This window comes from Camelus bactrianus, chromosome X (genome assembly GCF_048773025.1).
Source record: "Camelus bactrianus isolate YW-2024 breed Bactrian camel chromosome X, ASM4877302v1, whole genome shotgun sequence".
Lineage (NCBI taxonomy): Eukaryota > Metazoa > Chordata > Mammalia > Artiodactyla > Camelidae > Camelus > Camelus bactrianus.
This window is the reverse complement of record NC_133575.1, coordinates 1,003,085-1,074,416: the sequence shown is the minus strand read 5'-3', so window position 1 is coordinate 1,074,416 and position 71,332 is coordinate 1,003,085. Positions and strand designations below refer to the sequence as shown.

The window sequence follows — 71,332 nt, the reverse complement described above, 5'->3', positions numbered from 1 at the left end:
ACAGTATAATCTTGTTTATCTGTTCTACATTTTGGAATCCCAGTCTGTGCCTTCCCAGCCCCCGCCCCCTTGGCGACCACAAGTTTGTTTTCTATGTCTATGAGTCTGTTTCTGTTTCGTATTTATGGATGTTTTCTTTTTAGATTCCACATGGGAGCGATCTCATATGGTCATTTTCTTTCTCTTTCTGGCTTGCTTCACTTAGAATGACATTCTACCCTTCCATCCGTGTTGCAGCAAATGGCATTTTATTTTTTATGGCTGAGTAGTATTCCATTGTATAAACATACCACATCGTCTTCATCCAGTCATCTGTTGATGGACATTTAGGCTGCTTCCATGTCTTCGCTGTTGTAAATAGTGCTGCTATGAACACTGGGGTGCAGGTGTCATTTTGAAGTAGGGTTCCTTCTGGATATGTGCCCAGGAGCAGGATTCCTCAGTCATATGGTAAGTCTATTCCTAGTCTATATGGTAAGTCTATTCCTAGGCTTTTGAGGAATCTCAATAGTGTTTACCACAGTGGCTCCACCAAACTGCATTCCCGCCAGCAGTGTAGGAGGGTCCCCTTGTCTCCACAGCCTCTGCAGCATTTGCCATTTGTGGACTTTGAAATGATGGCCATTCTGACTGGTATGAGATGAGACCTTATGGTAGCTTTGATTTGCATTTGTCTGATATTTAGTGATATTGAGCATTTTTTTCATGTGTTTATTGATCATTTGTATATCTTCATTGGAAAATTGCTTGTTTAGGTCTTCTGCCCATTTTTGGATTGGGTTTGTTTTTTTCTTATTAAGCTGTAAGAATTGTTTATATATGCTGGAGCTGAAGCCCTTGTCAGTTGCATCTTTTGCAAATATTTTCTCCCATTCTATAAGTTATCATTTTGTTTTGCTTACTGTTCCCTTTGCTGTGAAAAAGCTTGTAAGTTTAATTTTGGCTACTATTTTTAAAACGTGGAGAAGAACAAGTGTTAGCGAGGATGTGGGGCAACCAGCACCCCTGTGCCCTGTTGGTGGGAATGTAAATGGTGCAGCTGCTACAGGAAACAGGCGTCAAAAATTAAACATAGAATCACCTCGTGATCCAGCAGTCCCAATTCCGGGTGTGTATGCAGAAGAACTGAGAGCGGGGTCTTCACCCCCATGTTCACAGCAGCACTGTGTACAGTAGACAAAGCATGGAAGCAATCTAAGTGCGTATCAGCAGATGACTGGATAAAGCAGAAGTGGTACATTCATACAACGGAATACTACTCAGCCATGAGAAATGATAAAATATTGCCATTTGCAGCCACATGGATGGACTTGGAGATTATCACACAAAGTGAAGTCAGACAGAGAAAGACAAATATCATATGATATCACTTATATGTGGAATGTAAAATACGATAGAAATGAACTTATTTACAAAACAGAAACAGACTCACAGACAGAAAACAGTTACCAGAGGGGGGAGGAGGGAAGGATAAATTAGGAGTTTGGGATTAGCAGATACACACTACTGTATATAAAGCAGATAAACAACAAGGTCCTACTGTAGAGCACAGGGAACTATATTCAATATATTGTAATAACTTATGATAACAAAATGTAAAAAGAAATATTTGGATGTTCATTTATGACGGAAGCATTATGCTGGACACCAGAAATTGACACAGCCTTGTAAACTGACTAGACTTCAAGAAAAATACATTATATGTACACAAAAACTTTTTTAATGGTCTGCACAAAAGAGAGAAACAGAACTGCTGAGTTCAAGTACTGATGCAGGCCCTCTGTGCTGTGAGAAACCAAACTTTAGTGAGCTTAAGGGAAAACAAATACATTAGTTTAGAAACACTGAGAAGATTCGCCAAAGCCCACTTGTGAGAAACAGGGTTTCCTACAAAGGAATACGGCAGGGATGGGTCACAAGCACTAATTATAGAAATGACAGAAGATACGTGCAGGCCAGCAGCGACTTAACAGAAATGCAGTGTCGTTTATCAGGGAGGGGAAAAAAAAAAGGAGAGAAGAGGAGGCAGGGAAGAGGAGGGAGGGAAGGAAGAACAGAATGTGGGGTCTCAGACAAACTAGACACATGAGTCTCGTGTCTGCGTTTCGCGGGTAACAGAACGGCGGCGGCAGCCGGGAGATGGACCGTGAAGTTTCCCCCGGCTCGGCACGCGGGGATCGCTGTGTGCGTTCTGGTGCACGGAGTCCCTGCAGCTGGGATGAGCGTGACTCGTGATCAAGCAAAAGTAAAAACTGACTAAATCCTTGAGAAATGCTCAGATCGTCAGCTGCAGCCTCGAAACATCAAGCCCTCCTGAAGAAGCTTGTGTTTTACTGATCCGGGGCCAAAACACCTTTTTATGGATTGGTACCCACTGTAAAAAAACAAAAACAAACAAACAAAAACAACCAAATTGTGCAAAAGAAAAAAAAATACATGTTCAAAAAAGGAAGAGGAAAAAGAAGTAAAAGTGACCCAAACAACCAGTTGCCCCAGCTCCGTCCGGTCGTGGCGGTGCAGCCCGGCTAAGCCAGCGGACCATGAGGTCAAGGTCAAACCATCCCTGACCCTCCCGCGCCACCGTAACTTACTTGCCACAGCCTTATTCCATGCTGTTGCCTTTTCAGAGTCTATCCGTGTCCCCAGGGCTCCCCCGTTCTCTGAGGGGGCCCAGTGCTCCCCGGGGCTACCTCGGGGTGTTCCCCAGCCACGTGCTCCTGGGGATGGGCTGCTGGATGGCTTTTGGGCCTGAATCCCTGCCCCAGATTCCTTGGAGCCGTGCCCCTCGCCCCCCGCCTGCATCCCCACCCACACGCACCTTCCTATCTTCGAGGTACCCCATCCTGAGCCGCGACCACCTCCAAAATGCCAGGGGCCGCTGTCCCCTGTAATCCGTCCTGTCCCTTCCCCAATGCCCACCCATCCGGGCAGGTTCTGAGAAGTCACCATGGCACAGAGGAAAGGGCCCAGCGGGGAACTCGGGCAATCCCTTGGGCTCCCACATCCCTGGCGGGCGGGCAGCCTTCGTTTCTTCCTCCCCGCGGGGTCACAGAGATGAGGACGTGACTGTCGGAGCCCTGGAGGGGAGGGCGGGGGCCTTAAATCATAGCGATTCCATGACCTCTCCTCCTCTACGCGTCCTCCGTCCAGAAATTGGGGCCACCCCCAGGAACCCCGACGCCGACAAAGATGAATTAATGGATGTCACTTGTCCCCAGCATCTGGAGACGCTGGCTGTAATTACATCTTCACCAGGACCTCGAAACCCACGTCTCCTGAGTCACCGAGCTCTCCCGTGGTTTCATTTAAAATCTAACTCCTGGTTATGAACGTTCAATATTGGGGGCAAAGCGTTCCCCGTCTCCTCCACCCAGAAGCCACCCCTTGTCTCATTTGAAAAGTCACGGAGGTGTCACTTCACATCCATGTAATTTCCGGGGCGACCTGGGTTGGCGATGAGCTTTTTCTTTTGTTTTGCCGTTCAGTTAGTTAAATTCCGTCGGTGCAAGCTCGTGGTGGGGAAAATCGATCGGTGACCTGGCTTCAGCGTGTGTAGTCATGTTGTTTAGGGACCAGAGGGCCCCCCGGACGGGAGCTTGACCTCAGTGTCACCTCCGCTGAGGCTGGAGGCTAATTCACAATCCTTCTGTACAAACACAGCGCTCTCTGCCCAGGGAGGCAGCCCGTTTGCCGTTTGTCTCCTGCGTCCTTACGGGTGAGGGAAGGGGGCCAAGAGGTGACGGGCGAGGCAGCTCACAGGGTGGGATTCACAGCTGCGCCTCCTGGGGCCCGGCTCCCGGAAACCCCCGTGTCTGCGTGTCTGCACGGGGTTCAGGGTCCCGGCCTCGAACTCCCCTCCCAGCCCTCCTGCCCCTTGTGGACGCCTGATTCCTCCTTGAGACTTTACGTCCATCTGCCCGGGACTCCGTCCCAGCGAAGCCCCCCCGTTCCTGTCCTTCATGGAGCTCACAGAGCCTAGCAATGACTGTGTTTTGCTTTTTATTTTTTAATATCATGAACACACTGGGCAGTTTCAAATTTACAGAAAAACCGAGCAGTGCAGAGTTCACTGCAGCTCCCCGTGTTACCTGCACTGTATCGGGTACATTTGTTACCACTGCTGAGACAAAATCGACACATTAGTATTCACGGATGTCCACTGTTCCCTTGGGGCTCATCTTGGTGTTGTGCGGGCCGCGGGTTTGGACTCGTGGATGATGACGTGTATCCACCGTGTTCGTGGCATACGGAACGGCTTCACTGCCCTCTTTGTAGGATGCGATAATGATATGTGACGTGTATCCAAACCCATGAACTGTGCAAATCCAGGAGGGAACCCTAATTCGAGTAAAGTGGACGTTGGGTGATTACAATGTGTCAATTTAGGTTCATCAATTACAACGATTAGCTCTAGTGGGGGCGGATATTGAGTCTGTGCAAGTGGGGGGCAGGGGATATGCGGGGCATCTCTGTACCCTCCCTTCAGTTCGGCTGTGACCCTGAAACTGCTCTTTAAAAAAAAACTGACTGTCCTTTCTGACTGGATTACCGCGTTCTGTTGATTCTTACTTTGTGGTTGGCTTGATTCCTTTGATAACTCTGTACGTTTAAAAAGCGAATACTCTACAATGTTCTTAGAGATAATGAGCCGTACCTACATGTAAACTAAAAAAATGTGTATTGCAGTATATTGTGTGTGCGTATTTACATGCAATATGTTGTATTATGTGCACATTGTAACAATTCTACCTAATATAACTGAATAATGAAAAAAAGAAAGAAAACTGGCTAATCTACAAATATATATATATATTAAGCCTTTAAAAATAAGAGAATTCCTCTGTGCTCCACGTGTCCCTCCCTCCCGGCAACCGCTGACCATGTGCGTCATCAGCCTTACGGGCAGGGCGACCTGCTCTGTGTCTGTCACCTGGGACAGGTGTGTGGGACCTGGGTGGGCGGCGTGGCGTTTTTACGGCTCCGAGACTGCGCGCTGACAGAGTGCGCCACCATCCTCGAGCCTGGGGGGACCCGCTTCTCCGGGGACGCGGCTTCCTCAGGCCGACCTCTGCTCCCGGCGGTGAGAGAGAACGCCTCGCTGTCTGGGCACCTGTGTGTGGCGAGGACCCTCTGGAGCGAAGCCTGAGGCGAGGGTCTGGTGCCCGCGGATGGACGGGCGGGAAGTCACAGGGCTGGGGTGGCAGGAGGGGGCTCCTGAGCGCTGTCCTTCCCTCGGGGAGGGAGGAGGGCGGTAAAATCCATGCATTTTCAGGCCAGCGGGTGTGCATTTGGACACGTGGATGGAGGGGGCCCATGAACACGGGTGGGACAAGGCTGCTGTCTGCTGCATCAGGAGGCCCAGTCTCGGTTCCCGCCCTGCCCGCCCTGGCTCTGACACCACGCCCTGCAGGGCGGAACCCAGAGGTTTCTTTTCACTCTTACTTTCCTGCCCCGCTCTCCCGTGGAGCTGAGTGCAAACTCAACCCTCGACCACCCCACTGGCGTGAACGCAGGGCAGGATGTCCCCTCGGGCTGGCGTCCAGGGGGGTCACTCGCCTGCGTGAGTCCCATTCCATTTATATGCTGAAATAAGACTCCTCCGGGCCATTTTCTCCCCGGGATGGGGGGGCACTGGCTTATCCACATTCTTCTTCCTCTTCGTGTTTGGGAGACAGCCCGAAATGCACAAGGATCGTCAGCCAGGTCTTCTGAGCTACAGAGGTGACCGTGTCAATCACACATTGATGCGATCATTCAGCAAATATTCACGGAGAGCCTGCTTATGGAGAGGCTCCAGGAGTGAGGCATGTTAGCGTTAAAAGAAAAGAAAAGAAAAGAAACAGGAATCAGTAAGATACAGCAGTCTGGGTGCACCCCTGTGTGTCTGTCTGTATGTCTGGGGTGGGGGTTGTTGATTGAGAGACAAGAGAGGGGGAAAGAGGAGGACAGAGAGACTCGTGCATCAGGACGTGTTACCAGGAGCAACCTGGCGTCTTCACAGTAAGACACTAACATCCCTAGGAAAGAGCAGCTGGAGGAGAAACGGGGCTTGGGAGGGAAGGGGCTGGCGCACCGCTGAGCACACCTGAGCCTCCGCGCGTCACCAGCACACCTGCTCCTCCCCAGGGTTCCCCCGACATCCCCTCCACCTCGCTCCCAGCGCCTCGGCTTTGTCGTCCTCACGCCCGGCGACAGGCGCGTGCACGCGCGGCCGTGGGGCCCGGCTGCAGGCCCGGGTGCGCCGCCGCCCACAGGGAGGCCCCCGGGGTCCGCGCCACACAGGTGTCCGGCCTCTAGCGACCCTGCCCCCGGCCGGGGCCGCGTGGCTCCGGGCCGCCCGAGCCCAGCTGTGCCTGTGAGACGCACCATCGGGCCGGGCGTGTGGTCAGGGCGGGGCCTGGGGTCAGGGCGGGGCCTGGGGTCAGGGCCTGGCGTGGGGTCACGGCTGGGCAGGTCCGTGCGTAGGGTCAGGACCGGGCGTGAGGTCAGAGATGGGCGGGGCCGGGCGTGGGGTCAGGGATGGGCGGGGCCGGGCGTGGGGTCAGGACCGAGGGTGAGGTCAGGACCGGGCGTGGGGTCAGAGGCCTGGCAAGTGTGGGGTCACGGCTGGGCGGGGCCGAGCGTGGGGCCACGGCCGTCCGTGGGGTCACGGCTGGGCGGAGCCGGGCGTGAGGTCAGGGCCTGAAGTGGGGTCACGGCCAGGTCGGGCATGGGGTCAGGGCCGTGCGAGGGGTCATAGATGGGCGGGGCCAGGCATGGGGTCAGGGCCGGCCGGACGTGGGGTCACGGAAGGGCGGGGTCGGGCGTGGGGTCAGGAATGGGCGGGGCCGGGCGTGGGGTCAGGGTCGGGCGTCGGGTCACGGCCGGGCGAGCGTGAGATCAGGGCAGGGCGGGGCCGGACGTGGGGTCACGGATGGGCGGTGCCTGGCGTGGGGTCAAGTCTGGGCGGGGCCGGCGTGAGGTCAGGGCCATGCGAGCCTGGCGTAGGGTCAGGGCTGGGCGTGGGGTCACGGATCCTCGTGGGCGGGTGTTAGGGTCAGGGCCTGGCGTGGGGTCACGAATGGCGGGGCCGGTCGTGGGGTTACGGCCTGGCGTCGGGTCACGGCTGGGAGGAGCCGTGCGTGGGGTCAGGGCCTGGCGTGGGGTCACGTCTGTACAGGTCCGGGCGTGGGGTCAGCGCCGGGAGGGCGTGGGTTCACGGCTGGGCGGGAATGGGCGTGGGGTTATGGCCAGGGGTGGGGTCAGGGCTGAGCGGGGCCGGGTTGACGTCAGGGCCAGGCGTGGGGTCACGGCTGGGAGGAGCCAGGCGTGGGGTCAGGGTCGGGAGGGCGTGGGTCACGGCCCGGTGTGGGGTCTGGGCTGGGAGGGGCTGGGCGTAAGGTAACGGTGGGCGGGGCCGGGCATGGGGTCACGGCTGGGCGGGTCCTGACGTGTGGCAGGGCGGGCCGGGGCCGGGTGTGGGGTCACGGTGGGCCTGGCGTGGGGTCACGACCGGGCGGGACCAGGCGAGGGGTCAGGACCGGGCCCGCCCAGTCAGCACCCCTGCCTCCTCGCCCCGCCCTCCCCCTCCCCTGGCCACGGCCATGGCTTTGTCCTCCGACCCGCAGCACCGCGCTGGGCCCCGGCGCTGGGTCAGGAGTGTCCGTGGGGGGCACGGAGCGCCCCGGGCCGCCGCCGGGGCCGTGGGACCGGACTCCGGCTTGATTGCAGGTTAGCGCTGCCTTGGCGGTGAGCGTGGCTCCAAAATAGAATCAGACTTTGCGACATCCTGGGAGGGAGCCGGGGGGCGTCGTGCTCAAGGGGATAATGGTCTCCTGACACGAACGCAGATCCCTGCACGGTTTTCGAGAAACTTGGCAAGCGAGGTACCCGAGTGTATAGACAGTTTGGGCAGGGGAGACTCTGAAAATGACTAACCAAGGTGTGTAGGCAGTTTTTTGTTTGTTTTTATTGAAGTACCATCAGTTACAACGTGTCACTTTCTCGTGCACACTGTCCCCAGTCACGCACATACGTGCATTTTCATATTTTCATATTCGTTTTCATTAAACGTTATTACAAGATATTGAATATAGTTCCCTGCGCTGTACAGAAGAAATTTTTTTAATCTGTTTTTAGATATAGTAGCTAACATTTGCAAATCTAAAACTCCCAAACTTCCCCCTTCCCACCTCTTTTCTCCCAGGAACCATTAGATTGTTTACTGTGTCAGTTGGGAGTTTTCGCTCTAGGGCAGGAGTTCTGAAATTTCTGGTTTCTGTGCCCAAATGCAGCCATTTGAATGATGGAAACAAAGTAACGCAATATTTCTTCTTACTGAATGATGCAAGCCGTATTTTTACGAGATTTCTAATTCCCTAAATGTTTGTTGGTTTGTTTGCTTTTGCTGGTGGGGTGGGAGGTGGTGGTAATTAGGGTTATTTATTTACTGTCACCGAGGTACTGGCTCGAACCCAGGACCTGGTGCACGCTAAGCATGTGCTCCAACACCGAGCTCTGCCCTCCCCCGAGATTCCTGCTTCCCTCGGAGTACACAGAGTCTCTAGGAAAGTGGTTGATTTTTTTTTTTTTCTTTTGACCTGGTCGGTTGGGTTTCATTAATTCCCCGGAGTACCCTTCACACGTGCGCTCCTATCTGGTAAATTTAAATATTCTTTTTTGCCCACATAATATTCAGCACTATCGAATCCGGCCTCCTCGCTGCCCTGAGCAGATCCCCAACCCTTGCAAATCAGATTCTGTGTTTCAGAGAGCCGTCTGGGGGATCTTAAGGGGTTTTTTTTTTTTTTTTTTCTTCTTTTCTTTCCGTCTTTCAACTAATTTCCTTTAGAATTCTCCAAACAAGTACACGCCTGCACCAAACTGACACTCGGGGAACTTCCAGTAGGCAATTTGGGGCCTTGTTTTGGTTGCAAATGAGGTGGGGCAGACGCCGCGTTCCTTTCCCCGGAGCTGTGCTGCGAATGGCTCCGAGTTTGCAGGCACCCAGGACGGAACCGAAGCGCCCCAAGCAGACACCTCCTTCCTCATGATATCATGGGAATGAGAAGGTCCCCACTGAGGGCCCGCATGAATCTGGGCACGACAGGAAAACAAGGAGATGAGGCATCTTTCCAGGTAGTTAAACCCGTGCAGAAAAGCCCGGTACCTAATTGACGCTGGAAACTTCATCTTGGTTCTGACTTGTCATCACGCCGGCCAGGGGTTCCCCTGTTCACCTGGCATATCGGAGCACAACTCCCGGAACGTTCCATCAGCAGCTGTCTGTTTGGGAAAGGAAAAGGTCACTCTTTCAGAAGTTTTATTTATTTACTTTTTGATTGAGATAGTGTTGATTTACAGCATCATATTAGTTTCAGGTGTACAGCATAGTGATTCACAATTTCTTCTTAAAGGTTATACTCCATTTATAGTTATTATAAAATATTGGCTGTGTTCCCCGTGTTGTACAATGTATCCTGCCAGCTTATTTATTCTGTACATAGTTTGTCCCTCTGACTCCCCTACCGTCATTGTCCTTCCCCCCTTCCCTGCCCCCACTGGTCCCCACCAACTTGTTCTCTGCATCTGTGAGTCTGCTTCTGTTTTGTTATATTCACTCGTTTGTTGTATCTTTTTAGATTTCACATATAAGTGATACCATACAGTATTTGTATTTCTCTGTCTGATTTATATCACTCAGCATAATGCTCCCTCCAGGTCCATCCATGTTGCTGCAAATGGCATTCTTTTATCCCTTTTCATGGTTGAGTAGTATTCCATTGTATACATACACCACATCTCCTTTCTTCATTCTTCTGCTGATGGACATTTAAGTTGCTTCCATGTCTTGGTGGTTTTAATAATGCTGCTATGAACATGAAGTGCATGTATTTTTTTTTTTTTTTGAACCAAAAATTTGAGCTTAAAGATCTCGAACTCTGCATTTTAACTGACACAAGAGCCACTCTTGGGAGATTCTGACTGGGTCTTTCAGCTTTAATAAATGCTTGGACTTTTTATGGTTTTGGCCTATGGAGCCAAGCTCATCTGTTCCAGTTTGCTTAGCAATATTGGAATTTCTGATTTGCAGGTGGTAACAAATCAGGCTGGCCGTGCTGCTTCCTTTGGGTGAGAGAGGCGGATGTCGGAATGCAGACATGTCCTCCAGGTGTCCTCTCCCGGAACCAATTTTCTTCGACTTTGGTTTTGAACTTCAAGAAAAGGACTGCCCAAGATAAATACGGACGTGTGAGTAAGAGAAAGGAAATTTATAAAATCTTAAAGTGTCAGCAGAGGTAAACAAAAGAACGTGTTTCCAGCATGGAAAGCAGGCACGTTTTATTGAAAATCAGATTTAACTAGAATTACTTTTATGAGACCTTTTTTGGTTACTTCCCAACCATATTTGATAACTCGGTATGAAAACCCCAAGGTGTCGTGAGCCCTGTTTTGCTGTGATAACCCCAAACGTGCTTCCATTCAGGAAACATCCGCTGTGGCTGGATATGAATTATCGAGTCCTAGGACAGAGGAAGAATCAGGCCGGAACGTTCCAAACTCCACAGACTGCCTCTTTCCTGGACGCGCCACCCAGATGGAAAATCCCAAAGAGCCTCAACCGTCTTGATGTTCAAATCCGCTCCGATTTACTCTGCTTTAGAAAGAGCACCACAAGGAATTCATCTTCTTTGGAGAATCAGGTGGCAGGTCTCTGGGCTCCTCCCTCTGGCTGGCTGTCAGGAACCATCCCGTCGGCAGGATTGATTTGGGGAGAACCTAAATTTGAGCTCGCAGGCGTGGTTCTCCCCTCCCCCAACCCCGTTCCATAAGGCTGACACTATCTGCTTGTTCTGCAAGGGGTCTACGTGTGAAACAAAGTAACCAGAGCTCTGTCTTCCTCACTTAGACACTGCTCAGGGGAGCCTAGGTTGTACTGCAACCCTAGAATCTCACACACTTTGTGCCCCCCACCCCCGAAGACTGATCTGTCCTCGCTGTGTTCCCGGTGGGAATGCAGATGTCTGAGCTGACGATGCCTTCACTGTAAACTCTGACCTTCTCAGTTAACACAGGAGGACACAGACGCTGATGTGGGCGGCACGCCCCTCACGTTTGCACGGTGACACTGGACGTGTCCCACAAGGCATGCTGGGAAATGTGGGCGCCAGATTCAGGGACCAGTGGGTACCGCTGTCTCTGCCCCAAACCCTCAGATCTGCTGACCCCAGTCAAACACCAAAACAAATGCTTATCAATAGTAATTTTACCCTCCTCCTGTGAGAGACCTGGGTGTTCTGTATAACCTGGGGGTTAACAGCCATACGGACCACGATGGTAGGAGAAGAAACCAAAGATGGTAGCGATGTGGACTCCTGGTCGGAGCAGATCCTAGGTGTACAGGCAATGCAGGGTAAAGTTCTAGATGAGAAAAAGTAAGAGTAAAAAGGAATTGCGCATACCCATACGATGGCTCCTATTTTTTCTTCTTTTTTTTAATTGAGTTATAGTCAGTTTACAATGTTGTGTCAATTTCTGGTGTGCAGCACAGTGCTTCAGTCATACGTGAACATACTTATATTCCATTTCACATTGTTTTTCACTGTGACCTAATACAAGATCTTGAACATATTTCCCTGTGCTATACAGTATAATCTTGTTTATCTGTTCTACATTTTGGAATCCCAGTCTGTGCCTTCCCAGCCCCCGCCCCCTTGGCGACCACAAGTTTGTTTTCTATGTCTATGAGTCTGTTTCTGTTTCGTATTTATGGATGTTTTCTTTTTAGATTCCACATGGGAGCGATCTCATATGGTCATTTTCTTTCTCTTTCTGGCTTGCTTCACTTAGAATGACATTCTACCCTTCCATCCGTGTTGCAGCAAATGGCATTTTATTTTTTATGGCTGAGTAGTATTCCATTGTATAAACATACCACATCGTCTTCATCCAGTCATCTGTTGATGGACATTTAGGCTGCTTCCATGTCTTCGCTGTTGTAAATAGTGCTGCTATGAACACTGGGGTGCAGGTGTCATTTTGAAGTAGGGTTCCTTCTGGATATGTGCCCAGGAGCAGGATTCCTCAGTCATATGGTAAGTCTATTCCTAGTCTATATGGTAAGTCTATTCCTAGGCTTTTGAGGAATCTCAATAGTGTTTACCACAGTGGCTCCACCAAACTGCATTCCCGCCAGCAGTGTAGGAGGGTCCCCTTGTCTCCACAGCCTCTGCAGCATTTGCCATTTGTGGACTTTGAAATGATGGCCATTCTGACTGGTATGAGATGAGACCTTATGGTAGCTTTGATTTGCATTTGTCTGATATTTAGTGATATTGAGCATTTTTTTCATGTGTTTATTGATCATTTGTATATCTTCATTGGAAAATTGCTTGTTTAGGTCTTCTGCCCATTTTTGGATTGGGTTTGTTTTTTTCTTATTAAGCTGTAAGAATTGTTTATATATGCTGGAGCTGAAGCCCTTGTCAGTTGCATCTTTTGCAAATATTTTCTCCCATTCTATAAGTTATCATTTTGTTTTGCTTACTGTTCCCTTTGCTGTGAAAAAGCTTGTAAGTTTAATTTTGGCTACTATTTTTAAAACGTGGAGAAGAACAAGTGTTAGCGAGGATGTGGGGCAACCAGCACCCCTGTGCCCTGTTGGTGGGAATGTAAATGGTGCAGCTGCTACAGGAAACAGGCGTCAAAAATTAAACATAGAATCACCTCGTGATCCAGCAGTCCCAATTCCGGGTGTGTATGCAGAAGAACTGAGAGCGGGGTCTTCACCCCCATGTTCACAGCAGCACTGTGTACAGTAGACAAAGCATGGAAGCAATCTAAGTGCGTATCAGCAGATGACTGGATAAAGCAGAAGTGGTACATTCATACAACGGAATACTACTCAGCCATGAGAAATGATAAAATATTGCCATTTGCAGCCACATGGATGGACTTGGAGATTATCACACAAAGTGAAGTCAGACAGAGAAAGACAAATATCATATGATATCACTTATATGTGGAATGTAAAATACGATAGAAATGAACTTATTTACAAAACAGAAACAGACTCACAGACAGAAAACAGTTACCAGAGGGGGGAGGAGGGAAGGATAAATTAGGAGTTTGGGATTAGCAGATACACACTACTGTATATAAAGCAGATAAACAACAAGGTCCTACTGTAGAGCACAGGGAACTATATTCAATATATTGTAATAACTTATGATAACAAAATGTAAAAAGAAATATTTGGATGTTCATTTATGACGGAAGCATTATGCTGGACACCAGAAATTGACACAGCCTTGTAAACTGACTAGACTTCAAGAAAAATACATTATATGTACACAAAAACTTTTTTAATGGTCTGCACAAAAGAGAGAAACAGAACTGCTGAGTTCAAGTACTGATGCAGGCCCTCTGTGCTGTGAGAAACCAAACTTTAGTGAGCTTAAGGGAAAACAAATACATTAGTTTAGAAACACTGAGAAGATTCGCCAAAGCCCACTTGTGAGAAACAGGGTTTCCTACAAAGGAATACGGCAGGGATGGGTCACAAGCACTAATTATAGAAATGACAGAAGATACGTGCAGGCCAGCAGCGACTTAACAGAAATGCAGTGTCGTTTATCAGGGAGGGGAAAAAAAAAAGGAGAGAAGAGGAGGCAGGGAAGAGGAGGGAGGGAAGGAAGAACAGAATGTGGGGTCTCAGACAAACTAGACACATGAGTCTCGTGTCTGCGTTTCGCGGGTAACAGAACGGCGGCGGCAGCCGGGAGATGGACCGTGAAGTTTCCCCCGGCTCGGCACGCGGGGATCGCTGTGTGCGTTCTGGTGCACGGAGTCCCTGCAGCTGGGATGAGCGTGACTCGTGATCAAGCAAAAGTAAAAACTGACTAAATCCTTGAGAAATGCTCAGATCGTCAGCTGCAGCCTCGAAACATCAAGCCCTCCTGAAGAAGCTTGTGTTTTACTGATCCGGGGCCAAAACACCTTTTTATGGATTGGTACCCACTGTAAAAAAACAAAAACAAACAAACAAAAACAACCAAATTGTGCAAAAGAAAAAAAAATACATGTTCAAAAAAGGAAGAGGAAAAAGAAGTAAAAGTGACCCAAACAACCAGTTGCCCCAGCTCCGTCCGGTCGTGGCGGTGCAGCCCGGCTAAGCCAGCGGACCATGAGGTCAAGGTCAAACCATCCCTGACCCTCCCGCGCCACCGTAACTTACTTGCCACAGCCTTATTCCATGCTGTTGCCTTTTCAGAGTCTATCCGTGTCCCCAGGGCTCCCCCGTTCTCTGAGGGGGCCCAGTGCTCCCCGGGGCTACCTCGGGGTGTTCCCCAGCCACGTGCTCCTGGGGATGGGCTGCTGGATGGCTTTTGGGCCTGAATCCCTGCCCCAGATTCCTTGGAGCCGTGCCCCTCGCCCCCCGCCTGCATCCCCACCCACACGCACCTTCCTATCTTCGAGGTACCCCATCCTGAGCCGCGACCACCTCCAAAATGCCAGGGGCCGCTGTCCCCTGTAATCCGTCCTGTCCCTTCCCCAATGCCCACCCATCCGGGCAGGTTCTGAGAAGTCACCATGGCACAGAGGAAAGGGCCCAGCGGGGAACTCGGGCAATCCCTTGGGCTCCCACATCCCTGGCGGGCGGGCAGCCTTCGTTTCTTCCTCCCCGCGGGGTCACAGAGATGAGGACGTGACTGTCGGAGCACTGGAGGGGAGGGCGGGGGCCTTAAATCATAGCGATTCCATGACCTCTCCTCCTCTACGCGTCCTCCGTCCAGAAATTGGGGCCACCCCCAGGAACCCCGACGCCGACAAAGATGAATTAATGGATGTCACTTGTCCCCAGCATCTGGAGACGCTGGCTGTAATTACATCTTCACCAGGACCTCGAAACCCACGTCTCCTGAGTCACCGAGCTCTCCCGTGGTTTCATTTAAAATCTAACTCCTGGTTATGAACGTTCAATATTGGGGGCAAAGCGTTCCCCGTCTCCTCCACCCAGAAGCCACCCCTTGTCTCATTTGAAAAGTCACGGAGGTGTCACTTCACATCCATGTAATTTCCGGGGCGACCTGGGTTGGCGATGAGCTTTTTCTTTTGTTTTGCCGTTCAGTTAGTTAAATTCCGTCGGTGCAAGCTCGTGGTGGGGAAAATCGATCGGTGACCTGGCTTCAGCGTGTGTAGTCATGTTGTTTAGGGACCAGAGGGCCCCCCGGACGGGAGCTTGACCTCAGTGTCACCTCCGCTGAGGCTGGAGGCTAATTCACAATCCTTCTGTACAAACACAGCGCTCTCTGCCCAGGGAGGCAGCCCGTTTGCCGTTTGTCTCCTGCGTCCTTACGGGTGAGGGAAGGGGGCCAAGAGGTGACGGGCGAGGCAGCTCACAGGGTGGGATTCACAGCTGCGCCTCCTGGGGCCCGGCTCCCGGAAACCCCCATGTCTGCGTGTCTGCACGGGGTTCAGGGTCCCGGCCTCGAACTCCCCTCCCAGCCCTCCTGCCCCTTGTGGACGCCTGATTCCTCCTTGAGACTTTACGTCCATCTGCCCGGGACTCCGTCCCAGCGAAGCCCCCCCGTTCCTGTCCTTCATGGAGCTCACAGAGCCTAGCAATGACTGTGTTTTGCTTTTTATTTTTTAATATCATGAACACACTGGGCAGTTTCAAATTTACAGAAAAACCGAGCAGTGCAGAGTTCACTGCAGCTCCCCGTGTTACCTGCACTGTATCGGGTACATTTGTTACCACTGCTGAGACAAAATCGACACACTAGTATTCACGGATGTCCACTGTTCCCTTGGGGCTCATCTTGGTGGTGTGCGGGCCGCGGGTTTGGACTCGTGGATGATGACGTGTATCCACCGTGTTCGTGGCATACGGAACGGCTTCACTGCCCTCTTTGTAGGATGCGATAATGATATGTGACGTGTATCCAAACCCATGAACTGTGCAAATCCAGGAGGGAACCCTAATTCGAGTAAAGTGGACGTTGGGTGATTACAATGTGTCAATTTAGGTTCATCAATTACAACGATTAGCTCTAGTGGGGGCGGATATTGAGTCTGTGCAAGTGGGGGGCAGGGGATATGCGGGGCATCTCTGTACCCTCCCTTCAGTTCGGCTGTGACCCTGAAACTGCTCTTTAAAAAAAAACTGACTGTCCTTTCTGACTGGATTACCGCGTTCTGTTGATTCTTACTTTGTGGTTGGCTTGATTCCTTTGATAACTCTGTACGTTTAAAAAGCGAATACTCTACAATGTTCTTAGAGATAATGAGCCGTACCTACATGTAAACTAAAAAAATGTGTATTGCAGTATATTGTGTGTGCGTATTTACATGCAATATGTTGTATTATGTGCACATTGTAACAATTCTACCTAATATAACTGAATAATGAAAAAAAGAAAGAAAACTGGCTAATCTACAAATATATATATATATTAAGCCTTTAAAAATAAGAGAATTCCTCTGTGCTCCACGTGTCCCTCCCTCCCGGCAACCGCTGACCATGTGCGTCATCAGCCTTACGGGCAGGGCGACCTGCTCTGTGTCTGTCACCTGGGACAGGTGTGTGGGACCTGGGTGGGCGGCGTGGCGTTTTTACGGCTCCGAGACTGCGCGCTGACAGAGTGCGCCACCATCCTCGAGCCTGGGGGGACCCGCTTCTCCGGGGACGCGGCTTCCTCAGGCCGACCTCTGCTCCCGGCGGTGAGAGAGAACGCCTCGCTGTCTGGGCACCTGTGTGTGGCGAGGACCCTCTGGAGCGAAGCCTGAGGCGAGGGTCTGGTGCCCGCGGATGGACGGGCGGGAAGTCACAGGGCTGGGGTGGCAGGAGGGGGCTCCTGAGCGCTGTCCTTCCCTCGGGGAGGGAGGGGGGCGGTAAAATCCATGCATTTTCAGGCCAGCGGGTGTGCATTTGGACACGTGGATGGAGGGGGCCCATGAACACGGGTGGGACAAGGCTGCTGTCTGCTGCATCAGGAGGCCCAGTCTCGGTTCCCGCCCTGCCCGCCCTGGCTCTGACACCACGCCCTGCAGGGCGGAACCCAGAGGTTTCTTTTCACTCTTACTTTCCTGCCCCGCTCTCCCGTGGAGCTGAGTGCAAACTCAACCCTCGACCACCCCACTGGCGTGAACGCAGGGCAGGATGTCCCCTCGGGCTGGCGTCCAGGGGGGTCACTCGCCTGCGTGAGTCCCATTCCATTTATATGCTGAAATAAGACTCCTCCGGGCCATTTTCTCCCCGGGATGGGGGGGCACTGGCTTATCCACATTCTTCTTCCTCTTCGTGTTTGGGAGACAGCCCGAAATGCACAAGGATCGTCAGCCAGGTCTTCTGAGCTACAGAGGTGACCGTGTCAATCACACATTGATGCGATCATTCAGCAAATATTCACGGAGAGCCTGCTTATGGAGAGGCTCCAGGAGTGAGGCATGTTAGCGTTAAAAGAAAAGAAAAGAAAAGAAACAGGAATCAGTAAGATACAGCAGTCTGGGTGCACCCCTGTGTGTCTGTCTGTATGTCTGGGGTGGTGGTTGTTGATTGAGAGACAAGAGAGGGGGAAAGAGGAGGACAGAGAGACTCGTGCATCAGGACGTGTTACCAGGAGCAACCGGGCGTCTTCACAGTAAGACACTAACATCCCTAGGAAAGAGCAGCTGGAGGAGAAACGGGGCTTGGGAGGGAAGGGGCTGGCGCACCGCTGAGCACACCTGAGCCTCCGCGCGTCACCAGCACACCTGCTCCTCCCCAGGGTTCCCCCGACATCCCCTCCACCTCGCTCCCAGCGCCTCGGCTTTGTCGTCCTCACGCCCGGCGACAGGCGCGCGCACGCGCGGCCGTGGGGCCCGGCTGCAGGCCCGGGTGCGCCGCCGCCCACAGGGAGGCCCCCGGGGTCCGCGCCACACAGGTGTCCGGCCTCTAGCGACCCTGCCCCCGGCCGGGGCCGCGTGGCTCCGGGCCGCCCGAGCCCAGCTGTGCCTGTGAGACGCACCATCGGGCCGGGCGTGTGGTCAGGGCGGGGCCTGGGGTCAGGGCGGGGCCTGGGGTCAGGGCCTGGCGTGGGGTCACGGCTGGGCAGGTCCGTGCGTAGGGTCAGGACCGGGCGTGAGGTCAGAGATGGGCGGGGCCGGGCGTGGGGTCACGGATGGGCGGTCCCTGGCGTGGGGTCAAGGCTGGGCGGGGCCGGGCGTGAGGTCAGGGCCTGAAGTGGGGTCACGGCCAGGTCGGGCATGGGGTCAGGGCCGTGCGAGGGGTCATAGATGGGCGGGGCTGGGCGTGGGGTCACGGATGGGCGGTGCCTGGCGTGGGGTCAAGGCTGGGCAGGGCCGGCGTGAGGTCAGGGCCGTGCGTGGGGTCAGGGCCTGCGTGGGGTCACGGCTGGGAGGTGCCAGTAGTGGGGTCAGGGTTGGGAGAGCGTGGGGTCACAGCTGGGTGTGGCCGTGCGTGGGGTCAGGGCCGTGCGTGGGGTCAGGGCCTGGCGTGGGGTCACGTCTGTACAGGTCCGGGCGTGGGGTCAGGGTCGGGCATGCGGTCACGGATGGGCGGGGCCGGTCTTGGGGTCACGGATGGGCGGGGCCGGCGTGAGGTCAGGGCCTGGCGTGGGGTCAGGACCTGGCGTGGGGTCACGGCTGGGCGGGGCCGGGCGTGTGGTCAGGGCTGCGTGGGACCTGGCGTGTGTCATGGTTGGGCAGGACCGGGCGTGGGGTCAGAGCAGGGCATGGTGTTAGGGCTGGGTGGGTCCTGGCTTGGGGTCACGGCTGGGCAGGGCCATGCGTACGGGTTCAGAGCCGGTCGTGGGGTCAAGGCTGGGCGGGGCCGGGCGTGGGGTCATGTCCTTCCTGGGCGTGGGGTCAGGGCTGGGCGGGGCCGGACGTGGGGTCATGACCAGGCGTGGGGTCAGGGCTGGGCGGGGCCGGGCGTGGGGTCATGACCAAGCGTGGGGTCACGAATGGGCGGGGTCGGGCGTGGGGTCAGGGCCGTGCGTGGGGTCAGGGCATGATATAGGGTGACGGCTGGGCGGGGCGGGCGTGGGTTCAAGGGAGGCTGGGCGTGGGGTCAGGGCTGGGCGGGCCCGGTTGTTGGGTCATGATCCGGCGTGGGGTCAGGGTTGGGCGGGGCGTGGGGTTAGGGCTGGGCAGGCCCGGGGGTCGGGTCACGGCTGAGAGGAGTCAGGCGTGGGGTCACGACTGGGCGTGCTGGGGCGTGGGGTCAGGGCCGTGTGGAGCCTGGCGTAGGGTCAGGGCAGGGCGGGGCCGGGCGTGGGGTCAGGGCCGGGCCCGGCCAGTCAGCACCCCCGCCTCCTCGCCCCGCCCTCCCCCTCCCCTCGCCCACGGCCATGGCCGCGTCCTCCGACCCGCAGCACCGCGCTGGGCCCCGGCGCTGGGTCAGGAGCGTCTGTGGGGGGCACGGAGCGCCCCGGGCCGCCGCCGGGGCCGTGGGACCGGACTCCGGCTTCATTGCAGGTTAGCGCTGCCTTGGCGGTGAGCGTGGCTCCCAAATAGAAACAGACTTTGCGACATCCTGGGAGGGAGCCGGGGGGCGCCGTGCTCAAGGGGATAGTGGTCTCCTGACACGAACGCAGATCCCTGCATGGTTTTCGAGAAACTTGGCAAGCCGTGTACCCGAGTGTATAGACAGTTTGGGCAAGGCAGACTCTAGAAATGAGTAACCAAGGTGTGTAGGCAGTTTTTTGTTGTTTTTATTGAACTACCGTCACTTACAACGTGTCGCTTCCTGGTGCACACTGTCCCCAGTCACGCACATACGTGCAGATACTGATTTTCATATTTTCATATTCGTTTTCATTAAAGGTTATTACAAGATACTGAATATACTTCTCTGTGCTGTACAGAAGAAGTTTTTTTTTAATCTGTTTTTATATATAGTAGTTAACATTAGCAAATCTAAAACTCCCAAACTTCCCCCTTCCCACCTCTTTTCTCCCAGGAACCATAAGATTGTTTACTGTGTCAGTTGGGAGTTTTCGCTTTAGGGCAGGAGTTCTGAAATTTCTGGTTTCTGTGCCCAAATGCAGCCCCATTTGTCTGAATTATGGAAACAAAGTGACGCAATATTTCTTCTTACTGAATGATGCAAGCCGTATTTTTACGAGATTTCTAATTCCCTAAATGTTTGTTGGTTTGTTTGCTTTTGCTGGTGGGGTGGGAGGTGGTGGTAATTAGGGTTATTTATTTACTGTCACCGAGGTACTGGCTCGAACCCAGGACCTGGTGCACGCTAAGCATGTGCTCCAACACCGAGCTCTGCCCTCCCCCGAGATTCCTGCTTCCCTCGGAGTACACAGAGTCTCTAGGAAAGTGGTTGATTTTTTTTTTTTCTTTTGACCTGGTCGGTTGGGTTTCATTAATTCCCCGGAGTACCCTTCACACGTGCGCTCCTATCTGGTAAATTTAAATATTCTTTTTTGCCCACATAATATTCAGCACTATCGAATCCGGCCTCCTCGCTGCCCTGAGCAGATCCCCAACCCTTGCAAATCAGATTCTGTGTTTCAGAGAGCCGTCTGGGGGATCTTAAGGGTTTTTTTTTTTTTTTTTCTTTTTTTCCCGTCTTTCAACTAATTTCCTTTAGAATTTTCCAAACAAGTACACGCCTGCACCAAACTGACACTCGGGGAACTTCCAGTAGGCAATTTGGGGCCTTGTTTTGGTTGCAAATGAGGTGGGGCAGACGCCGCGTTCCTTTCCCCGGAGCTGTGCTGCGAATGGCTCCGAGTTTGCAGGCACCCAGGACGGAACCGAAGCGCCCCAAGCAGACACCTCCTTCCTCATGATATCATGGGAATGAGAAGGTCCCCACTGAGGGCCCGCATGAATCTGGGCACGACAGGAAAACAAGGAGATGAGGCATCTTTCCAGGTAGTTAAACCCGTGTAGAAAACCCCGGTACCTAATTGACGCTGGAAACTTCATCTTGGTTCTGACTTGTCATCACGCCGGCCAGGGGTTCCCCTGTTCACCTGGCATATCGGGGCGCAACTCCCGGAACGTTCCATCAGCAGCTGTCTGTTTGGGAAAGGAAAAGGTCACTCTTTCAGAAGTTTTATTTACTTTTTGATTGAGATAGTGTTGATTTACAGCATCATATTAGTTTCATGTGTACAGCATAGTGATTCACAATTTCTTCTTAAAGGTTATACTCCATTTATAGTTATTATAAAATATTGGCTGTGTTCCCCGTGTTGTACAATGTATCCTGCCAGCTTATTTATTCTGTACATAGTTTGTCCCTCTGACTCCCCTACCGTCATTGTCCTTCCCCCCTTCCCTGCCCCCACTGGTCCCCACCAACTTGTTCTCTGCATCTGTGAGTCTGCTTCTGTTTTGTTATATTCACTCGTTTGTTGTATCTGTTTAGATTTCACGTATAAGTGATACCACACAGTATTTGTATTTCTCTGTCTGATTTATATCACTCAGCATAATGCTCCCTCCAGGTCCATCCATGTTGCTGCAAATGGCATTCTTTTATTCTTTTTCATGGTTGAGTAGTATTCCATTGTATAAATACACCACATCTCCTTTCTTCATTCTTCTGCTGAAGGACATTTAAGTTGCTTCCATGTCTTGGTGGTTTTAATAATGCTGCTATGAACATGAAGTGCATGTATTTTTTTTTTTTTGAACCAAAAATTTGAGCTTAAAGATCTCGAACTCTGCATTTTAACTGACACAAGAGCCACTCTTGGGAGATTCTGACTAGGTCTTTCAGCTTTAATAAATGCTTGGACTTTTTATGGTTTTGGCCTATGGAGCCAAGCTCATCTGTTCCAGTTTGCTTAGCAATATTGGAATTTCTGATTTGCAGGTGGTAACAAATCAGGCTGGCCGTGCTGCTTCCTTTGGGTGAGAGAGGCGGATGTCGGAATGCAGACATGTCCTCCAGGTGTCCTCTCCCGGAACCAACTTTCTTCGACTTTGGTTTTGAACTTCAAGAAAAGGACAGCCCAGGATAGATACGGACGTGTGAGTAAGAGAAAGGAAATTTATAAAGTTTTAACGTGTCAGCAGAGGTAAACAAAAGAACGTGTTTCTAGCATGGAAAGCAGGCGTGTTTTATTAGAAATTGGATTTAACTAGAATTACTTTTATGAGACCTTTTTTGGTTACTTCCCAACCATATTTGATAACTCAGTATGAAAACCCCAAGGTGTCGTGAATCCTGTTTTCCTTTGATAAACTCAAACGTGCTCCATTCAGGAAACATCCGCTGTGGCTGGATATGAATTATCGAGTCCTAGGACAGAGGAAGAATCAGGCCGGAACGTTCCAAAACTCCACAGACTGCCTCTTTCCTGCATGTGCCACCCAGATGGAAAATCCCAAAGAGCCTCAACCGTCTTGATTTTCAAATCCGCTCCGATTTACTCTGCTTTAGAAAGAGCACGACAAAGAATTCATCTTCTTTGCAGAATCAGGTGGCAGGTCTCTGGGCTCCTCCCTCTGGCTGGCTGTAAGGGACCATCCGGTCGGCAGGATTCATTTGGGGAGAACCTAAATTTGAGCTCGCAGGCATGGTTCTCCCATCCCCGGGTTCCATGAGGCTGAGACTATCTGCTTGTTCTGCAAGGGGTCGACGCGTGAAACAAGGTAACCAGAGCTCTGTCTTCCTCACCTACACTGCTCAGGGGAGCCTAGGTTGTACTGCAACGCCAGAATCTCAGACACTTTGTGCCCCCCACCCCCGAAGAATGATCTGTCCTCACCGTGTTTCCGGTGGGAATGTAGATGTCTGAGCTGACAATGCCTTCACTGTAAACTCTGACCTCAGTTATCACAGGAGGACACAGTCACTGATATGGGCTGCCCACCCCTCACGTTTGCACGGTGACACTGGACCTGTCCCACAAGGCATGCTGGGAAACGTGGGTGTGAGATGCAGGGACCAGTGGGTACCACTGTCTCTGCCCCAAACTCTCAGATCTGCTGACCCCAGTCAAACACCAAAACAAATGCGTATCAATAGTAATTTTACCCTCCTCCTGGGAGAGACCTGGGTATTCTGTATAAACCGGGGGTTAATACCCATATGGACCACGAAGGTAGGAGAAGAAAGCAAAGATGGTAGCGATGTGGGCTCCTGGTCCGAGCAGATTCTAGGTGTTTGGGAATGCAGGGAAAACTTCTAGACAAGAAAAAGTAAGAGTAAGAAGGAACTGGGCATACCCATCCAATAGCTCCTATTTTTTCTTTTTTTTTTTTTAATTGAGTTATAGTCCATTTACAATGTTGTGTCAATTTCTACTGCACAGCACAGTGCTTCAGTCATACACGAACATAAATATATTCATTTTCATATTCTTTTCCACTGTGATCTAATACAAGATCTTGAGCATATTTCCCTGTGCTATACAGTACAATGTTGTTTATTTATTCTACATTTTGAAATCCCAGTCTGTCCCTTCCGACCCCCCGCCCCCTTGGCAAGCACAAGTTTGTTTTCTATGTCCATGAGTCTGTTTCTGTTTCGTATTTATGGATTTTTTCTTTTTAGGTTCCACATGGGAGCGATCTCATATGGTCATTTTCTTTCTCTTTCTGGCTTGCTTCACATAGAATGACATTCTCCAGGTCCATCCATGTTGCTGCAAATGGCATTATTTTATTCTTTTTTATGGCAGAGTAATATTCCATTGTATAAACGTACCACCTCTTCTTCATCCAGTCATCTCTTGATGGACATTTAGGCTGCTTCCATGTCTTGGCTCTTGTAAACAGTGCTACCATGAACACTGGGGTGCTGGTGTCATTTTGAAGTAGGGTTCCTTCTGGATATGTGCCCAGGAGCAGGATTCCTGGATCACATAATAAGTGTATTCCTACTATTTGAGGGATCTCCATAGTGTTTTCCACAGAGGCTTCACCAAACTGCATTCCCACTAGCAGTGTAGGAGGGACCCCTTCTCTCCACAGCCTCTCCAGCATTTGTTGTTTGTGGACTTTTGAACGACGGGCATTCTGACTGGTGTGAGGTGATACCTCATTGTAGCTTTGATTTGCATTTGTCTGATATTTAGTGATATTGAGCCTTTTTTCATGTGTTTATTGAACATTTGTATGTCTTCCTTAGAGAATTGCTTGTTTAGGTCTCCTGCCCATTTTTGGATTGGGTTTGTTTTTTTCTTATTAAGCTGTAAGAATTGTTTATATATGCTGGAGCTGAAGCCCTTGTCAGTTGCATCTTTTGCAAATATTTTCTCCCATTCTATAAGTTATCATTTTGTTTTGCTTATTGTTCCCTTTGCTGTGAAAAAGCTTGTAAGTTTAATTTTGGCTACTATTTTTAAAACGTGGAGAAGAACAAGTGTCAGCGAGGATGTGGGGCAACCAGCACCCCTGTGCCCTGTTGGTGGGAATGTAAATGGTGCAGCTGCTACAGGAAACAGGCGTCAAAAATTAAACATAGAATCACCTCGTGATCCAGCAGTCCCAATTCCGGGTGTGTATGCAGAAGAACTGAGAGCAGGGTCTTCACCCCCATGTTCACAGCAGCACTGTGTACAGTAGACAAAGCATGGAAGCAATCTAAGTGCGTATCAGCAGATGACTGGATAAAGCAGAAGTGGTACATTCATACAACGGAATACTACTCAGCCATGAGAAATGATAAAATATTGCCATTTGCAGCCACATGGATGGACTTGGAGATTATCACACAAAGTGAAGTCAGACAGAGAAAGACAAATATCATATGATATCACTTATATGTGGAATGTAAAATACGATAGAAATGAACTTATTTACAAAACAGAAACAGACTCACAGACAGAAAACATAGTTACCGGAGGGGGGAGGAGGGAAGGATAAATTAGGAGTTTGGGATTAGCAGATACACACTACTGTATATAAAGCAGATAAACAACAAGGTCCTACTGTAGAGCACAGGGAACTATATTCAATATATTGTAATAACTTATGATAAAAAAAATGTAAAAAGAAATATTTGGATGTTCATTTATGACGGAAGCATTATGCTGGACACCAGAAATTGACACAGCCTTGTAAACTGACTAGACTTCAAGAAAAATACATTATATGTACACAAAAACTTTTTTAATGGTCTGCACAAAAGAGAGAAACAGAACTGCTGAGTTCAAGTACTGATGCAGGCCCTCTGTGCTGTGAGAAACCAAACTTTAGTGAGCTTAAGGGAAAACAAATACATTAGTTTAGAAACACTGAGAAGATTCGCCAAAGCCCACTTGTGAGAAACAGGGTTTCCTACAAAGGAATACGGCAGGGATGGGTCACAAGCACTAATTATAGAAATGACAGAAGATACGTGCAGGCCAGCAGCGACTTAACAAAAATGCAGTGTCGTTTATCAGGGAGGGGAAAAAAAAAAAGGAGAGAAGAGGAGGCAGGGAAGAGGAGGGAGGGAAGGAAGAACAGAATGTGGGGTCACAAACTAGACACATGAGTCTCGTGTCTGCGTTTCGCGGGTAACAGAACGGCGGCGGCAGCCGGGAGATGGACCCTGAAGTTTCCCCCGGCTCGGCACGCGGGGATCGCTGTGTGCGTTCTGGTGCACGGAGTCCCTGCAGCTGGGATGAGCGTGACTCGTGATCAAGCAAAAGTAAAAACTGACTAAATCCTTGAGAAATGCTCAGATCGTCAGCTGCAGCCTCGAAACATCAAGCCCTCCTGAAGAAGCTTGTGTTTTACTGATCCGGGGCCAAAACACCTTTTTATGGATTGGTACCCACTGTAAAAAAACAAAAACAAACAAACAAAAACAACCAAATTGTGCAAAAGAAAAAAAAATACATGTTCAAAAAAGGAAGAGGAAAAAGAAGTAAAAGTGACCCAAACAACCAGTTGCCCCAGCTCCGTCCGGTCGTGGCGGTGCAGCCCGGCTAAGCCAGCGGACCCTGAGGTCAAGGTCAAACCATCCCTGACCCTCCCGCGCCACCGTAACTTACTTGCCACAGCCTTATTCCATGCTGTTGCCTTTTCAGAGTCTATCCGTGTCCCCAGGGCTCCCCCGTTCTCTGAGGGGGCCCAGTGCTCCCCGGGGCTACCTCGGGGTGTTCCCCAGCCACGTGCTCCTGGGGATGGGCTGCTGGATGGCTTTTGGGCCTGAATCCCTGCCCCAGATTCCTTGGAGCCGTGCCCCTCGCCCCCCGCCTGCATCCCCACCCACACGCACCTTCCTATCTTCGAGGTACCCCATCCTGAGCCGCGACCACCTCCAAAATGCCAGGGGCCGCTGTCCCCTGTAATCCGTCCTGTCCCTTCCCCAATGCCCACCCATCCGGGCAGGTTCTGAGAAGTCACCATGGCACAGAGGAAAGGGCCCAGCGGGGAACTCGGGCAATCCCTTGGGCTCCCACATCCCTGGCGGGCGGGCAGCCTTCGTTTCTTCCTCCCCGCGGGGTCACAGAGATGAGGACGTGACTGTCGGAGCCCTGGAGGGGAGGGCGGGGGCCTTAAATCATAGCGATTCCATGACCTCTCCTCCTCTACGCGTCCTCCGTCCAGAAATTGGGGCCACCCCCAGGAACCCCGACGCCGACAAAGATGAATTAATGGATGTCACTTGTCCCCAGCATCTGGAGACGCTGGCTGTAATTACATCTTCACCAGGACCTCGAAACCCACGTCTCCTGAGTCACCGAGCTCTCCCGTGGTTTCATTTAAAATCTAACTCCTGGTTATGAACGTTCAATATTGGGGGCAAAGCGTTCCCCGTCTCCTCCACCCAGAAGCCACCCCTTGTCTCATTTGAAAAGTCACGGAGGTGTCACTTCACATCCATGTAATTTCCGGGGCGACCTGGGTTGGCGATGAGCTTTTTCTTTTGTTTTGCCGTTCAGTTAGTTAAATTCCGTCGGTGCAAGCTCGTGGTGGGGAAAATCGATCGGTGACCTGGCTTCAGCGTGTGTAGTCATGTTGTTTAGGGACCAGAGGGCCCCCCGGACGGGAGCTTGACCTCAGTGTCACCTCCGCTGAGGCTGGAGGCTAATTCACAATCCTTCTGTACAAACACAGCGCTCTCTGCCCAGGGAGGCAGCCCGTTTGCCGTTTGTCTCCTGCGTCCTTACGGGTGAGGGAAGGGGGCCAAGAGGTGACGGGCGAGGCAGCTCACAGGGTGGGATTCACAGCTGCGCCTCCTGGGGCCCGGCTCCCGGAAACCCCCGTGTCTGCGTGTCTGCACGGGGTTCAGGGTCCCGGCCTCGAACTCCCCTCCCAGCCCTCCTGCCCCTTGTGGACGCCTGATTCCTTCTTCAGGCTTCACGTCCATCTGCCCGGGACTCCGTCCCAGCGAAGCCCCCGCGTTCCTGTCCTTCATGGAGCTCACAGAGCCTAGCAATGACTGTGTTTTGCTTTTTATTTTTTAATATCATGAACACACTGGGCAGTTTCAAGTTTACAGAAAAACCGAGCAGTGCAGAGTTCACTGCAGCTCCCCGTGTTACCTGCACTGTATCGGGTACATTTGTTACCACTGCTGAGACAAAATCGACACATTAGTATTCACGGATGTCCACTGTTCCCTTGGGGCTCATCTTGGTGTTGTGCGGGCCGCGGGTTTGGACTCGTGGATGATGACGTGTATCCACCGTGTTCGTGGCATACGGAACGGCTTCACTGCCCTCTTTGTAGGATGCGATAATGATATGTGACGTGTATCCAAACCCATGAACTGTGCAAATCCAGGAGGGAACCCTAATTCGAGTAAAGTGGACGTTGGGTGATTACAATGTGTCAATTTAGGTTCATCAATTACAACGATTAGCTCTAGTGGGGGCGGATATTGAGTCTGTGCAAGTGGGGGGCAGGGGATATGCGGGGCATCTCTGTACCCTCCCTTCAGTTCGGCTGTGACCCTGAAACTGCTCTTTAAAAAAGAAAGTGACTGTCCTTTCTGACTGGATTACCGCGTTCTGTTGATTCTTACTTTGTGGTTGGCTTGATTCCTTTGATAACTCTGTACGTTTAAAAAGCGAATACTCTACAATGTTCTTAGAGATAATGAGCCGTACCTACATGTAAACTAAAAAAATGTGTATTGCAGTATATTGTGTGTGCGTATTTACATGCAATATGTTGTATTATGTGCAAATTGTAACAATTCTACCTAACTGAATAATGAAAAAAAGAAAGAAAACTGGCTAATCTACAAATATATATATATATTAAGCCTTTAAAAATAAGAAAATTCCTCTGTGCTCCACGTGTCCCTCCCTCCCGGCAACCGCTGACCATGTGCGTCATCAGCCTTACGGGCAGGGCGACCTGCTCTGTGTCTGTCACCTGGGACAGGTGTGTGCGACCTGGGTGGGCGGCGTGGCGATTTTACGGCTCTGAGACTGCGCGCTGACAGAGTGCGCCACCATCCTCGAGCCTGGGGGGACCCGCTTCTCCGGGGACGCGGCTTCCTCAGGCCGACCTCTGCCCCCGGCGGTGAGAGAGAACGCCTCCCTGTCTGGGCACCTGTGTGTGGCGAGGACCCTCTGGAGCGAAGCCTGAGGCGAGGGTCTGGTGCCCGCGGATGGACGGGCGGGAAGTCACAGGGCTGGGGTGGCAGGAGGGGACTCCTGACAGCTGTCCTTCCCCCGGGGAGGGAGGGGGGCGGTAAAACCCACGCATTTTCAGGCCAGCGGGTGTGCATTTGGACACGTGGATGGAGGGGGCCCATGAACACGGGTGGGACAAGGCTGCTGTCTGCTGCAGCAGGAGGCCCAGTCTCGGTTCCCGCCCTGCCCGCCGCGGCTCTGACACCACGCGCTGCAGGGCGGAACCCAGAGGTTTCTTTTCACTCTTATTTTCCTGCCCCGCTCTCCCGTGGAGCTGAGTGCAAACTCAACCCTCGACCACCCCACTGGCGTGAACGCAGGGCAGGATGTCCCCTCGGGCTGGCGTCCAGGGGGGTCACTCGCCTGCGTGAGTCCCATTCCATTTATATGCTGAAATAAGACTCCTCCGGGCCATTTTCTCCCCGGGATGGGGGGGCACTGGCTTATCCACATTCTTCTTCCTCTTCGTGTTTGGGAGACAGCCCGAAATGCACAAGGATCGTCAGCCAGGTCTTCTGAGCTACAGAGGTGACCGTGTCAATCACACATTGATGCGATCATTCAGCAAATATTCACGGAGAGCCTGCTTATGGAGAGGCTCCAGGAGTGAGGGATGTCAGCATGAAAAAAAAAAAAAGAAAGAAAGAAACAGGAATCAGTAAGATACAGCAGTCTGGGTGCACCCCTGTGTGTCTGTCTGTATGTCTGGGGTGGTGGTTGTTGATTGAGAGACAAGAGAGGGGGAAAGAGGAGGACAGAGAGACTCGTGCATCAGGACGTGTTACCAGGAGCAACCTGGCGTCTTCACAGTAAGACACTAACATCCCTAGGAAAGAGCAGCTGGAGGAGAAACGGGGCTTGGGAGGGAAGGGGCTGGCGCACCGCTGAGCACACCTGAGCCTCCGCGCGTCACCAGCACACCTGCTCCTCCCCAGGGTTCCCCCGACATCCCCTCCACCTCGCTCCCAGCGCCTCGGCTTTGTCGTCCTCACGCCCGGCGACAGGCGCGCGCACGCGCGGCCGTGGGGCCCGGCTGCAGGCCCGGGTGCGCCGCCGCCCACAGGGAGGCCCCCGGGGTCCGCGCCACACAGGTGTCCGGCCTCTAGCGACCCTGCCCCCGGCCGGGGCCGCGTGGCTCCGGGCCGCCCGAGCCCAGCTGTGCCTGTGAGACGCACCATCGGGCCGGGCGTGTGGTCAGGGCGGGGCCTGGGGTCAGGGCGGGGCCTGGGGTCAGGGCCTGGCGTGGGGTCACGGCTGGGCAGGTCCGTGCGTAGGGTCAGGACCGGGCGTGAGGTCAGAGATGGGCGGGGCCGGGCGTGGGGTCAGGGATGGGCGGGGCCGGGCGTGGGGTCAGGACCGAGGGTGAGGTCAGGACCGGGCGTGGGGTCAGAGGCCTGGCAAGTGTGGGGTCACGGCTGGGCGGGGCCGAGCGTGAGGCCACGGCCGTCCGTGGGGTCACGGCTGGGCGGAGCCGGGCGTGAGGTCAGGGCCTGAAGTGGGGTCACGGCCAGGTCGGGCATGGGGTCAGGGCCGTGCGAGGGGTCATAGATGGGCGGGGCCAGGCATGGGGTCAGGGCCGGCCGGACGTGGGGTCACGGAAGGGCGGGGTCGGGCGTGGGGTCAGGAATGGGCGGGGCCGGGCGTGGGGTCAGGGTCGGGCGTCGGGTCACGGCCGGGCGAGCGTGAGGTCAGGGCAGGGCGGGGCCGGACGTGGGGTCACGGATGGGCGGTGCCTGGCGTGGGGTCAAGTCTGGGCGGGGCCGGCGTGAGGTCAGGGCCATGCGAGCCTGGCGTAGGGTCAGGGCTGGGCGTGGGGTCACGGATCCTCGTGGGCGGGTGTTAGGGTCAGGGCCTGGCGTGGGGTCACGAATGGCGGGGCCGGTCGTGGGGTTACGGCCTGGCGTCGGGTCACGGCTGGGAGGAGCCGTGCGTGGGGTCAGGGCCTGGCGTGGGGTCACGTCTGTACAGGTCCGGGCGTGGGGTCAGCGCCGGGAGGGCGTGGGTTCACGGCTGGGCGGGAATGGGCGTGGGGTTATGGCCAGGGGTGGGGTCAGGGCTGAGCGGGGCCGGGTTGACGTCAGGGCCAGGCGTGGGGTCACGGCTGGGAGGAGCCAGGCGTGGGGTCAGGGTCGGGAGGGCGTGGGTCACGGCCCGGTGTGGGGTCTGGGCTGGGAGGGGCTGGGCGTAAGGTAACGGTGGGCGGGGCCGGGCATGGGGTCACGGCTGGGCGGGTCCTGACGTGTGGCAGGGCGGGCCGGGGCCGGGTGTGGGGTCACGGTGGGCCTGGCGTGGGGTCACGACCGGGCGGGACCAGGCGAGGGGTCAGGACCGGGCCCGCCCAGTCAGCACCCCTGCCTCCTCGCCCCGCCCTCCCCCTCCCCTGGCCACGGCCATGGCTTTGTCCTCCGACCCGCAGCACCGCGCTGGGCCCCGGCGCTGGGTCAGGAGTGTCCGTGGGGGGCACGGAGCGCCCCGGGCCGCCGCCGGGGCCGTGGGACCGGACTCCGGCTTGATTGCAGGTTAGCGCTGCCTTGGCGGTGAGCGTGGCTCCAAAATAGAATCAGACTTTGCGACATCCTGGGAGGGAGCCGGGGGGCGTCGTGCTCAAGGGGATAATGGTCTCCTGACACGAACGCAGATCCCTGCACGGTTTTCGAGAAACTTGGCAAGCGAGGTACCCGAGTGTATAGACAGTTTGGGCAGGGGAGACTCTGAAAATGACTAACCAAGGTGTGTAGGCAGTTTTTTGTTTGTTTTTATTGAAGTACCATCAGTTACAACGTGTCACTTTCTCGTGCACACTGTCCCCAGTCACGCACATACGTGCATTTTCATATTTTCATATTCGTTTTCATTAAACGTTATTACAAGATATTGAATATAGTTCCCTGCGCTGTACAGAAGAAATTTTTTTAATCTGTTTTTAGATATAGTAGCTAACATTTGCAAATCTAAAACTCCCAAACTTCCCCCTTCCCACCTCTTTTCTCCCAGGAACCATTAGATTGTTTACTGTGTCAGTTGGGAGTTTTCGCTCTAGGGCAGGAGTTCTGAAATTTCTGGTTTCTGTGCCCAAATGCAGCCATTTGAATGATGGAAACAAAGTAACGCAATATTTCTTCTTACTGAATGATGCAAGCCGTATTTTTACGAGATTTCTAATTCCCTAAATGTTTGTTGGTTTGTTTGCTTTTGCTGGTGGGGTGGGAGGTGGTGGTAATTAGGGTTATTTATTTACTGTCACCGAGGTACTGGCTCGAACCCAGGACCTGGTGCACGCTAAGCATGTGCTCCAACACCGAGCTCTGCCCTCCCCCGAGATTCCTGCTTCCCTCGGAGTACACAGAGTCTCTAGGAAAGTGGTTGATTTTTTTTTTTTCTTTTGACCTGGTCGGTTGGGTTTCATTAATTCCCCGGAGTACCCTTCACACGTGCGCTCCTATCTGGTAAATTTAAATATTCTTTTTTGCCCACATAATATTCAGCACTATCGAATCCGGCCTCCTCGCTGCCCTGAGCAGATCCCCAACCCTTGCAAATCAGATTCTGTGTTTCAGAGAGCCGTCTGGGGGATCTTAAGGGGTTTTTTTTTTTTTTTTTTTTTCTTCTTTTCTTTCCGTCTTTCAACTAATTTCCTTTAGAATTCTCCAAACAAGTACACGCCTGCACCAAACTGACACTCGGGGAACTTCCAGTAGGCAATTTGGGGCCTTGTTTTGGTTGCAAATGAGGTGGGGCAGACGCCGCGTTCCTTTCCCCGGAGCTGTGCTGCGAATGGCTCCGAGTTTGCAGGCACCCAGGACGGAACCGAAGCGCCCCAAGCAGACACCTCCTTCCTCATGATATCATGGGAATGAGAAGGTCCCCACTGAGGGCCCGCATGAATCTGGGCACGACAGGAAAACAAGGAGATGAGGCATCTTTCCAGGTAGTTAAACCCGTGCAGAAAAGCCCGGTACCTAATTGACGCTGGAAACTTCATCTTGGTTCTGACTTGTCATCACGCCGGCCGGGGGTTCCCCTGTTCACCTGGCATATCGGAGCACAACTCCCGGAACGTTCCATCAGCAGCTGTCTGTTTGGGAAAGGAAAAGGTCACTCTTTCAGAAGTTTTATTTATTTACTTTTTGATTGAGATAGTGTTGATTTACAGCATCATATTAGTTTCAGGTGTACAGCATAGTGATTCACAATTTCTTCTTAAAGGTTATACTCCATTTATAGTTATTATAAAATATTGGCTGTGTTCCCCGTGTTGTACAATGTATCCTGCCAGCTTATTTATTCTGTACATAGTTTGTCCCTCTGACTCCCCTACCGTCATTGTCCTTCCCCCCTTCCCTGCCCCCACTGGTCCCCACCAACTTGTTCTCTGCATCTGTGAGTCTGCTTCTGTTTTGTTATATTCACTCGTTTGTTGTATCTTTTTAGATTTCACATATAAGTGATACCATACAGTATTTGTATTTCTCTGTCTGATTTATATCACTCAGCATAATGCTCCCTCCAGGTCCATCCATGTTGCTGCAAATGGCATTCTTTTATCCCTTTTCATGGTTGAGTAGTATTCCATTGTATACATACACCACATCTCCTTTCTTCATTCTTCTGCTGATGGACATTTAAGTTGCTTCCATGTCTTGGTGGTTTTAATAATGCTGCTATGAACATGAAGTGCATGTATTTTTTTTTTTTTTTTGAACCAAAACTTTGAGCTTAAAGATCTCGAACTCTGCATTTTAACTGACACAAGAGCCACTCTTGGGAGATTCTGACTGGGTCTTTCAGCTTTAATAAATGCTTGGACTTTTTATGGTTTTGGCCTATGGAGCCAAGCTCATCTGTTCCAGTTTGCTTAGCAATATTGGAATTTCTGATTTGCAGGTGGTAACAAATCAGGCTGGCCGTGCTGCTTCCTTTGGGTGAGAGAGGCGGATGTCGGAATGCAGACATGTCCTCCAGGTGTCCTCTCCCGGAACCAATTTTCTTCGACTTTGGTTTTGAACTTCAAGAAAAGGACTGCCCAAGATAAATACGGACGTGTGAGTAAGAGAAAGGAAATTTATAAAATCTTAAAGTGTCAGCAGAGGTAAACAAAAGAACGTGTTTCCAGCATGGAAAGCAGGCACGTTTTATTGAAAATCAGATTTAACTAGAATTACTTTTATGAGACCTTTTTTGGTTACTTCCCAACCATATTTGATAACTCGGTATGAAAACCCCAAGGTGTCGTGAGCCCTGTTTTGCTGTGATAACCCCAAACGTGCTTCCATTCAGGAAACATCCGCTGTGGCTGGATATGAATTATCGAGTCCTAGGACAGAGGAAGAATCAGGCCGGAACGTTCCAAACTCCACAGACTGCCTCTTTCCTGGACGCGCCACCCAGATGGAAAATCCCAAAGAGCCTCAACCGTCTTGATGTTCAAATCCGCTCCGATTTACTCTGCTTTAGAAAGAGCACCACAAGGAATTCATCTTCTTTGGAGAATCAGGTGGCAGGTCTCTGGGCTCCTCCCTCTGGCTGGCTGTCAGGAACCATCCCGTCGGCAGGATTGATTTGGGGAGAACCTAAATTTGAGCTCGCAGGCGTGGTTCTCCCCTCCCCCAACCCCGTTCCATAAGGCTGAGACTATCTGCTTGTTCTGCAAGGGGTCTACGTGTGAAACAAAGTAACCAGAGCTCTGTCTTCCTCACTTAGACACTGCTCAGGGGAGCCTAGGTTGTACTGCAACCCTAGAATCTCACACACTTTGTGCCCCCCACCCCCGAAGACTGATCTGTCCTCGCTGTGTTCCCGGTGGGAATGCAGATGTCTGAGCTGACGATGCCTTCACTGTGAACTCTGACCTTCTCAGTTAACACAGGAGGACACAGACGCTGATGTGGGCGGCACGCCCCTCACGTTTGCACGGTGACACTGGACGTGTCCCACAAGGCATGCTGGGAAATGTGGGCGCCAGATTCAGGGACCAGTGGGTACCGCTGTCTCTGCCCCAAACCCTCAGATCTGCTGACCCCAGTCAAACACCAAAACAAATGCTTATCAATAGTAATTTTACCCTCCTCCTGTGAGAGACCTGGGTGTTCTGTATAACCTGGGGGTTAACAGCCATACGGACCACGATGGTAGGAGAAGAAACCAAAGATGGTAGCGATGTGGACTCCTGGTCGGAGCAGATCCTAGGTGTACAGGCAATGCAGGGTAAAGTTCTAGATGAGAAAAAGTAAGAGTAAAAAGGAATTGCGCATACCCATACGATGGCTCCTATTTTTTCTTCGTTTTTTTAATTGAGTTATAGTCAGTTTACAATGTTGTGTCAATTTCTGGTGTGCAGCACAGTGCTTCAGTCATACGTGAACATACTTATATTCCATTTCACATTGTTTTTCACTGTGACCTAATACAAGATCTTGAACATATTTCCCTGTGCTATACAGTATAATCTTGTTTATCTGTTCTACATTTTGGAATCCCAGTCTGTGCCTTCCCAGCCCCCGCCCCCTTGGCGACCACAAGTTTGTTTTCTATGTCTATGAGTCTGTTTCTGTTTCGTATTTATGGATGTTTTCTTTTTAGATTCCACATGGGAGCGATCTCATATGGTCATTTTCTTTCTCTTTCTGGCTTGCTTCACTTAGAATGACATTCTACCCTTCCATCCGTGTTGCAGCAAATGGCATTTTATTTTTTATGGCTGAGTAGTATTCCATTGTATAAACATACCACATCGTCTTCATCCAGTCATCTGTTGATGGACATTTAGGCTGCTTCCATGTCTTCGCTGTTGTAAATAGTGCTGCTATGAACACTGGGGTGCAGGTGTCATTTTGAAGTAGGGTTCCTTCTGGATATGTGCCCAGGAGCAGGATTCCTCAGTCATATGGTAAGTCTATTCCTAGTCTATATGGTAAGTCTATTCCTAGGCTTTTGAGGAATCTCAATAGTGTTTACCACAGTGGCTCCACCAAACTGCATTCCCGCCAGCAGTGTAGGAGGGTCCCCTTGTCTCCACAGCCTCTGCAGCATTTGCCATTTGTGGACTTTGAAATGATGGCCATTCTGACTGGTATGAGATGAGACCTTATGGTAGCTTTGATTTGCATTTGTCTGATATTTAGTGATATTGAGCATTTTTTTCATGTGTTTATTGATCATTTGTATATCTTCATTGGAAAATTGCTTGTTTAGGTCTTCTGCCCATTTTTGGATTGGGTTTGTTTTTTTCTTATTAAGCTGTAAGAATTGTTTATATATGCTGGAGCTGAAGCCCTTGTCAGTTGCATCTTTTGCAAATATTTTCTCCCATTCTATAAGTTATCATTTTGTTTTGCTTACTGTTCCCTTTGCTGTGAAAAAGCTTGTAAGTTTAATTTTGGCTACTATTTTTAAAACGTGGAGAAGAACAAGTGTTAGCGAGGATGTGGGGCAACCAACACCCCTGTGCCCTGTTGGTGGGAATGTAAATGGTGCAGCTGCTACAGGAAACAGGCGTCAAAAATTAAACATAGAATCACCTCGTGATCCAGCAGTCCCAATTCTGGGTGTGTATGCAGAAGAACTGAGAGCAGGGTCTTCACCCCCATGTTCACAGCAGCACTGTGTACAGTAGACAAAACATGGAAGCAATCTAAGTGTCCATCAGCAGATGATTGAATAAAGAAGTGGTATATTGTTACAATGGAATACTACTCAGCCATGAAAAATGATAAAATAATGCCATTTGCAGCCACATGGATGGACTTGGAGATTATCACACAAAGTGAAGTCAGACAGAGAAAGACAAATATCATATGATATCACTTATATGTGGAATGTAAAATACGATAGAAATGAACTTATTTACAAAACAGAAACAGACTCACAGACAGAAAACATAGTTACCGGAGGGGGGAGGAGGGAAGGATAAATTAGGAGTTTGGGATTAGCAGATACACACTACTGTATATAAAGCAGATAAACAACAAGGTCCTACTGTAGAGCACAGGGAACTATATTCAATATATTGTAATAACTTATGATAAAAAAAATGTAAAAAGAAATATTTGGATGTTCATTTATGACGGAAGCATTATGCTGGACACCAGAAATTGACACAGCCTTGTAAACTGACTAGACTTCAAGAAAAATACATTATATGTACACAAAAACTTTTTTAATGGTCTGCACAAAAGAGAGAAACAGAACTGCTGAGTTCAAGTACTGATGCAGGCCCTCTGTGCTGTGAGAAACCAAACTTTAGTGAGCTTAAGGGAAAACAAATACATTAGTTTAGAAACACTGAGAAGATTCGCCAAAGCCCACTTGTGAGAAACAGGGTTTCCTACAAAGGAATACGGCAGGGATGGGTCACAAGCACTAATTATAGAAATGACAGAAGATACGTGCAGGCCAGCAGCGACTTAACAAAAATGCAGTGTCGTTTATCAGGGAGGGGAAAAAAAAAAAGGAGAGAAGAGGAGGCAGGGAAGAGGAGGGAGGGAAGGAAGAACAGAATGTGGGGTCACAAACTAGACACATGAGTCTCGTGTCTGCGTTTCGCGGGTAACAGAACGGCGGCGGCAGCCGGGAGATGGACCCTGAAGTTTCCCCCGGCTCGGCACGCGGGGATCGCTGTGTGCGTTCTGGTGCACGGAGTCCCTGCAGCTGGGATGAGCGTGACTCGTGATCAAGCAAAAGTAAAAACTGACTAAATCCTTGAGAAATGCTCAGATCGTCAGCTGCAGCCTCGAAACATCAAGCCCTCCTGAAGAAGCTTGTGTTTTACTGATCCGGGGCCAAAACACCTTTTTATGGATTGGTACCCACTGTAAAAAAACAAAAACAAACAAACAAAAACAACCAAATTGTGCAAAAGAAAAAAAAATACATGTTCAAAAAAGGAAGAGGAAAAAGAAGTAAAAGTGACCCAAACAACCAGTTGCCCCAGCTCCGTCCGGTCGTGGCGGTGCAGCCCGGCTAAGCCAGCGGACCCTGAGGTCAAGGTCAAACCATCCCTGACCCTCCCGCGCCACCGTAACTTACTTGCCACAGCCTTATTCCATGCTGTTGCCTTTTCAGAGTCTATCCGTGTCCCCAGGGCTCCCCCGTTCTCTGAGGGGGCCCAGTGCTCCCCGGGGCTACCTCGGGGTGTTCCCCAGCCACGTGCTCCTGGGGATGGGCTGCTGGATGGCTTTTGGGCCTGAATCCCTGCCCCAGATTCCTTGGAGCCGTGCCCCTCGCCCCCCGCCTGCATCCCCACCCACACGCACCTTCCTATCTTCGAGGTACCCCATCCTGAGCCGCGACCACCTCCAAAATGCCAGGGGCCGCTGTCCCCTGTAATCCGTCCTGTCCCTTCCCCAATGCCCACCCATCCGGGCAGGTTCTGAGAAGTCACCATGGCACAGAGGAAAGGGCCCAGCGGGGAACTCGGGCAATCCCTTGGGCTCCCACATCCCTGGCGGGCGGGCAGCCTTCGTTTCTTCCTCCCCGCGGGGTCACAGAGATGAGGACGTGACTGTCGGAGCCCTGGAGGGGAGGGCGGGGGCCTTAAATCATAGCGATTCCATGACCTCTCCTCCTCTACGCGTCCTCCGTCCAGAAATTGGGGCCACCCCCAGGAACCCCGACGCCGACAAAGATGAATTAATGGATGTCACTTGTCCCCAGCATCTGGAGACGCTGGCTGTAATTACATCTTCACCAGGACCTCGAAACCCACGTCTCCTGAGTCACCGAGCTCTCCCGTGGTTTCATTTAAAATCTAACTCCTGGTTATGAACGTTCAATATTGGGGGCAAAGCGTTCCCCGTCTCCTCCACCCAGAAGCCACCCCTTGTCTCATTTGAAAAGTCACGGAGGTGTCACTTCACATCCATGTAATTTCCGGGGCGACCTGGGTTGGCGATGAGCTTTTTCTTTTGTTTTGCCGTTCAGTTAGTTAAATTCCGTCGGTGCAAGCTCGTGGTGGGGAAAATCGATCGGTGACCTGGCTTCAGCGTGTGTAGTCATGTTGTTTAGGGACCAGAGGGCCCCCCGGACGGGAGCTTGACCTCAGTGTCACCTCCGCTGAGGCTGGAGGCTAATTCACAATCCTTCTGTACAAACACAGCGCTCTCTGCCCAGGGAGGCAGCCCGTTTGCCGTTTGTCTCCTGCGTCCTTACGGGTGAGGGAAGGGGGCCAAGAGGTGACGGGCGAGGCAGCTCACAGGGTGGGATTCACAGCTGCGCCTCCTGGGGCCCGGCTCCCGGAAACCCCCGTGTCTGCGTGTCTGCACGGGGTTCAGGGTCCCGGCCTCGAACTCCCCTCCCAGCCCTCCTGCCCCTTGTGGACGCCTGATTCCTTCTTCAGGCTTCACGTCCATCTGCCCGGGACTCCGTCCCAGCGAAGCCCCCGCGTTCCTGTCCTTCATGGAGCTCACAGAGCCTAGCAATGACTGTGTTTTGCTTTTTATTTTTTAATATCATGAACACACTGGGCAGTTTCAAGTTTACAGAAAAACCGAGCAGTGCAGAGTTCACTGCAGCTCCCCGTGTTACCTGCACTGTATCGGGTACATTTGTTACCACTGCTGAGACAAAATCGACACATTAGTATTCACGGATGTCCACTGTTCCCTTGGGGCTCATCTTGGTGTTGTGCGGGCCGCGGGTTTGGACTCGTGGATGATGACGTGTATCCACCGTGTTCGTGGCATACGGAACGGCTTCACTGCCCTCTTTGTAGGATGCGATAATGATATGTGACGTGTATCCAAACCCATGAACTGTGCAAATCCAGGAGGGAACCCTAATTCGAGTAAAGTGGACGTTGGGTGATTACAATGTGTCAATTTAGGTTCATCAATTACAACGATTAGCTCTAGTGGGGGCGGATATTGAGTCTGTGCAAGTGGGGGGCAGGGGATATGCGGGGCATCTCTGTACCCTCCCTTCAGTTCGGCTGTGACCCTGAAACTGCTCTTTAAAAAAGAAAGTGACTGTCCTTTCTGACTGGATTACCGCGTTCTGTTGATTCTTACTTTGTGGTTGGCTTGATTCCTTTGATAACTCTGTACGTTTAAAAAGCGAATACTCTACAATGTTCTTAGAGATAATGAGCCGTACCTACATGTAAACTAAAAAAATGTGTATTGCAGTATATTGTGTGTGCGTATTTACATGCAATATGTTGTATTATGTGCAAATTGTAACAATTCTACCTAACTGAATAATGAAAAAAAGAAAGAAAACTGGCTAATCTACAAATATATATATATATTAAGCCTTTAAAAATAAGAAAATTCCTCTGTGCTCCACGTGTCCCTCCCTCCCGGCAACCGCTGACCATGTCCGTCATCAGCCTTACGGGCAGGGCGACCTGCTCTGTGTCTGTCACCTGGGACAGGTGTGTGCGACCTGGGTGGGCGGCGTGGCGATTTTACGGCTCTGAGACTGCGCGCTGACAGAGTGCGCCACCATCCTCGAGCCTGGGGGGACCCGCTTCTCCGGGGACGCGGCTTCCTCAGGCCGACCTCTGCCCCCGGCGGTGAGAGAGAACGCCTCCCTGTCTGGGCACCTGTGTGTGGCGAGGACCCTCTGGAGCGAAGCCTGAGGCGAGGGTCTGGTGCCCGCGGATGGACGGGCGGGAAGTCACAGGGCTGGGGTGGCAGGAGGGGACTCCTGACAGCTGTCCTTCCCCCGGGGAGGGAGGGGGGCGGTAAAACCCACGCATTTTCAGGCCAGCGGGTGTGCATTTGGACACGTGGATGGAGGGGGCCCATGAACACGGGTGGGACAAGGCTGCTGTCTGCTGCAGCAGGAGGCCCAGTCTCGGTTCCCGCCCTGCCCGCCGCGGCTCTGACACCACGCGCTGCAGGGCGGAACCCAGAGGTTTCTTTTCACTCTTATTTTCCTGCCCCGCTCTCCCGTGGAGCTGAGTGCAAACTCAACCCTCGACCACCCCACTGGCGTGAACGCAGGGCAGGATGTCCCCTCGGGCTGGCGTCCAGGGGGGTCACTCGCCTGCGTGAGTCCCATTCCATTTATATGCTGAAATAAGACTCCTCCGGGCCATTTTCTCCCCGGGATGGGGGGGCACTGGCTTATCCACATTCTTCTTCCTCTTCGTGTTTGGGAGACAGCCCGAAATGCACAAGGATCGTCAGCCAGGTCTTCTGAGCTACAGAGGTGACCGTGTCAATCACACATTGATGCGATCATTCAGCAAATATTCACGGAGAGCCTGCTTATGGAGAGGCTCCAGGAGTGAGGCATGTTAGCGTTAAAAGAAAAGAAAAGAAAAGAAACAGGAATCAGTAAGATACAGCAGTCTGGGTGCACCCCTGTGTGTCTGTCTGTATGTCTGGGGTGGTGGTTGTTGATTGAGAGACAAGAGAGGGGGAAAGAGGAGGACAGAGAGACTCGTGCATCAGGACGTGTTACCAGGAGCAACCTGGCGTCTTCACAGTAAGACACTAACATCCCTAGGAAAGAGCAGCTGGAGGAGAAACGGGGCTTGGGAGGGAAGGGGCTGGCGCACCGCTGAGCACACCTGAGCCTCCGCGCGTCACCAGCACACCTGCTCCTCCCCAGGGTTCCCCCGACATCCCCTCCACCTCGCTCCCAGCGCCTCGGCTTTGTCGTCCTCACGCCCGGCGACAGGCGCGCGCACGCGCGGCCGTGGGGCCCGGCTGCAGGCCCGGGTGCGCCGCCGCCCACAGGGAGGCCCCCGGGGTCCGCGCCACACAGGTGTCCGGCCTCTAGCGACCCTGCCCCCGGCCGGGGCCGCGTGGCTCCGGGCCGCCCGAGCCCAGCTGTGCCTGTGAGACGCACCATCGGGCCGGGCGTGTGGTCAGGGCGGGGCCTGGGGTCAGGGCGGGGCCTGGGGTCAGGGCCTGGCGTGGGGTCACGGCTGGGCAGGTCCGTGCGTAGGGTCAGGACCGGGCGTGAGGTCAGAGATGGGCGGGGCCGGGCGTGGGGTCACGGATGGGCGGTCCCTGGCGTGGGGTCAAGGCTGGGCGGGGCCGGGCGTGAGGTCAGGGCCTGAAGTGGGGTCACGGCCAGGTCGGGCATGGGGTCAGGGCCGTGCGAGGGGTCATAGATGGGCGGGGCTGGGCGTGGGGTCACGGATGGGCGGTGCCTGGCGTGGGGTCAAGGCTGGGCAGGGCCGGCGTGAGGTCAGGGCCGTGCGTGGGGTCAGGGCCTGCGTGGGGTCACGGCTGGGAGGTGCCAGTAGTGGGGTCAGGGTTGGGAGAGCGTGGGGTCACAGCTGGGTGTGGCCGTGCGTGGGGTCAGGGCCGTGCGTGGGGTCAGGGCCTGGCGTGGGGTCACGTCTGTACAGGTCCGGGCGTGGGGTCAGGGTCGGGCATGCGGTCACGGATTGGCGGGGCCGGTCTTGGGGTCACGGATGGGCGGGGCCGGCGTGAGGTCAGGGCCTGGCGTGGGGTCAGGACCTGGCGTGGGGTCACGGCTGGGCGGGGCCGGGCGTGTGGTCAGGGCTGCGTGGGACCTGGCGTGTGTCATGGTTGGGCAGGACCGGGCGTGGGGTCAGAGCAGGGCATGGTGTTAGGGCTGGGTGGGTCCTGGCTTGGGGTCACGGCTGGGCAGGGCCATGCGTACGGGTTCAGAGCCGGTCGTGGGGTCAAGGCTGGGCGGGGCCGGGCGTGGGGTCATGTCCTTCCTGGGCGTGGGGTCAGGGCTGGGCGGGGCCGGACGTGGGGTCATGACCAGGCGTGGGGTCAGGGCTGGGCGGGGCCGGGCGTGGGGTCATGACCAAGCGTGGGGTCACGAATGGGCGGGGTCGGGCGTGGGGTCAGGGCCGTGCGTGGGGTCAGGGCATGATATAGGGTGACGGCTGGGCGGGGCGGGCGTGGGTTCAAGGGAGGCTGGGCGTGGGGTCAGGGCTGGGCGGGCCCGGTTGTTGGGTCATGATCCGGCGTGGGGTCAGGGTTGGGCGGGGCGTGGGGTTAGGGCTGGGCAGGCCCGGGGGTCGGGTCACGGCTGAGAGGAGTCAGGCGTGGGGTCACGACTGGGCGTGCTGGGGCGTGGGGTCAGGGCCGTGTGGAGCCTGGCGTAGGGTCAGGGCAGGGCGGGGCCGGGCGTGGGGTCAGGGCCGGGCCCGGCCAGTCAGCACCCCCGCCTCCTCGCCCCGCCCTCCCCCTCCCCTCGCCCACGGCCATGGCCGCGTCCTCCGACCCGCAGCACCGCGCTGGGCCCCGGCGCTGGGTCAGGAGCGTCTGTGGGGGGCACGGAGCGCCCCGGGCCGCCGCCGGGGCCGTGGGACCGGACTCCGGCTTCATTGCAGGTTAGCGCTGCCTTGGCGGTGAGCGTGGCTCCCAAATAGAAACAGACTTTGCGACATCCTGGGAGGGAGCCGGGGGGCGCCGTGCTCAAGGGGATAGTGGTCTCCTGACACGAACGCAGATCCCTGCATGGTTTTCGAGAAACTTGGCAAGCCGTGTACCCGAGTGTATAGACAGTTTGGGCAAGGCAGACTCTAGAAATGAGTAACCAAGGTGTGTAGGCAGTTTTTTGTTGTTTTTATTGAACTACCGTCACTTACAACGTGTCGCTTCCTGGTGCACACTGTCCCCAGTCACGCACATACGTGCAGATACTGATTTTCATATTTTCATATTCGTTTTCATTAAAGGTTATTACAAGATACTGAATATACTTCTCTGTGCTGTACAGAAGAAGTTTTTTTTTAATCTGTTTTTATATATAGTAGTTAACATTAGCAAATCTAAAACTCCCAAACTTCCCCCTTCCCACCTCTTTTCTCCCAGGAACCATAAGATTGTTTACTGTGTCAGTTGGGAGTTTTCGCTTTAGGGCAGGAGTTCTGAAATTTCTGGTTTCTGTGCCCAAATGCAGCCCCATTTGTCTGAATTATGGAAACAAAGTGACGCAATATTTCTTCTTACTGAATGATGCAAGCCGTATTTTTACGAGATTTCTAATTCCCTAAATGTTTGTTGGTTTGTTTGCTTTTGCTGGTGGGGTGGGAGGTGGTGGTAATTAGGGTTATTTATTTACTGTCACCGAGGTACTGGCTCGAACCCAGGACCTGGTGCACGCTAAGCATGTGCTCCAACACCGAGCTCTGCCCTCCCCCGAGATTCCTGCTTCCCTCGGAGTACACAGAGTCTCTAGGAAAGTGGTTGATTTTTTTTTTTTCTTTTGACCTGGTCGGTTGGGTTTCATTAATTCCCCGGAGTACCCTTCACACGTGCGCTCCTATCTGGTAAATTTAAATATTCTTTTTTGCCCACATAATATTCAGCACTATCGAATCCGGCCTCCTCGCTGCCCTGAGCAGATCCCCAACCCTTGCAAATCAGATTCTGTGTTTCAGAGAGCCGTCTGGGGGATCTTAAGGGTTTTTTTTTTTTTTTTTCTTTTTTTCCCGTCTTTCAACTAATTTCCTTTAGAATTTTCCAAACAAGTACACGCCTGCACCAAACTGACACTCGGGGAACTTCCAGTAGGCAATTTGGGGCCTTGTTTTGGTTGCAAATGAGGTGGGGCAGACGCCGCGTTCCTTTCCCCGGAGCTGTGCTGCGAATGGCTCCGAGTTTGCAGGCACCCAGGACGGAACCGAAGCGCCCCAAGCAGACACCTCCTTCCTCATGATATCATGGGAATGAGAAGGTCCCCACTGAGGGCCCGCATGAATCTGGGCACGACAGGAAAACAAGGAGATGAGGCATCTTTCCAGGTAGTTAAACCCGTGTAGAAAACCCCGGTACCTAATTGACGCTGGAAACTTCATCTTGGTTCTGACTTGTCATCACGCCGGCCAGGGGTTCCCCTGTTCACCTGGCATATCGGGGCGCAACTCCCGGAACGTTCCATCAGCAGCTGTCTGTTTGGGAAAGGAAAAGGTCACTCTTTCAGAAGTTTTATTTACTTTTTGATTGAGATAGTGTTGATTTACAGCATCATATTAGTTTCATGTGTACAGCATAGTGATTCACAATTTCTTCTTAAAGGTTATACTCCATTTATAGTTATTATAAAATATTGGCTGTGTTCCCCGTGTTGTACAATGTATCCTGCCAGCTTATTTATTCTGTACATAGTTTGTCCCTCTGACTCCCCTACCGTCATTGTCCTTCCCCCCTTCCCTGCCCCCACTGGTCCCCACCAACTTGTTCTCTGCATCTGTGAGTCTGCTTCTGTTTTGTTATATTCACTCGTTTGTTGTATCTGTTTAGATTTCACGTATAAGTGATACCACACAGTATTTGTATTTCTCTGTCTGATTTATATCACTCAGCATAATGCTCCCTCCAGGTCCATCCATGTTGCTGCAAATGGCATTCTTTTATTCTTTTTCATGGTTGAGTAGTATTCCATTGTATAAATACACCACATCTCCTTTCTTCATTCTTCTGCTGAAGGACATTTAAGTTGCTTCCATGTCTTGGTGGTTTTAATAATGCTGCTATGAACATGAAGTGCATGTATTTTTTTTTTTTTGAACCAAAAATTTGAGCTTAAAGATCTCGAACTCTGCATTTTAACTGACACAAGAGCCACTCTTGGGAGATTCTGACTAGGTCTTTCAGCTTTAATAAATGCTTGGACTTTTTATGGTTTTGGCCTATGGAGCCAAGCTCATCTGTTCCAGTTTGCTTAGCAATATTGGAATTTCTGATTTGCAGGTGGTAACAAATCAGGCTGGCCGTGCTGCTTCCTTTGGGTGAGAGAGGCGGATGTCGGAATGCAGACATGTCCTCCAGGTGTCCTCTCCCGGAACCAACTTTCTTCGACTTTGGTTTTGAACTTCAAGAAAAGGACAGCCCAGGATAGATACGGACGTGTGAGTAAGAGAAAGGAAATTTATAAAGTTTTAACGTGTCAGCAGAGGTAAACAAAAGAACGTGTTTCTAGCATGGAAAGCAGGCGTGTTTTATTAGAAATTGGATTTAACTAGAATTACTTTTATGAGACCTTTTTTGGTTACTTCCCAACCATATTTGATAACTCAGTATGAAAACCCCAAGGTGTCGTGAATCCTGTTTTCCTTTGATAAACTCAAACGTGCTCCATTCAGGAAACATCCGCTGTGGCTGGATATGAATTATCGAGTCCTAGGACAGAGGAAGAATCAGGCCGGAACGTTCCAAAACTCCACAGACTGCCTCTTTCCTGCATGTGCCACCCAGATGGAAAATCCCAAAGAGCCTCAACCGTCTTGATTTTCAAATCCGCTCCGATTTACTCTGCTTTAGAAAGAGCACGACAAAGAATTCATCTTCTTTGCAGAATCAGGTGGCAGGTCTCTGGGCTCCTCCCTCTGGCTGGCTGTAAGGGACCATCCGGTCGGCAGGATTCATTTGGGGAGAACCTAAATTTGAGCTCGCAGGCATGGTTCTCCCATCCCCGGGTTCCATGAGGCTGAGACTATCTGCTTGTTCTGCAAGGGGTCGACGCGTGAAACAAGGTAACCAGAGCTCTGTCTTCCTCACCTACACTGCTCAGGGGAGCCTAGGTTGTACTGCAACGCCAGAATCTCAGACACTTTGTGCCCCCCACCCCCGAAGAATGATCTGTCCTCACCGTGTTTCCGGTGGGAATGTAGATGTCTGAGCTGACAATGCCTTCACTGTAAACTCTGACCTCAGTTATCACAGGAGGACACAGTCACTGATATGGGCTGCCCACCCCTCACGTTTGCACGGTGACACTGGACCTGTCCCACAAGGCATGCTGGGAAACGTGGGTGTGAGATGCAGGGACCAGTGGGTACCACTGTCTCTGCCCCAAACTCTCAGATCTGCTGACCCCAGTCAAACACCAAAACAAATGCGTATCAATAGTAATTTTACCCTCCTCCTGGGAGAGACCTGGGTATTCTGTATAAACCGGGGGTTAATACCCATATGGACCACGAAGGTAGGAGAAGAAAGCAAAGATGGTAGCGATGTGGGCTCCTGGTCCGAGCAGATTCTAGGTGTTTGGGAATGCAGGGAAAACTTCTAGACAAGAAAAAGTAAGAGTAAGAAGGAACTGGGCATACCCATCCAATAGCTCCTATTTTTTCTTTTTTTTTTTTTAATTGAGTTATAGTCCATTTACAATGTTGTGTCAATTTCTACTGCACAGCACAGTGCTTCAGTCATACACGAACATAAATATATTCATTTTCATATTCTTTTCCACTGTGATCTAATACAAGATCTTGAGCATATTTCCCTGTGCTATACAGTACAATGTTGTTTATTTATTCTACATTTTGAAATCCCAGTCTGTCCCTTCCGACCCCCCGCCCCCTTGGCAAGCACAAGTTTGTTTTCTATGTCCATGAGTCTGTTTCTGTTTCGTATTTATGGATTTTTTCTTTTTAGGTTCCACATGGGAGCGATCTCATATGGTCATTTTCTTTCTCTTTCTGGCTTGCTTCACATAGAATGACATTCTCCAGGTCCATCCATGTTGCTGCAAATGGCATTATTTTATTCTTTTTTATGGCAGAGTAATATTCCATTGTATAAACGTACCACCTCTTCTTCATCCAGTCATCTCTTGATGGACATTTAGGCTGCTTCCATGTCTTGGCTCTTGTAAACAGTGCTACCATGAACACTGGGGTGCTGGTGTCATTTTGAAGTAGGGTTCCTTCTGGATATGTGCCCAGGAGCAGGATTCCTGGATCACATAATAAGTGTATTCCTACTATTTGAGGGATCTCCATAGTGTTTTCCACAGAGGCTTCACCAAACTGCATTCCCACTAGCAGTGTAGGAGGGACCCCTTCTCTCCACAGCCTCTCCAGCATTTGTTGTTTGTGGACTTTTGAACGACGGGCATTCTGACTGGTGTGAGGTGATACCTCATTGTAGCTTTGATTTGCATTTGTCTGATATTTAGTGATATTGAGCCTTTTTTCATGTGTTTATTGAACATTTGTATGTCTTCCTTAGAGAATTGCTTGTTTAGGTCTCCTGCCCATTTTTGGATTGGGTTTGTTTTTTTCTTATTAAGCTGTAAGAATTGTTTATATATGCTGGAGCTGAAGCCCTTGTCAGTTGCATCTTTTGCAAATATTTTCTCCCATTCTATAAGTTATCATTTTGTTTTGCTTATTGTTCCCTTTGCTGTGAAAAAGCTTGTAAGTTTAATTTTGGCTACTATTTTTAAAACGTGGAGAAGAACAAGTGTCAGCGAGGATGTGGGGCAACCAGCACCCCTGTGCCCTGTTGGTGGGAATGTAAATGGTGCAGCTGCTACAGGAAACAGGCGTCAAAAATTAAACATAGAATCACCTCGTGATCCAGCAGTCCCAATTCCGGGTGTGTATGCAGAAGAACTGAGAGCAGGGTCTTCACCCCCATGTTCACAGCAGCACTGTGTACAGTAGACAAAGCATGGAAGCAATCTAAGTGCGTATCAGCAGATGACTGGATAAAGCAGAAGTGGTACATTCATACAACGGAATACTACTCAGCCATGAGAAATGATAAAATATTGCCATTTGCAGCCACATGGATGGACTTGGAGATTATCACACAAAGTGAAGTCAGACAGAGAAAGACAAATATCATATGATATCACTTATATGTGGAATGTAAAATACGATAGAAATGAACTTATTTACAAAACAGAAACAGACTCACAGACAGAAAACATAGTTACCGGAGGGGGGAGGAGGGAAGGATAAATTAGGAGTTTGGGATTAGCAGATACACACTACTGTATATAAAGCAGATAAACAACAAGGTCCTACTGTAGAGCACAGGGAACTATATTCAATATATTGTAATAACTTATGATAAAAAAAATGTAAAAAGAAATATTTGGATGTTCATTTATGACGGAAGCATTATGCTGGACACCAGAAATTGACACAGCCTTGTAAACTGACTAGACTTCAAGAAAAATACATTATATGTACACAAAAACTTTTTTAATGGTCTGCACAAAAGAGAGAAACAGAACTGCTGAGTTCAAGTACTGATGCAGGCCCTCTGTGCTGTGAGAAACCAAACTTTAGTGAGCTTAAGGGAAAACAAATACATTAGTTTAGAAACACTGAGAAGATTCGCCAAAGCCCACTTGTGAGAAACAGGGTTTCCTACAAAGGAATACGGCAGGGATGGGTCACAAGCACTAATTATAGAAATGACAGAAGATACGTGCAGGCCAGCAGCGACTTAACAAAAATGCAGTGTCGTTTATCAGGGAGGGGAAAAAAAAAAAGGAGAGAAGAGGAGGCAGGGAAGAGGAGGGAGGGAAGGAAGAACAGAATGTGGGGTCACAAACTAGACACATGAGTCTCGTGTCTGCGTTTCGCGGGTAACAGAACGGCGGCGGCAGCCGGGAGATGGACCCTGAAGTTTCCCCCGGCTCGGCACGCGGGGATCGCTGTGTGCGTTCTGGTGCACGGAGTCCCTGCAGCTGGGATGAGCGTGACTCGTGATCAAGCAAAAGTAAAAACTGACTAAATCCTTGAGAAATGCTCAGATCGTCAGCTGCAGCCTCGAAACATCAAGCCCTCCTGAAGAAGCTTGTGTTTTACTGATCCGGGGCCAAAACACCTTTTTATGGATTGGTACCCACTGTAAAAAAACAAAAACAAACAAACAAAAACAACCAAATTGTGCAAAAGAAAAAAAAATACATGTTCAAAAAAGGAAGAGGAAAAAGAAGTAAAAGTGACCCAAACAACCAGTTGCCCCAGCTCCGTCCGGTCGTGGCGGTGCAGCCCGGCTAAGCCAGCGGACCCTGAGGTCAAGGTCAAACCATCCCTGACCCTCCCGCGCCACCGTAACTTACTTGCCACAGCCTTATTCCATGCTGTTGCCTTTTCAGAGTCTATCCGTGTCCCCAGGGCTCCCCCGTTCTCTGAGGGGGCCCAGTGCTCCCCGGGGCTACCTCGGGGTGTTCCCCAGCCACGTGCTCCTGGGGATGGGCTGCTGGATGGCTTTTGGGCCTGAATCCCTGCCCCAGATTCCTTGGAGCCGTGCCCCTCGCCCCCCGCCTGCATCCCCACCCACACGCACCTTCCTATCTTCGAGGTACCCCATCCTGAGCCGCGACCACCTCCAAAATGCCAGGGGCCGCTGTCCCCTGTAATCCGTCCTGTCCCTTCCCCAATGCCCACCCATCCGGGCAGGTTCTGAGAAGTCACCATGGCACAGAGGAAAGGGCCCAGCGGGGAACTCGGGCAATCCCTTGGGCTCCCACATCCCTGGCGGGCGGGCAGCCTTCGTTTCTTCCTCCCCGCGGGGTCACAGAGATGAGGACGTGACTGTCGGAGCCCTGGAGGGGAGGGCGGGGGCCTTAAATCATAGCGATTCCATGACCTCTCCTCCTCTACGCGTCCTCCGTCCAGAAATTGGGGCCACCCCCAGGAACCCCGACGCCGACAAAGATGAATTAATGGATGTCACTTGTCCCCAGCATCTGGAGACGCTGGCTGTAATTACATCTTCACCAGGACCTCGAAACCCACGTCTCCTGAGTCACCGAGCTCTCCCGTGGTTTCATTTAAAATCTAACTCCTGGTTATGAACGTTCAATATTGGGGGCAAAGCGTTCCCCGTCTCCTCCACCCAGAAGCCACCCCTTGTCTCATTTGAAAAGTCACGGAGGTGTCACTTCACATCCATGTAATTTCCGGGGCGACCTGGGTTGGCGATGAGCTTTTTCTTTTGTTTTGCCGTTCAGTTAGTTAAATTCCGTCGGTGCAAGCTCGTGGTGGGGAAAATCGATCGGTGACCTGGCTTCAGCGTGTGTAGTCATGTTGTTTAGGGACCAGAGGGCCCCCCGGACGGGAGCTTGACCTCAGTGTCACCTCCGCTGAGGCTGGAGGCTAATTCACAATCCTTCTGTACAAACACAGCGCTCTCTGCCCAGGGAGGCAGCCCGTTTGCCGTTTGTCTCCTGCGTCCTTACGGGTGAGGGAAGGGGGCCAAGAGGTGACGGGCGAGGCAGCTCACAGGGTGGGATTCACAGCTGCGCCTCCTGGGGCCCGGCTCCCGGAAACCCCCGTGTCTGCGTGTCTGCACGGGGTTCAGGGTCCCGGCCTCGAACTCCCCTCCCAGCCCTCCTGCCCCTTGTGGACGCCTGATTCCTTCTTCAGGCTTCACGTCCATCTGCCCGGGACTCCGTCCCAGCGAAGCCCCCGCGTTCCTGTCCTTCATGGAGCTCACAGAGCCTAGCAATGACTGTGTTTTGCTTTTTATTTTTTAATATCATGAACACACTGGGCAGTTTCAAGTTTACAGAAAAACCGAGCAGTGCAGAGTTCACTGCAGCTCCCCGTGTTACCTGCACTGTATCGGGTACATTTGTTACCACTGCTGAGACAAAATCGACACATTAGTATTCACGGATGTCCACTGTTCCCTTGGGGCTCATCTTGGTGTTGTGCGGGCCGCGGGTTTGGACTCGTGGATGATGACGTGTATCCACCGTGTTCGTGGCATACGGAACGGCTTCACTGCCCTCTTTGTAGGATGCGATAATGATATGTGACGTGTATCCAAACCCATGAACTGTGCAAATCCAGGAGGGAACCCTAATTCGAGTAAAGTGGACGTTGGGTGATTACAATGTGTCAATTTAGGTTCATCAATTACAACGATTAGCTCTAGTGGGGGCGGATATTGAGTCTGTGCAAGTGGGGGGCAGGGGATATGCGGGGCATCTCTGTACCCTCCCTTCAGTTCGGCTGTGACCCTGAAACTGCTCTTTAAAAAAGAAAGTGACTGTCCTTTCTGACTGGATTACCGCGTTCTGTTGATTCTTACTTTGTGGTTGGCTTGATTCCTTTGATAACTCTGTACGTTTAAAAAGCGAATACTCTACAATGTTCTTAGAGATAATGAGCCGTACCTACATGTAAACTAAAAAAATGTGTATTGCAGTATATTGTGTGTGCGTATTTACATGCAATATGTTGTATTATGTGCAAATTGTAACAATTCTACCTAACTGAATAATGAAAAAAAGAAAGAAAACTGGCTAATCTACAAATATATATATATATTAAGCCTTTAAAAATAAGAAAATTCCTCTGTGCTCCACGTGTCCCTCCCTCCCGGCAACCGCTGACCATGTCCGTCATCAGCCTTACGGGCAGGGCGACCTGCTCTGTGTCTGTCACCTGGGACAGGTGTGTGCGACCTGGGTGGGCGGCGTGGCGATTTTACGGCTCTGAGACTGCGCGCTGACAGAGTGCGCCACCATCCTCGAGCCTGGGGGGACCCGCTTCTCCGGGGACGCGGCTTCCTCAGGCCGACCTCTGCCCCCGGCGGTGAGAGAGAACGCCTCCCTGTCTGGGCACCTGTGTGTGGCGAGGACCCTCTGGAGCGAAGCCTGAGGCGAGGGTCTGGTGCCCGCGGATGGACGGGCGGGAAGTCACAGGGCTGGGGTGGCAGGAGGGGACTCCTGACAGCTGTCCTTCCCCCGGGGAGGGAGGGGGGCGGTAAAACCCACGCATTTTCAGGCCAGCGGGTGTGCATTTGGACACGTGGATGGAGGGGGCCCATGAACACGGGTGGGACAAGGCTGCTGTCTGCTGCAGCAGGAGGCCCAGTCTCGGTTCCCGCCCTGCCCGCCGCGGCTCTGACACCACGCGCTGCAGGGCGGAACCCAGAGGTTTCTTTTCACTCTTATTTTCCTGCCCCGCTCTCCCGTGGAGCTGAGTGCAAACTCAACCCTCGACCACCCCACTGGCGTGAACGCAGGGCAGGATGTCCCCTCGGGCTGGCGTCCAGGGGGGTCACTCGCCTGCGTGAGTCCCATTCCATTTATATGCTGAAATAAGACTCCTCCGGGCCATTTTCTCCCCGGGATGGGGGGGCACTGGCTTATCCACATTCTTCTTCCTCTTCGTGTTTGGGAGACAGCCCGAAATGCACAAGGATCGTCAGCCAGGTCTTCTGAGCTACAGAGGTGACCGTGTCAATCACACATTGATGCGATCATTCAGCAAATATTCACGGAGAGCCTGCTTATGGAGAGGCTCCAGGAGTGAGGGATGTCAGCATGAAAAAAAAAAAAAGAAAGAAAGAAACAGGAATCAGTAAGATACAGCAGTCTGGGTGCACCCCTGTGTGTCTGTCTGTATGTCTGGGGTGGTGGTTGTTGATTGAGAGACAAGAGAGGGGGAAAGAGGAGGACAGAGAGACTCGTGCATCAGGACGTGTTACCAGGAGCAACCTGGCGTCTTCACAGTAAGACACTAACATCCCTAGGAAAGAGCAGCTGGAGGAGAAACGGGGCTTGGGAGGGAAGGGGCTGGCGCACCGCTGAGCACACCTGAGCCTCCGCGCGTCACCAGCACACCTGCTCCTCCCCAGGGTTCCCCCGACATCCCCTCCACCTCGCTCCCAGCGCCTCGGCTTTGTCGTCCTCACGCCCGGCGACAGGCGCGCGCACGCGCGGCCGTGGGGCCCGGCTGCAGGCCCGGGTGCGCCGCCGCCCACAGGGAGGCCCCCGGGGTCCGCGCCACACAGGTGTCCGGCCTCTAGCGACCCTGCCCCCGGCCGGGGCCGCGTGGCTCCGGGCCGCCCGAGCCCAGCTGTGCCTGTGAGACGCACCATCGGGCCGGGCGTGTGGTCAGGGCGGGGCCTGGGGTCAGGGCGGGGCCTGGGGTCAGGGCCTGGCGTGGGGTCACGGCTGGGCAGGTCCGTGCGTAGGGTCAGGACCGGGCGTGAGGTCAGAGATGGGCGGGGCCGGGCGTGGGGTCAGGGATGGGCGGGGCCGGGCGTGGGGTCAGGACCGAGGGTGAGGTCAGGACCGGGCGTGGGGTCAGAGGCCTGGCAAGTGTGGGGTCACGGCTGGGCGGGGCCGAGCGTGAGGCCACGGCCGTCCGTGGGGTCACGGCTGGGCGGAGCCGGGCGTGAGGTCAGGGCCTGAAGTGGGGTCACGGCCAGGTCGGGCATGGGGTCAGGGCCGTGCGAGGGGTCATAGATGGGCGGGGCCAGGCATGGGGTCAGGGCCGGCCGGACGTGGGGTCACGGAAGGGCGGGGTCGGGCGTGGGGTCAGGAATGGGCGGGGCCGGGCGTGGGGTCAGGGTCGGGCGTCGGGTCACGGCCGGGCGAGCGTGAGGTCAGGGCAGGGCGGGGCCGGACGTGGGGTCACGGATGGGCGGTGCCTGGCGTGGGGTCAAGTCTGGGCGGGGCCGGCGTGAGGTCAGGGCCATGCGAGCCTGGCGTAGGGTCAGGGCTGGGCGTGGGGTCACGGATCCTCGTGGGCGGGTGTTAGGGTCAGGGCCTGGCGTGGGGTCACGAATGGCGGGGCCGGTCGTGGGGTTACGGCCTGGCGTCGGGTCACGGCTGGGAGGAGCCGTGCGTGGGGTCAGGGCCTGGCGTGGGGTCACGTCTGTACAGGTCCGGGCGTGGGGTCAGCGCCGGGAGGGCGTGGGTTCACGGCTGGGCGGGAATGGGCGTGGGGTTATGGCCAGGGGTGGGGTCAGGGCTGAGCGGGGCCGGGTTGACGTCAGGGCCAGGCGTGGGGTCACGGCTGGGAGGAGCCAGGCGTGGGGTCAGGGTCGGGAGGGCGTGGGTCACGGCCCGGTGTGGGGTCTGGGCTGGGAGGGGCTGGGCGTAAGGTAACGGTGGGCGGGGCCGGGCATGGGGTCACGGCTGGGCGGGTCCTGACGTGTGGCAGGGCGGGCCGGGGCCGGGTGTGGGGTCACGGTGGGCCTGGCGTGGGGTCACGACCGGGCGGGACCAGGCGAGGGGTCAGGACCGGGCCCGCCCAGTCAGCACCCCTGCCTCCTCGCCCCGCCCTCCCCCTCCCCTGGCCACGGCCATGGCTTTGTCCTCCGACCCGCAGCACCGCGCTGGGCCCCGGCGCTGGGTCAGGAGTGTCCGTGGGGGGCACGGAGCGCCCCGGGCCGCCGCCGGGGCCGTGGGACCGGACTCCGGCTTGATTGCAGGTTAGCGCTGCCTTGGCGGTGAGCGTGGCTCCAAAATAGAATCAGACTTTGCGACATCCTGGGAGGGAGCCGGGGGGCGTCGTGCTCAAGGGGATAATGGTCTCCTGACACGAACGCAGATCCCTGCACGGTTTTCGAGAAACTTGGCAAGCGAGGTACCCGAGTGTATAGACAGTTTGGGCAGGGGAGACTCTGAAAATGACTAACCAAGGTGTGTAGGCAGTTTTTTGTTTGTTTTTATTGAAGTACCATCAGTTACAACGTGTCACTTTCTCGTGCACACTGTCCCCAGTCACGCACATACGTGCATTTTCATATTTTCATATTCGTTTTCATTAAACGTTATTACAAGATATTGAATATAGTTCCCTGCGCTGTACAGAAGAAATTTTTTTAATCTGTTTTTAGATATAGTAGCTAACATTTGCAAATCTAAAACTCCCAAACTTCCCCCTTCCCACCTCTTTTCTCCCAGGAACCATTAGATTGTTTACTGTGTCAGTTGGGAGTTTTCGCTCTAGGGCAGGAGTTCTGAAATTTCTGGTTTCTGTGCCCAAATGCAGCCATTTGAATGATGGAAACAAAGTAACGCAATATTTCTTCTTACTGAATGATGCAAGCCGTATTTTTACGAGATTTCTAATTCCCTAAATGTTTGTTGGTTTGTTTGCTTTTGCTGGTGGGGTGGGAGGTGGTGGTAATTAGGGTTATTTATTTACTGTCACCGAGGTACTGGCTCGAACCCAGGACCTGGTGCACGCTAAGCATGTGCTCCAACACCGAGCTCTGCCCTCCCCCGAGATTCCTGCTTCCCTCGGAGTACACAGAGTCTCTAGGAAAGTGGTTGATTTTTTTTTTTTCTTTTGACCTGGTCGGTTGGGTTTCATTAATTCCCCGGAGTACCCTTCACACGTGCGCTCCTATCTGGTAAATTTAAATATTCTTTTTTGCCCACATAATATTCAGCACTATCGAATCCGGCCTCCTCGCTGCCCTGAGCAGATCCCCAACCCTTGCAAATCAGATTCTGTGTTTCAGAGAGCCGTCTGGGGGATCTTAAGGGGTTTTTTTTTTTTTTTTTTTTTCTTCTTTTCTTTCCGTCTTTCAACTAATTTCCTTTAGAATTCTCCAAACAAGTACACGCCTGCACCAAACTGACACTCGGGGAACTTCCAGTAGGCAATTTGGGGCCTTGTTTTGGTTGCAAATGAGGTGGGGCAGACGCCGCGTTCCTTTCCCCGGAGCTGTGCTGCGAATGGCTCCGAGTTTGCAGGCACCCAGGACGGAACCGAAGCGCCCCAAGCAGACACCTCCTTCCTCATGATATCATGGGAATGAGAAGGTCCCCACTGAGGGCCCGCATGAATCTGGGCACGACAGGAAAACAAGGAGATGAGGCATCTTTCCAGGTAGTTAAACCCGTGCAGAAAAGCCCGGTACCTAATTGACGCTGGAAACTTCATCTTGGTTCTGACTTGTCATCACGCCGGCCGGGGGTTCCCCTGTTCACCTGGCATATCGGAGCACAACTCCCGGAACGTTCCATCAGCAGCTGTCTGTTTGGGAAAGGAAAAGGTCACTCTTTCAGAAGTTTTATTTATTTACTTTTTGATTGAGATAGTGTTGATTTACAGCATCATATTAGTTTCAGGTGTACAGCATAGTGATTCACAATTTCTTCTTAAAGGTTATACTCCATTTATAGTTATTATAAAATATTGGCTGTGTTCCCCGTGTTGTACAATGTATCCTGCCAGCTTATTTATTCTGTACATAGTTTGTCCCTCTGACTCCCCTACCGTCATTGTCCTTCCCCCCTTCCCTGCCCCCACTGGTCCCCACCAACTTGTTCTCTGCATCTGTGAGTCTGCTTCTGTTTTGTTATATTCACTCGTTTGTTGTATCTTTTTAGATTTCACATATAAGTGATACCATACAGTATTTGTATTTCTCTGTCTGATTTATATCACTCAGCATAATGCTCCCTCCAGGTCCATCCATGTTGCTGCAAATGGCATTCTTTTATCCCTTTTCATGGTTGAGTAGTATTCCATTGTATACATACACCACATCTCCTTTCTTCATTCTTCTGCTGATGGACATTTAAGTTGCTTCCATGTCTTGGTGGTTTTAATAATGCTGCTATGAACATGAAGTGCATGTATTTTTTTTTTTTTTTTGAACCAAAACTTTGAGCTTAAAGATCTCGAACTCTGCATTTTAACTGACACAAGAGCCACTCTTGGGAGATTCTGACTGGGTCTTTCAGCTTTAATAAATGCTTGGACTTTTTATGGTTTTGGCCTATGGAGCCAAGCTCATCTGTTCCAGTTTGCTTAGCAATATTGGAATTTCTGATTTGCAGGTGGTAACAAATCAGGCTGGCCGTGCTGCTTCCTTTGGGTGAGAGAGGCGGATGTCGGAATGCAGACATGTCCTCCAGGTGTCCTCTCCCGGAACCAATTTTCTTCGACTTTGGTTTTGAACTTCAAGAAAAGGACTGCCCAAGATAAATACGGACGTGTGAGTAAGAGAAAGGAAATTTATAAAATCTTAAAGTGTCAGCAGAGGTAAACAAAAGAACGTGTTTCCAGCATGGAAAGCAGGCACGTTTTATTGAAAATCAGATTTAACTAGAATTACTTTTATGAGACCTTTTTTGGTTACTTCCCAACCATATTTGATAACTCGGTATGAAAACCCCAAGGTGTCGTGAGCCCTGTTTTGCTGTGATAACCCCAAACGTGCTTCCATTCAGGAAACATCCGCTGTGGCTGGATATGAATTATCGAGTCCTAGGACAGAGGAAGAATCAGGCCGGAACGTTCCAAACTCCACAGACTGCCTCTTTCCTGGACGCGCCACCCAGATGGAAAATCCCAAAGAGCCTCAACCGTCTTGATGTTCAAATCCGCTCCGATTTACTCTGCTTTAGAAAGAGCACCACAAGGAATTCATCTTCTTTGGAGAATCAGGTGGCAGGTCTCTGGGCTCCTCCCTCTGGCTGGCTGTCAGGAACCATCCCGTCGGCAGGATTGATTTGGGGAGAACCTAAATTTGAGCTCGCAGGCGTGGTTCTCCCCTCCCCCAACCCCGTTCCATAAGGCTGAGACTATCTGCTTGTTCTGCAAGGGGTCTACGTGTGAAACAAAGTAACCAGAGCTCTGTCTTCCTCACTTAGACACTGCTCAGGGGAGCCTAGGTTGTACTGCAACCCTAGAATCTCACACACTTTGTGCCCCCCACCCCCGAAGACTGATCTGTCCTCGCTGTGTTCCCGGTGGGAATGCAGATGTCTGAGCTGACGATGCCTTCACTGTGAACTCTGACCTTCTCAGTTAACACAGGAGGACACAGACGCTGATGTGGGCGGCACGCCCCTCACGTTTGCACGGTGACACTGGACGTGTCCCACAAGGCATGCTGGGAAATGTGGGCGCCAGATTCAGGGACCAGTGGGTACCGCTGTCTCTGCCCCAAACCCTCAGATCTGCTGACCCCAGTCAAACACCAAAACAAATGCTTATCAATAGTAATTTTACCCTCCTCCTGTGAGAGACCTGGGTGTTCTGTATAACCTGGGGGTTAACAGCCATACGGACCACGATGGTAGGAGAAGAAACCAAAGATGGTAGCGATGTGGACTCCTGGTCGGAGCAGATCCTAGGTGTACAGGCAATGCAGGGTAAAGTTCTAGATGAGAAAAAGTAAGAGTAAAAAGGAATTGCGCATACCCATACGATGGCTCCTATTTTTTCTTCGTTTTTTTAATTGAGTTATAGTCAGTTTACAATGTTGTGTCAATTTCTGGTGTGCAGCACAGTGCTTCAGTCATACGTGAACATACTTATATTCCATTTCACATTGTTTTTCACTGTGACCTAATACAAGATCTTGAACATATTTCCCTGTGCTATACAGTATAATCTTGTTTATCTGTTCTACATTTTGGAATCCCAGTCTGTGCCTTCCCAGCCCCCGCCCCCTTGGCGACCACAAGTTTGTTTTCTATGTCTATGAGTCTGTTTCTGTTTCGTATTTATGGATGTTTTCTTTTTAGATTCCACATGGGAGCGATCTCATATGGTCATTTTCTTTCTCTTTCTGGCTTGCTTCACTTAGAATGACATTCTACCCTTCCATCCGTGTTGCAGCAAATGGCATTTTATTTTTTATGGCTGAGTAGTATTCCATTGTATAAACATACCACATCGTCTTCATCCAGTCATCTGTTGATGGACATTTAGGCTGCTTCCATGTCTTCGCTGTTGTAAATAGTGCTGCTATGAACACTGGGGTGCAGGTGTCATTTTGAAGTAGGGTTCCTTCTGGATATGTGCCCAGGAGCAGGATTCCTCAGTCATATGGTAAGTCTATTCCTAGTCTATATGGTAAGTCTATTCCTAGGCTTTTGAGGAATCTCAATAGTGTTTACCACAGTGGCTCCACCAAACTGCATTCCCGCCAGCAGTGTAGGAGGGTCCCCTTGTCTCCACAGCCTCTGCAGCATTTGCCATTTGTGGACTTTGAAATGATGGCCATTCTGACTGGTATGAGATGAGACCTTATGGTAGCTTTGATTTGCATTTGTCTGATATTTAGTGATATTGAGCATTTTTTTCATGTGTTTATTGATCATTTGTATATCTTCATTGGAAAATTGCTTGTTTAGGTCTTCTGCCCATTTTTGGATTGGGTTTGTTTTTTTCTTATTAAGCTGTAAGAATTGTTTATATATGCTGGAGCTGAAGCCCTTGTCAGTTGCATCTTTTGCAAATATTTTCTCCCATTCTATAAGTTATCATTTTGTTTTGCTTACTGTTCCCTTTGCTGTGAAAAAGCTTGTAAGTTTAATTTTGGCTACTATTTTTAAAACGTGGAGAAGAACAAGTGTTAGCGAGGATGTGGGGCAACCAACACCCCTGTGCCCTGTTGGTGGGAATGTAAATGGTGCAGCTGCTACAGGAAACAGGCGTCAAAAATTAAACATAGAATCACCTCGTGATCCAGCAGTCCCAATTCTGGGTGTGTATGCAGAAGAACTGAGAGCAGGGTCTTCACCCCCATGTTCACAGCAGCACTGTGTACAGTAGACAAAACATGGAAGCAATCTAAGTGTCCATCAGCAGATGATTGAATAAAGAAGTGGTATATTGTTACAATGGAATACTACTCAGCCATGAAAAATGATAAAATAATGCCATTTGCAGCCACATGGATGGACTTGGAGATTATCACACAAAGTGAAGTCAGACAGAGAAAGACAAATATCATATGATATCACTTATATGTGGAATGTAAAATACGATAGAAATGAACTTATTTACAAAACAGAAACAGACTCACAGACAGAAAACATAGTTACCGGAGGGGGGAGGAGGGAAGGATAAATTAGGAGTTTGGGATTAGCAGATACACACTACTGTATATAAAGCAGATAAACAACAAGGTCCTACTGTAGAGCACAGGGAACTATATTCAATATATTGTAATAACTTATGATAAAAAAAATGTAAAAAGAAATATTTGGATGTTCATTTATGACGGAAGCATTATGCTGGACACCAGAAATTGACACAGCCTTGTAAACTGACTAGACTTCAAGAAAAATACATTATATGTACACAAAAACTTTTTTAATGGTCTGCACAAAAGAGAGAAACAGAACTGCTGAGTTCAAGTACTGATGCAGGCCCTCTGTGCTGTGAGAAACCAAACTTTAGTGAGCTTAAGGGAAAACAAATACATTAGTTTAGAAACACTGAGAAGATTCGCCAAAGCCCACTTGTGAGAAACAGGGTTTCCTACAAAGGAATACGGCAGGGATGGGTCACAAGCACTAATTATAGAAATGACAGAAGATACGTGCAGGCCAGCAGCGACTTAACAAAAATGCAGTGTCGTTTATCAGGGAGGGGAAAAAAAAAAAGGAGAGAAGAGGAGGCAGGGAAGAGGAGGGAGGGAAGGAAGAACAGAATGTGGGGTCACAAACTAGACACATGAGTCTCGTGTCTGCGTTTCGCGGGTAACAGAACGGCGGCGGCAGCCGGGAGATGGACCCTGAAGTTTCCCCCGGCTCGGCACGCGGGGATCGCTGTGTGCGTTCTGGTGCACGGAGTCCCTGCAGCTGGGATGAGCGTGACTCGTGATCAAGCAAAAGTAAAAACTGACTAAATCCTTGAGAAATGCTCAGATCGTCAGCTGCAGCCTCGAAACATCAAGCCCTCCTGAAGAAGCTTGTGTTTTACTGATCCGGGGCCAAAACACCTTTTTATGGATTGGTACCCACTGTAAAAAAACAAAAACAAACAAACAAAAACAACCAAATTGTGCAAAAGAAAAAAAAATACATGTTCAAAAAAGGAAGAGGAAAAAGAAGTAAAAGTGACCCAAACAACCAGTTGCCCCAGCTCCGTCCGGTCGTGGCGGTGCAGCCCGGCTAAGCCAGCGGACCCTGAGGTCAAGGTCAAACCATCCCTGACCCTCCCGCGCCACCGTAACTTACTTGCCACAGCCTTATTCCATGCTGTTGCCTTTTCAGAGTCTATCCGTGTCCCCAGGGCTCCCCCGTTCTCTGAGGGGGCCCAGTGCTCCCCGGGGCTACCTCGGGGTGTTCCCCAGCCACGTGCTCCTGGGGATGGGCTGCTGGATGGCTTTTGGGCCTGAATCCCTGCCCCAGATTCCTTGGAGCCGTGCCCCTCGCCCCCCGCCTGCATCCCCACCCACACGCACCTTCCTATCTTCGAGGTACCCCATCCTGAGCCGCGACCACCTCCAAAATGCCAGGGGCCGCTGTCCCCTGTAATCCGTCCTGTCCCTTCCCCAATGCCCACCCATCCGGGCAGGTTCTGAGAAGTCACCATGGCACAGAGGAAAGGGCCCAGCGGGGAACTCGGGCAATCCCTTGGGCTCCCACATCCCTGGCGGGCGGGCAGCCTTCGTTTCTTCCTCCCCGCGGGGTCACAGAGATGAGGACGTGACTGTCGGAGCCCTGGAGGGGAGGGCGGGGGCCTTAAATCATAGCGATTCCATGACCTCTCCTCCTCTACGCGTCCTCCGTCCAGAAATTGGGGCCACCCCCAGGAACCCCGACGCCGACAAAGATGAATTAATGGATGTCACTTGTCCCCAGCATCTGGAGACGCTGGCTGTAATTACATCTTCACCAGGACCTCGAAACCCACGTCTCCTGAGTCACCGAGCTCTCCCGTGGTTTCATTTAAAATCTAACTCCTGGTTATGAACGTTCAATATTGGGGGCAAAGCGTTCCCCGTCTCCTCCACCCAGAAGCCACCCCTTGTCTCATTTGAAAAGTCACGGAGGTGTCACTTCACATCCATGTAATTTCCGGGGCGACCTGGGTTGGCGATGAGCTTTTTCTTTTGTTTTGCCGTTCAGTTAGTTAAATTCCGTCGGTGCAAGCTCGTGGTGGGGAAAATCGATCGGTGACCTGGCTTCAGCGTGTGTAGTCATGTTGTTTAGGGACCAGAGGGCCCCCCGGACGGGAGCTTGACCTCAGTGTCACCTCCGCTGAGGCTGGAGGCTAATTCACAATCCTTCTGTACAAACACAGCGCTCTCTGCCCAGGGAGGCAGCCCGTTTGCCGTTTGTCTCCTGCGTCCTTACGGGTGAGGGAAGGGGGCCAAGAGGTGACGGGCGAGGCAGCTCACAGGGTGGGATTCACAGCTGCGCCTCCTGGGGCCCGGCTCCCGGAAACCCCCGTGTCTGCGTGTCTGCACGGGGTTCAGGGTCCCGGCCTCGAACTCCCCTCCCAGCCCTCCTGCCCCTTGTGGACGCCTGATTCCTTCTTCAGGCTTCACGTCCATCTGCCCGGGACTCCGTCCCAGCGAAGCCCCCGCGTTCCTGTCCTTCATGGAGCTCACAGAGCCTAGCAATGACTGTGTTTTGCTTTTTATTTTTTAATATCATGAACACACTGGGCAGTTTCAAGTTTACAGAAAAACCGAGCAGTGCAGAGTTCACTGCAGCTCCCCGTGTTACCTGCACTGTATCGGGTACATTTGTTACCACTGCTGAGACAAAATCGACACATTAGTATTCACGGATGTCCACTGTTCCCTTGGGGCTCATCTTGGTGTTGTGCGGGCCGCGGGTTTGGACTCGTGGATGATGACGTGTATCCACCGTGTTCGTGGCATACGGAACGGCTTCACTGCCCTCTTTGTAGGATGCGATAATGATATGTGACGTGTATCCAAACCCATGAACTGTGCAAATCCAGGAGGGAACCCTAATTCGAGTAAAGTGGACGTTGGGTGATTACAATGTGTCAATTTAGGTTCATCAATTACAACGATTAGCTCTAGTGGGGGCGGATATTGAGTCTGTGCAAGTGGGGGGCAGGGGATATGCGGGGCATCTCTGTACCCTCCCTTCAGTTCGGCTGTGACCCTGAAACTGCTCTTTAAAAAAGAAAGTGACTGTCCTTTCTGACTGGATTACCGCGTTCTGTTGATTCTTACTTTGTGGTTGGCTTGATTCCTTTGATAACTCTGTACGTTTAAAAAGCGAATACTCTACAATGTTCTTAGAGATAATGAGCCGTACCTACATGTAAACTAAAAAAATGTGTATTGCAGTATATTGTGTGTGCGTATTTACATGCAATATGTTGTATTATGTGCAAATTGTAACAATTCTACCTAACTGAATAATGAAAAAAAGAAAGAAAACTGGCTAATCTACAAATATATATATATATTAAGCCTTTAAAAATAAGAAAATTCCTCTGTGCTCCACGTGTCCCTCCCTCCCGGCAACCGCTGACCATGTGCGTCATCAGCCTTACGGGCAGGGCGACCTGCTCTGTGTCTGTCACCTGGGACAGGTGTGTGCGACCTGGGTGGGCGGCGTGGCGATTTTACGGCTCTGAGACTGCGCGCTGACAGAGTGCGCCACCATCCTCGAGCCTGGGGGGACCCGCTTCTCCGGGGACGCGGCTTCCTCAGGCCGACCTCTGCCCCCGGCGGTGAGAGAGAACGCCTCCCTGTCTGGGCACCTGTGTGTGGCGAGGACCCTCTGGAGCGAAGCCTGAGGCGAGGGTCTGGTGCCCGCGGATGGACGGGCGGGAAGTCACAGGGCTGGGGTGGCAGGAGGGGACTCCTGACAGCTGTCCTTCCCCCGGGGAGGGAGGGGGGCGGTAAAACCCACGCATTTTCAGGCCAGCGGGTGTGCATTTGGACACGTGGATGGAGGGGGCCCATGAACACGGGTGGGACAAGGCTGCTGTCTGCTGCAGCAGGAGGCCCAGTCTCGGTTCCCGCCCTGCCCGCCGCGGCTCTGACACCACGCGCTGCAGGGCGGAACCCAGAGGTTTCTTTTCACTCTTATTTTCCTGCCCCGCTCTCCCGTGGAGCTGAGTGCAAACTCAACCCTCGACCACCCCACTGGCGTGAACGCAGGGCAGGATGTCCCCTCGGGCTGGCGTCCAGGGGGGTCACTCGCCTGCGTGAGTCCCATTCCATTTATATGCTGAAATAAGACTCCTCCGGGCCATTTTCTCCCCGGGATGGGGGGGCACTGGCTTATCCACATTCTTCTTCCTCTTCGTGTTTGGGAGACAGCCCGAAATGCACAAGGATCGTCAGCCAGGTCTTCTGAGCTACAGAGGTGACCGTGTCAATCACACATTGATGCGATCATTCAGCAAATATTCACGGAGAGCCTGCTTATGGAGAGGCTCCAGGAGTGAGGGATGTCAGCATGAAAAAAAAAAAAAGAAAGAAAGAAACAGGAATCAGTAAGATACAGCAGTCTGGGTGCACCCCTGTGTGTCTGTCTGTATGTCTGGGGTGGTGGTTGTTGATTGAGAGACAAGAGAGGGGGAAAGAGGAGGACAGAGAGACTCGTGCATCAGGACGTGTTACCAGGAGCAACCTGGCGTCTTCACAGTAAGACACTAACATCCCTAGGAAAGAGCAGCTGGAGGAGAAACGGGGCTTGGGAGGGAAGGGGCTGGCGCACCGCTGAGCACACCTGAGCCTCCGCGCGTCACCAGCACACCTGCTCCTCCCCAGGGTTCCCCCGACATCCCCTCCACCTCGCTCCCAGCGCCTCGGCTTTGTCGTCCTCACGCCCGGCGACAGGCGCGCGCACGCGCGGCCGTGGGGCCCGGCTGCAGGCCCGGGTGCGCCGCCGCCCACAGGGAGGCCCCCGGGGTCCGCGCCACACAGGTGTCCGGCCTCTAGCGACCCTGCCCCCGGCCGGGGCCGCGTGGCTCCGGGCCGCCCGAGCCCAGCTGTGCCTGTGAGACGCACCATCGGGCCGGGCGTGTGGTCAGGGCGGGGCCTGGGGTCAGGGCGGGGCCTGGGGTCAGGGCCTGGCGTGGGGTCACGGCTGGGCAGGTCCGTGCGTAGGGTCAGGACCGGGCGTGAGGTCAGAGATGGGCGGGGCCGGGCGTGGGGTCAGGGATGGGCGGGGCCGGGCGTGGGGTCAGGACCGAGGGTGAGGTCAGGACCGGGCGTGGGGTCAGAGGCCTGGCAAGTGTGGGGTCACGGCTGGGCGGGGCCGAGCGTGAGGCCACGGCCGTCCGTGGGGTCACGGCTGGGCGGAGCCGGGCGTGAGGTCAGGGCCTGAAGTGGGGTCACGGCCAGGTCGGGCATGGGGTCAGGGCCGTGCGAGGGGTCATAGATGGGCGGGGCCAGGCATGGGGTCAGGGCCGGCCGGACGTGGGGTCACGGAAGGGCGGGGTCGGGCGTGGGGTCAGGAATGGGCGGGGCCGGGCGTGGGGTCAGGGTCGGGCGTCGGGTCACGGCCGGGCGAGCGTGAGGTCAGGGCAGGGCGGGGCCGGACGTGGGGTCACGGATGGGCGGTGCCTGGCGTGGGGTCAAGTCTGGGCGGGGCCGGCGTGAGGTCAGGGCCATGCGAGCCTGGCGTAGGGTCAGGGCTGGGCGTGGGGTCACGGATCCTCGTGGGCGGGTGTTAGGGTCAGGGCCTGGCGTGGGGTCACGAATGGCGGGGCCGGTCGTGGGGTTACGGCCTGGCGTCGGGTCACGGCTGGGAGGAGCCGTGCGTGGGGTCAGGGCCTGGCGTGGGGTCACGTCTGTACAGGTCCGGGCGTGGGGTCAGCGCCGGGAGGGCGTGGGTTCACGGCTGGGCGGGAATGGGCGTGGGGTTATGGCCAGGGGTGGGGTCAGGGCTGAGCGGGGCCGGGTTGACGTCAGGGCCAGGCGTGGGGTCACGGCTGGGAGGAGCCAGGCGTGGGGTCAGGGTCGGGAGGGCGTGGGTCACGGCCCGGTGTGGGGTCTGGGCTGGGAGGGGCTGGGCGTAAGGTAACGGTGGGCGGGGCCGGGCATGGGGTCACGGCTGGGCGGGTCCTGACGTGTGGCAGGGCGGGCCGGGGCCGGGTGTGGGGTCACGGTGGGCCTGGCGTGGGGTCACGACCGGGCGGGACCAGGCGAGGGGTCAGGACCGGGCCCGCCCAGTCAGCACCCCTGCCTCCTCGCCCCGCCCTCCCCCTCCCCTGGCCACGGCCATGGCTTTGTCCTCCGACCCGCAGCACCGCGCTGGGCCCCGGCGCTGGGTCAGGAGTGTCCGTGGGGGGCACGGAGCGCCCCGGGCCGCCGCCGGGGCCGTGGGACCGGACTCCGGCTTGATTGCAGGTTAGCGCTGCCTTGGCGGTGAGCGTGGCTCCAAAATAGAATCAGACTTTGCGACATCCTGGGAGGGAGCCGGGGGGCGTCGTGCTCAAGGGGATAATGGTCTCCTGACACGAACGCAGATCCCTGCACGGTTTTCGAGAAACTTGGCAAGCGAGGTACCCGAGTGTATAGACAGTTTGGGCAGGGGAGACTCTGAAAATGACTAACCAAGGTGTGTAGGCAGTTTTTTGTTTGTTTTTATTGAAGTACCATCAGTTACAACGTGTCACTTTCTCGTGCACACTGTCCCCAGTCACGCACATACGTGCATTTTCATATTTTCATATTCGTTTTCATTAAACGTTATTACAAGATATTGAATATAGTTCCCTGCGCTGTACAGAAGAAATTTTTTTAATCTGTTTTTAGATATAGTAGCTAACATTTGCAAATCTAAAACTCCCAAACTTCCCCCTTCCCACCTCTTTTCTCCCAGGAACCATTAGATTGTTTACTGTGTCAGTTGGGAGTTTTCGCTCTAGGGCAGGAGTTCTGAAATTTCTGGTTTCTGTGCCCAAATGCAGCCATTTGAATGATGGAAACAAAGTAACGCAATATTTCTTCTTACTGAATGATGCAAGCCGTATTTTTACGAGATTTCTAATTCCCTAAATGTTTGTTGGTTTGTTTGCTTTTGCTGGTGGGGTGGGAGGTGGTGGTAATTAGGGTTATTTATTTACTGTCACCGAGGTACTGGCTCGAACCCAGGACCTGGTGCACGCTAAGCATGTGCTCCAACACCGAGCTCTGCCCTCCCCCGAGATTCCTGCTTCCCTCGGAGTACACAGAGTCTCTAGGAAAGTGGTTGATTTTTTTTTTTTCTTTTGACCTGGTCGGTTGGGTTTCATTAATTCCCCGGAGTACCCTTCACACGTGCGCTCCTATCTGGTAAATTTAAATATTCTTTTTTGCCCACATAATATTCAGCACTATCGAATCCGGCCTCCTCGCTGCCCTGAGCAGATCCCCAACCCTTGCAAATCAGATTCTGTGTTTCAGAGAGCCGTCTGGGGGATCTTAAGGGGTTTTTTTTTTTTTTTTTTTTCTTCTTTTCTTTCCGTCTTTCAACTAATTTCCTTTAGAATTCTCCAAACAAGTACACGCCTGCACCAAACTGACACTCGGGGAACTTCCAGTAGGCAATTTGGGGCCTTGTTTTGGTTGCAAATGAGGTGGGGCAGACGCCGCGTTCCTTTCCCCGGAGCTGTGCTGCGAATGGCTCCGAGTTTGCAGGCACCCAGGACGGAACCGAAGCGCCCCAAGCAGACACCTCCTTCCTCATGATATCATGGGAATGAGAAGGTCCCCACTGAGGGCCCGCATGAATCTGGGCACGACAGGAAAACAAGGAGATGAGGCATCTTTCCAGGTAGTTAAACCCGTGCAGAAAAGCCCGGTACCTAATTGACGCTGGAAACTTCATCTTGGTTCTGACTTGTCATCACGCCGGCCGGGGGTTCCCCTGTTCACCTGGCATATCGGAGCACAACTCCCGGAACGTTCCATCAGCAGCTGTCTGTTTGGGAAAGGAAAAGGTCACTCTTTCAGAAGTTTTATTTATTTACTTTTTGATTGAGATAGTGTTGATTTACAGCATCATATTAGTTTCAGGTGTACAGCATAGTGATTCACAATTTCTTCTTAAAGGTTATACTCCATTTATAGTTATTATAAAATATTGGCTGTGTTCCCCGTGTTGTACAATGTATCCTGCCAGCTTATTTATTCTGTACATAGTTTGTCCCTCTGACTCCCCTACCGTCATTGTCCTTCCCCCCTTCCCTGCCCCCACTGGTCCCCACCAACTTGTTCTCTGCATCTGTGAGTCTGCTTCTGTTTTGTTATATTCACTCGTTTGTTGTATCTTTTTAGATTTCACATATAAGTGATACCATACAGTATTTGTATTTCTCTGTCTGATTTATATCACTCAGCATAATGCTCCCTCCAGGTCCATCCATGTTGCTGCAAATGGCATTCTTTTATCCCTTTTCATGGTTGAGTAGTATTCCATTGTATACATACACCACATCTCCTTTCTTCATTCTTCTGCTGATGGACATTTAAGTTGCTTCCATGTCTTGGTGGTTTTAATAATGCTGCTATGAACATGAAGTGCATGTATTTTTTTTTTTTTTTTGAACCAAAACTTTGAGCTTAAAGATCTCGAACTCTGCATTTTAACTGACACAAGAGCCACTCTTGGGAGATTCTGACTGGGTCTTTCAGCTTTAATAAATGCTTGGACTTTTTATGGTTTTGGCCTATGGAGCCAAGCTCATCTGTTCCAGTTTGCTTAGCAATATTGGAATTTCTGATTTGCAGGTGGTAACAAATCAGGCTGGCCGTGCTGCTTCCTTTGGGTGAGAGAGGCGGATGTCGGAATGCAGACATGTCCTCCAGGTGTCCTCTCCCGGAACCAATTTTCTTCGACTTTGGTTTTGAACTTCAAGAAAAGGACTGCCCAAGATAAATACGGACGTGTGAGTAAGAGAAAGGAAATTTATAAAATCTTAAAGTGTCAGCAGAGGTAAACAAAAGAACGTGTTTCCAGCATGGAAAGCAGGCACGTTTTATTGAAAATCAGATTTAACTAGAATTACTTTTATGAGACCTTTTTTGGTTACTTCCCAACCATATTTGATAACTCGGTATGAAAACCCCAAGGTGTCGTGAGCCCTGTTTTGCTGTGATAACCCCAAACGTGCTTCCATTCAGGAAACATCCGCTGTGGCTGGATATGAATTATCGAGTCCTAGGACAGAGGAAGAATCAGGCCGGAACGTTCCAAACTCCACAGACTGCCTCTTTCCTGGACGCGCCACCCAGATGGAAAATCCCAAAGAGCCTCAACCGTCTTGATGTTCAAATCCGCTCCGATTTACTCTGCTTTAGAAAGAGCACCACAAGGAATTCATCTTCTTTGGAGAATCAGGTGGCAGGTCTCTGGGCTCCTCCCTCTGGCTGGCTGTCAGGAACCATCCCGTCGGCAGGATTGATTTGGGGAGAACCTAAATTTGAGCTCGCAGGCGTGGTTCTCCCCTCCCCCAACCCCGTTCCATAAGGCTGAGACTATCTGCTTGTTCTGCAAGGGGTCTACGTGTGAAACAAAGTAACCAGAGCTCTGTCTTCCTCACTTAGACACTGCTCAGGGGAGCCTAGGTTGTACTGCAACCCTAGAATCTCACACACTTTGTGCCCCCCACCCCCGAAGACTGATCTGTCCTCGCTGTGTTCCCGGTGGGAATGCAGATGTCTGAGCTGACGATGCCTTCACTGTGAACTCTGACCTTCTCAGTTAACACAGGAGGACACAGACGCTGATGTGGGCGGCACGCCCCTCACGTTTGCACGGTGACACTGGACGTGTCCCACAAGGCATGCTGGGAAATGTGGGCGCCAGATTCAGGGACCAGTGGGTACCGCTGTCTCTGCCCCAAACCCTCAGATCTGCTGACCCCAGTCAAACACCAAAACAAATGCTTATCAATAGTAATTTTACCCTCCTCCTGTGAGAGACCTGGGTGTTCTGTATAACCTGGGGGTTAACAGCCATACGGACCACGATGGTAGGAGAAGAAACCAAAGATGGTAGCGATGTGGACTCCTGGTCGGAGCAGATCCTAGGTGTACAGGCAATGCAGGGTAAAGTTCTAGATGAGAAAAAGTAAGAGTAAAAAGGAATTGCGCATACCCATACGATGGCTCCTATTTTTTCTTCGTTTTTTTAATTGAGTTATAGTCAGTTTACAATGTTGTGTCAATTTCTGGTGTGCAGCACAGTGCTTCAGTCATACGTGAACATACTTATATTCCATTTCACATTGTTTTTCACTGTGACCTAATACAAGATCTTGAACATATTTCCCTGTGCTATACAGTATAATCTTGTTTATCTGTTCTACATTTTGGAATCCCAGTCTGTGCCTTCCCAGCCCCCGCCCCCTTGGCGACCACAAGTTTGTTTTCTATGTCTATGAGTCTGTTTCTGTTTCGTATTTATGGATGTTTTCTTTTTAGATTCCACATGGGAGCGATCTCATATGGTCATTTTCTTTCTCTTTCTGGCTTGCTTCACTTAGAATGACATTCTACCCTTCCATCCGTGTTGCAGCAAATGGCATTTTATTTTTTATGGCTGAGTAGTATTCCATTGTATAAACATACCACATCGTCTTCATCCAGTCATCTGTTGATGGACATTTAGGCTGCTTCCATGTCTTCGCTGTTGTAAATAGTGCTGCTATGAACACTGGGGTGCAGGTGTCATTTTGAAGTAGGGTTCCTTCTGGATATGTGCCCAGGAGCAGGATTCCTCAGTCATATGGTAAGTCTATTCCTAGTCTATATGGTAAGTCTATTCCTAGGCTTTTGAGGAATCTCAATAGTGTTTACCACAGTGGCTCCACCAAACTGCATTCCCGCCAGCAGTGTAGGAGGGTCCCCTTGTCTCCACAGCCTCTGCAGCATTTGCCATTTGTGGACTTTGAAATGATGGCCATTCTGACTGGTATGAGATGAGACCTTATGGTAGCTTTGATTTGCATTTGTCTGATATTTAGTGATATTGAGCATTTTTTTCATGTGTTTATTGATCATTTGTATATCTTCATTGGAAAATTGCTTGTTTAGGTCTTCTGCCCATTTTTGGATTGGGTTTGTTTTTTTCTTATTAAGCTGTAAGAATTGTTTATATATGCTGGAGCTGAAGCCCTTGTCAGTTGCATCTTTTGCAAATATTTTCTCCCATTCTATAAGTTATCATTTTGTTTTGCTTACTGTTCCCTTTGCTGTGAAAAAGCTTGTAAGTTTAATTTTGGCTACTATTTTTAAAACGTGGAGAAGAACAAGTGTTAGCGAGGATGTGGGGCAACCAACACCCCTGTGCCCTGTTGGTGGGAATGTAAATGGTGCAGCTGCTACAGGAAACAGGCGTCAAAAATTAAACATAGAATCACCTCGTGATCCAGCAGTCCCAATTCTGGGTGTGTATGCAGAAGAACTGAGAGCAGGGTCTTCACCCCCATGTTCACAGCAGCACTGTGTACAGTAGACAAAACATGGAAGCAATCTAAGTGTCCATCAGCAGATGATTGAATAAAGAAGTGGTATATTGTTACAATGGAATACTACTCAGCCATGAAAAATGATAAAATATTGCCATTTGCAGCCACATGGATGGACTTGGAGATTATCACACAAAGTGAAGTCAGACAGAGAAAGACAAATATCATATGATATCACTTATATGTGGAATGTAAAATACGATAG

General features: G+C 51.9%; 2 long non-coding RNA genes across 2 annotated transcripts; both read left to right on the top strand.

The window, feature by feature from the left end:
• Positions 1-21,696: 21,696 nt before the first annotated feature.
• Positions 21,697-34,796, top strand: LOC141576332 (uncharacterized). Its single transcript, XR_012504684.1, has 2 exons — positions 21,697-21,984; positions 33,423-34,796. It is a non-coding gene; the product is annotated as an uncharacterized LOC141576332 (long non-coding RNA).
• Positions 34,797-45,039: 10,243 nt separating this feature from the next.
• Positions 45,040-58,139, top strand: LOC141576331 (uncharacterized). The gene is made up of 2 exons (XR_012504683.1): positions 45,040-45,327; positions 56,766-58,139. It is a non-coding gene; the product is annotated as an uncharacterized LOC141576331 (long non-coding RNA).
• Positions 58,140-71,332: the final 13,193 nt, after the last annotated feature.